At 44.7% G+C, this 66,798-nt stretch overlaps 1 protein-coding gene across 2 annotated transcripts; it reads right to left on the bottom strand.

Moving 5' to 3' along the window:
• Positions 1-10,440: 10,440 nt before the first annotated feature.
• On the bottom strand, positions 10,441-46,885 carry LOC141098018 (coiled-coil domain-containing protein 27-like). 2 transcript variants are annotated; one of them, XM_073585615.1, is made up of 12 exons: positions 46,701-46,885; positions 34,482-34,686; positions 33,315-33,444; positions 33,060-33,226; positions 31,189-31,350; positions 29,753-29,968; positions 29,220-29,391; positions 20,140-20,270; positions 15,840-15,917; positions 15,421-15,633; positions 12,051-12,155; positions 10,441-11,184 (listed from the first exon to the last, which is right to left on the bottom strand). In XM_073585615.1, the coding sequence occupies exons 2-12, from the start codon at positions 34,602-34,604 to the stop codon at positions 11,050-11,052; spliced, it is 1,632 nt and encodes a 543-aa protein (XP_073441716.1). In that variant the 5' UTR covers positions 34,605-34,686; positions 46,701-46,885; the 3' UTR covers positions 10,441-11,049. The 2 variants fall into 2 exon arrangements, with proteins under 2 accessions (XP_073441716.1, XP_073441715.1); XM_073585614.1 differs by having other exon boundaries at positions 34,496-34,686; positions 46,701-46,882.
• Positions 46,886-66,798: the final 19,913 nt, after the last annotated feature.

Raw genomic sequence — 66,798 nt, 5'->3', positions numbered from 1 at the left:
GGGGATGAGTGGGGACTTCACATGATGAAGGGGGGTGAGTGGGGCTGCACATGATGAAGGGGGGGTGAGTGGGGCTGCATATGATGAAGGGGGGGTGAGTGGGGCTGCATATGATGAAGGGGGGGTGAGTGGGGCTGCACATGATGAAGTGGGGGATAAGTGGGGCTGCACATGATGAAGTGGGGGATAAGGGGGACTGCACATGATGAATTAAGGGGTAAGTGGGACTGCAAATGATGAATTAAGGGGTAAGTGGGACTGCACATGATGAATTAAGGGGTAAGTGGGACTGCACATGATGAATTAAGGGGTAAGTGGGACTGAACATGATGAATTGGGGGTAAGAGGGACTGCACATGATGAATTGGGGGTAAGGGGAACTGCACATGATGAATTAAGGGGTAAGTGGGACTGAACATGATGAATTGGGGGTAAGTGGGACTGAACATGATGAAGTGGGGGATAAGGGGGACTGCACATGATGAATTAAGGGGTAAGTGGGACTGCACATGATGAATTAAGGGGTAAGTGGGACTGAACATGATGAATTGGGGGTAAGAGGGACTGCACATGATGAATTGGGGGTAAGGGGGACTGCACATGATGAATTGGGGGTAAGGGGGACTGCACATGATGAATTGGGGGTAAGAGGCACTGCACATGAAGTGGGGGTAAGGGGGACTGCACATGATGTGGGGGTAAAATTAACTGCACATGATGATGGGGGAGTGGGGCTGCACATGAAGTTGGGGGGGAAGGGGACTGCACATGATAAAATGGAAGGGGGGATAAGGGGCTGCAAATGATGAAGCGGCACTGCAGATGAAGTGAGTGGGTGATAGGGGACTGCAATGGATGAAGTAAGGGGACTTCAAATTAAAGTGGGGACATTAAAGTGGATCCCCTATGGCCAGGATCACGTTGGGCGATTTTGTGCGTATTGGCCGAGGCCTACAGCTTATGTGCAACGTCTTTTTAGGCCATGTCCACACGTGGTGGAATGGTGGCGGGTTTTCCGTATGGACCCGCAGCAAACCAAGTGCTGCGGTCCGTACGGCTGTCAATTCCCGCACGGGGACCGCAGCGCTCAGGTGGGAAGGGGGGTACAGGGGCCCAGGTTTTATGAACAGCCCCGGGCCCATAGTCCACTTAGTCCGCCACTGGTGTGTACACACCATGATTCCAAACAGCACAGTGACTACTTTTCACCCTCTAAATAGACAGACTTATTACAGACTGATTACAAGTCTGTAGACACCTATGATGCTAATAATAATTTATTGGCACACAGATATTGTTGTCCTTTTTTGCTGTGTAAATTCTTGAATTTTGGGGTGAATTTTAATTTTGGTGGCTTTGCTTTTAACTTTAATGTAGGGACTCCCAAGTATAAGGACCCTTGACGCGGGTTCCGAGCTTGCGTGTTTTGATCAAAATACAGACCAATACCTCATATATATTATATTTTTTTGCACATTATTTTTATTCAAGGTCTACGTAGGCAAGCTCATTAGTGTTGGCCTTGTAAACTATGGTGTCTTCCTCATGGGGTGCACTTTTATAGTGCTGGGCAGCCCTCCTGATCTAATATTATGGGCGTCACTAAAGGCGACATCGCTGTGTGTGACACACATCAGCGACCTGCCCCCCCGCCGGGTATCGCTGATCGTGCAGGATCGTCCTGGGCCATTTTTTAATAGTTGGTCTCCCTCTGGCCAGCACGCATCGCTGGTATCTAAGGTAAACAGCGGGTATCTAAGAGCCGCGCGGCTCTTAGAAACCTGCTGTTTACCTTAGATACCAGCTTGCTCGCTGGTCCTGATCGCTGGAGGGGCTGTGTGACAGCTCACCAGCGATCAGCCTAACGATGTCCCAGCGATCCCATCCATGTCGGATCATTGGTGGGATCGCTGGGACATCGTTATGTGTAACAGAGCATTAATGGGCTGTAAGCTGGACATTGTGCACTACCTGTGTGTGACCAGTGCCCTATACAAGCCGCTTTTTTTTCACAGACTGTTATGTAATGGCTAACCTATGTAATCTATACTGGAATTACTTTTTGGAATATACATCTTTCTGTTATCTAATGTTCATGGTGCACTTTACTCTCTTGGACCCAGATGGGTCTAACATTAAATATAATGATTAAACTCCTCCGCGGTAAGGTGCAGATATCCACTGGCTGATGGCTTCTGCACGTTCATGTAACATTAACAGGTGACTGAAGCGAACGTCTGGCAATCAGCTCTGATTAGATAAGGAGGATGATGGCGAGCTCGATGGTGCACTCCATGGCGGACAGCAATTAGCAAACACAAGCTGTGACAATGCATCACACATCTAGGCATGCGGCCAGCCTTTTTGTGAGACTACAAGTCTCAGCATGAATCTGACATTGATTGACTTGATAATTTTTTTGTTTTCTGGACAGCTGAGTAAGAAAAAAACTCATAGCCCGGCAACATTTTTACGAACAAATTGAAAAACCATAACAAATCATTAAAGGGATTCTGACACCAGGTTTTTGCTACTCCATCTGAACGCAACATAATATAGGGGCAGAGACCTGGATTCCAGCGATGTATCACTTAAGTGGGCTGCTTGCAACAGTTTTGATAAGATCGCCTTTTTTCTGCTGCAGATCTAGCAGTGCTCAAATGCTGAGCCCTGTATAACCCCGCCCACACCACCGATTGGCTGCTTTCTATGTATATTGACAGATAGCTGCCAATCAGTGATGAGGATCGGCTTTCACATAGCTGATGAATATTGAAAACTACATGGTTGCAGGCTTACTGGTCTGCTAGTAATAATCTCCTAATGATGAACCGTTACATTTTTTTTTAAAACTACAGAAAACAGCCCAGTAAGTGACACATCTCTGGAAACAAGGCTTCTGCCCCTACATTATGCTGCTCTCAGATTAGATGGCAAAAACCTGATGGCAAATTCCCTTTAAGATTGCAAGTGATGCATGTCTACAGCCCATGATTCTGATATGATGAAATTAGCTGCATTCACTGTGGCCTGTAAAATTAGAACAGTCATAATAAAATTTATACAGGTTTCTCCCCAAATATTCATAGATGCATAAAAAAAAAAATGTATGGACAGAGGAAAAATATACGCTGTATTTTGATGGACAGGCCAAAGAATTTCTGGATGGTTGGCATCCGTGGCTCCTATGTGTGTGTCCGGTGCAGCGGCCTCACTCGGGTTGAGTAAGACTGTCACCACATTCCTCAACAACTCTTTAGGAAAACACAGAGGATATCTTGTATCATCCCACGGAATTCCTCACCAGCCCATAATACTGTGCCGTTTTACACATATTCCTTCTTACCGCTAACGATTTTTGGCATTATGATAAATTGGATTGAAAAAAAATGGACTTTTTCATTTCCTATAGCTTTTTGACAATCCAAATTTTCTTGAAACCATTACCCCTACACCCCATTAGTGTCATAGGATCATCTGAACTATTCTTTTTTTTTTAACCATAAAATTTATTTTATTTTATTAAACATGGCATAACAAAACAAAGTCGTACAAGTATTTAGTTTCTGTATAGTGTGCATGAATAATAAACAATATAAACGATATAAGGCTATAAATGACCTTAATTTTACAAAGATATACATGACAAAGACAAGACAAGACAGTAAGGAGTAGAAGGAGGGGAGGGGAAGAGAAAAAAAAAAAGGGGGGGGAAAAACCTCAATTAAATCGACTAATCAGATCCGAACTCAGCCGCACTACAGGTCGGATCCCGCTGCATAATAATCCCACGGGGACCAAATTGCCTGAAAGCGCACCACCGAATCATTTAGTAAGGCTGTAAGGTGTTCCATCCTTCTGACATCCATGATCCGTCTAATGAGAGTCTGAAGCAAAGGGGGACTCGGCTGCCTCCAAAAGCGCGCAATCAGGCATCTGGCCGCCGTAAGGATATGTTGCAATAATCTATTGGAGAGTTTGCCCATACCCGGCGCCACGTGACCCAGGAGAAGCACCAGCGGGTTTAGTTCTATATCTGTATGCAATACCTTGTCAATGAGGGACTTAGCTTGACCCCAAAAAGGTACAATTTTTGGGCATGACCAAAATATATGCATGAGGGACCCAGTGCTTTTTCCACATCTCCAACAGGAGGGAGGGACAGAGGGATTCAGTCCATGCAGAAACTCTGGAGTGTGATACCAGTGCATTAGTATCTTATAGATATTTTCTCTATAGAGAGTACACACTGACGATTTTGCGGCATTCCTCCAAATGACAGACCACTCTCGGGAAGAGATACGCCGCTCCAAGGCGGCCTCCCACTTGCGCATGTATAGAAAAGATTCACCAGACCCACCCCGTGGATTCGATAAAATGTTATAAATTTCTGAGATCAGACCCCTGGTGTTCACGCCCGAACTATTCTTTAGTGTCCTCCTTCCCCGCGAGACCACCCAAATCTGACACTAGAGACCAGAGAGCACGAACTTTAAAGTTTGGGGTTCGGACTGGACTCTCGGTGTCCTTTGTTAACCCCTTAACCCCCAAGGGTGGTTTGCACGTTCATGACCAGGCCAATTTTTACAATTCTGACCACTGTCCCTTTATGAGGTAATAACTCTGGAACGCTTCCATGGATCCAGGTGATTCTGACACTATTTTCTCGTGACATATTGCACTTCATGTTAGTGGTAAAATTTCATTCAAATAACTTGCGTTTATTTGTGAAATAAATGGAAATTTGGCAAAATTTTTGAAAATTTTGCAATTTTCCAACTTTGAATTTTTATGCCCTTAAATCACAGAGATACGGCACACAAAAAACTTAATAAGTAACATTTCCCACATGTTTACTTTACATCAGCACAATTTTGGAACCAAATTTTTTTTTGTTAGGAAGTTTATAAGAGTTAAAATTTGACCAGCGATTTCTCATTTTTGCAACACCATTGTATTTTTACGGACCACATCACAATTGAAGCCACTTTGAGGGGTCTATATGATAGAAAATACCCACAAGTGACACCATTCTAAAAACTGCACCCCTTAAGGTGCTCAAAACCACATTCAAGAAGTTTATTAACCCTTTAGGTGCGTCACAGGAATTTTTTGAATATTTAAAAAAAAATGAACATTTAACTTTTTTTCACAAAAAAATAATTCAGGTTCAATTTTTTTTATTTTACCAAGGGTAACAGGAAAAATTGGACTGCAAAAGTTATTGTGCAATTTGTCCTGAGTACGCTGATACCTGATATGTGGGGGGAACCACTGTTTTGGCGCATGGCAGAGCTCAGAAGGGAAGGAGCGCAGTTTGACTTTTTCAATGCAAAATTGGCTGGAATTCAGATTGGACGCCATGTCACGTTTGGCGAGCCCCTGATGTACCTAAACATTGGAAACCCCCCACAAATGACCCCATTTTGGAAACTAGACCCCCCAAGGAACTTATCTAGATATGTGGTGAGAACTTTGAACCCACAAGGGCTTCACAGGAGTTTATAACGTACAGCGGTACAATTAAAAAATCATATTTTTTCCACAAAAATGATCTTTTCTCCCTCAATTCTTATTTTTTCAAGGGTAGCAGGACCCTAAAAGTTATTGTGCAATTTGTCCTGAGTACGCTGATACCCCATATGTGGGTGTAGACGACTATTTGGGCGCATGGCAGAGCTCAGAAGGGAAGCAGCGCCATTTGACGTTTTTGGCGGGAATTGAGATCGGACACCATGTCGCGTTTGGAAAGCCCCTGATGTACCAAAACAGTGGAACCCCCCACAAATGACACCATTTTGGAAACTAGACCCCCCAAGGAACTTATCTAGATGTGTGGTGAGAATTTTGAACCCCCCCACAGTGCTTCACAGAAGTTTATAATGCCTGGGCGTGAAAATAAAAAAATCGTATTTTTTCCACAAACATGATCTTTTAGTCCCCAATTTTTTTATTTTCCCAAGGGTACCAGAAGAAATTGGACCCCAAAAGTTGTTGTCCAATTTGTCCTGAGTGCGCTGATACCCCATATGTGGGAGAAAACTACTGTATGGGCACACGTCAGGGCTCGGAAGGGAAGGAGTGATGTTTTGGAATGCAGACTTATTTGGAATGGTCTGCGGGTGTCATGTTGCGTTTGAGGAGCCCGTGATGTACCTAAACAGTGGAAACCCCCCACAAATGACACCATTTGGGAAACTTGACCCCCTAAGGAACTTATCTAGATGTGTGGTGAGCACTTTGAACCCCCAAGGGCTTCACAGAAGTTTATAATGCCTGGGCGTGAAAATAAAAAAATTGTATTTTTTCCACAAACATGATCTTTTAGTCCCCAATTTTTTTATTTTCCCAAGGGTACCAGAAGAAATTGGACCCCAAAAGTTGTTGTCCAATTTGTCCTGAGTATGCTGATACCCCATATGTGGGAGAAAACTACTGTATGGGCACACGTCAGGGCTTGGAAGGGAAGTAGTGACGTTTTGGAATGCAGACTTTGATGGAATGGTCTGCGGGTGTCATGTTGCTTTTGGAGAGCCCGTGATGTACCTAAACAGTGGAAACCCCCCACAAGTGACCCCATTTTGGAAACTAGATCCTCCAAGGAACTTATCTAGATGTGTGGTGAGCACTTTGAACCCCCAAGTGCTTCACAGAAGTTTATAATGCCCGGGCGTGAAAATAAAAAAATCATTTTTTTCCACAAAAATTATATTTTTGCCCCTAAATTTTTATTTTCCTAAGGGTAACAGGAGAAATTGGACCCCAAAAGTTGTTTTGCAATTTGTCCTGAGTAGGCTGATACCCCATATATGGGGGTAAAACACTGTTTGGGCGCATGGCAGAGCTTGGAAGAGAAGGAGCACCATTTGACTTTTTCAACGCAGAATTGGCTGGAATTGAGATCAGACGCCATGTTGCATTTGGAGAGCACCTGATGTGCCCAAACAGTGGAAACCCCCAATTCTAACTCCAACCCGAACCCCAACACACCCCCTAACCGTAATCTCAGCCCTAACTCTAACCCTAGCCCTAACCCTAAAGGGAAAATGGAAATAAATAATTTTTTTCAATTTTATTATTTTTCCCTAACTAAGGGGGTGATAACGGGGGGTTTGATTTACTATTTATGGTGGTTTTTATGTTTGGTGGCTGTCGCACGCTAAAAGACGCTTTTTATTGTAAAAATAGTTTTTGCATCACCACATATCGAGAGCTATAATTTTTCCGTATTTTGACCCACCGAGTCATGTGAGGTCTTATTTTTTGCGGGACGAGTTGACGTTTTTATTGGTATCATTTTTGGGCACGTGACATCTTTTGATCGCATTTTATTCCGATTTTTGGGACGCAGAATGAACAAAAACCAGCGTTTCATGAATTTCTTTTGGGGGGTTTGTTTACACCGTTCCGCGTGCGGTAAAATTGATAAAGCGGTTTTATTCTTCGGGTCAGTACGGTTACAGCGATACCTCATTTATGTCTTTTTTTATGTTTTGCCGCTTTTATGCAATGAAAACAACTTTATATAAAAAATAATTATTTTTGCATCACTTTATTCTGCGAGCTATAACTTTTATTTTTTCGCTGATGATGCTGTATGGTGGCTCGTTCGTTTTCAGCGGTACCATGGATATTTATATGCGTCTTTTTGATCGCGCGTTATTGCACTTTTTGTTCGGCGGTATGATAATAAATCATTATTTTTTGCTTGTTTTTTTATTTTTATTTTTTAAGAGGTTCGCTAAAGGGGTTAACTAATGGGACAGTTTTATAGGGCGGGTCATTACGCACGCGGCGACACCAAATATGTGTACTTTTATTTTTTTTTTTATTTCCAAGAAATGAATTTATTAGGGAATTTTTTTTTTTTAATTTAGCGATTTTTAAAAAAATTATTTTTACACTTTTTTTTTTTTTACTTTGTCCCAGGGGGGACATCACTGTCATGTGACAGATCGCTGATCTGTCATATCACAGATCGCTGTGACAGATCAGCGATCTGTCACAGGCATAGAAGCAGACTTCCTCGTGCCTGCGCTTTGCGCAGGCACTGAGGAAGCCAGCTCCCTGCAGGCCCCCGAAGGTCCCCGTCGCCATCTTGGATCCGAGGACCTGCAGGGAAGGAGTCCCCCGCAGCAGCGATGCTTCCCTTTAACCCCCGGTAAACCGCGATCGCGGTGTGCAAGGCACATAGTGCCAGGTGTCAGCTGTGATAATCAGTTGACACCCGGCCACGATCAGCGGCGCTCACTCTGTGAGCGCCGTTGATCGCTGTGACGTACTATCCCGTCCCTGGGAGTTAAGTCCCAGGGCACATGGACGGGATAGAGTGTCACATGGCAGAAAGGGGTTGAACTCGGTCTTCTCCCTGAAGTTCGTTTTAGGCTATGTGCCCATGTAGCGATTCTAAAGCAGAATATTCCTGAGCATAATCGCACACTCTGCTCCCAGGAAAACGCATGCGTTTTTTACGCGCTTTTGTAAGCATTTTTGCCCATATAATTGATGGTATGCGGAATCGCGTGCGATTCCGCAAAATTAATGAACATGCTGCGTTTTTAATCGCTAAGCGTTTCCGCAGCGGTTAAAAACGCACCATTGGCACAACATGTGCGTTTTTCATTAAAAATCAATTGGATGCTTTTCTTAAGCGTTTCTGCAGCAGAATCGCTTGTCTAAAAGTGCTGCCGAAACACTTAAAAAACGCTACGTGGGCACACAGCCTAGAGAGAGAGGTTTCGGTTCAAATTTGGGTACAGTTCTGGTTCCCAAACCGAATTTTTGACTAAACTTCGGGTTGGGTGTCAAAACCCGAACATCAAGGGTCCGCTCATCCCTATATGACACACATGACCTATTTTGACTGGTCTGTTCTAATTAACCCGTTCACGATCAATGACGCCACATAGGCGTCATGAAAACCTGTGCCAATCTGACCAGTGATGCCAATGTAGCGTCATGACTTTAAAGCCCCCCTGCGGGGCGGCTGACCGGGGTCACTAAAAGGTCACCCGACCCGCAGATACAGGGGGCTTTGTTCTTCACCACAGGGGGCTACGATCGCTCTGATTGGCTGTTAAAAGTGAAACAGCCAATCAGAGCGATAGTAATATTTCATCAATGAAAATTGATGAGATATTAAAATCCAGCTATGGCCGATGCTGCAGTAGCATCGGACATGGCTGGAGACAGTAATGTGAGCCCCCCCACACCCCCCCCAACCACGACATGGCAACCGCTAAATATTCCAGCATATTTTCCATTCAAAAAGTCAAATGGCGCTCCTTCCCTTCCGAGCCCTGCCGTGCGCCAAAACAGTGGTTTATGACCAGATATGAGGTATCAGTGTACTCAGGAGAAATTGCCCAACAAATTTCAGGATCCATTTTATCCTGTTGCCCATGTGAAAATGAAAAAAAATTAATGATAAAAGAAAATTTTTGTTGGAAAAATTAAAATGTCCATTTTTTCCTTCCACGTTGCTTTAGTCCCTGTGAAGCACCTGAATGGTTAATAATCTTCTTGAATGTAGTTTTGAGCACTTTGACGGGTGCACTTTTTAGAATGGTGACACTTTTGGGTATTTTCTGCCATATAGACTCCTCAAAATCACTTCAAATGTGAGGTGGTCCCTAAAAAAATGGTTTTGTAAATTTTGCTGTAAAAATGAGAAATCACTGGTCAACTTTTAACCCTTATAATTTCCTAACAAAAAAAAAAATTGTTTCCAAAATTGTGCTGATGTAAAGTAAACATGTGGGAAATGTTATTTAGTAACCATTTTGTGTCACATAACTCTCTGGTTTAACAGAATAAAAATTCAACATTTGAAAATTGCGATTTCTGATTTTTTCACAAATAAACGCAAAAAATATTGACCTAAATTTACCACTAACATGAAGCCCAATATATCACGAAAAAACAATCTCAGAATCGCTAGGATGCGTTGAAGCGTTCCTGAGTTATTACCTCATAAAGGGACACTGGTCAGAATTGCAAAAAATGGCCAGGTCATTAAGGTCAAAATAGGCTGGGTCATGAAGGGGTTAATGTAAATTAGAATCCAGGAGAAGCATCAATTCCGGATGAGAAACTGTTTGGCTGGAGTGCTAGTGGGCACGCTTGACCACCTCTCCGTTCATTTCTATGGCACCTATGGAAACCACAAGTCTTTTGATAACATAGATGAGGGACCTTTGGACCCCCCATTCACAGAATCCTTTGATGGGTCTTCCAGCAGTCATACCCTTTTACCTCCTCGGAGAGGGGTTTCCAGGCACTAGGAACCCCTCCCTTAGTAATAAAACTGCTTGGAAGAGTTCATCATATTGGTTCCCATTGATATAGAGTATGTGGTAGAGGATTCTTTATGATCACACTATGGCCCCTCAAGTCGTGACGTTTCGGCTTCTTTTCCTTGCTGTAATGATGATCCCTAGGTTATCTTTATCCATTTATTAAGCATTGGCACTGTACAAATGATACAGGGAGTCATCATATATAAAACAATACAAAACAAAAAGCTGTTTAAAAAATGATAAAATTTTGGTAAATTGCCCCAATTTCAAGGGCGCAAAGACTCCGAACGATGATTTCTAGTACGGTATATTACCCTCTTTAATAAATTACACAAAATATATGGGGGTCCTTATAGGTGTCCATCCCTTTCTATATACAGTACCTCCCATTAAATTTAAAAGGATAGGAATGACCAAAAAAGGAACAATCTGCAAAAACAAAAAGTGGGGTCGATTTGGGTAAAGTGCCCATTTCATATGGTCTATAGAGGCATGCACTAATTGTAATTATAAAAGGTGAGTTGGGGGAGATCCAAGGGCCCTTCTGTCCTTTGACGGAGGTGAACAGCAACAAGTTCAGGCATGGTGGGCTGTGATGACATAAGCCAGTAATGCAATGGTCCTTTGATATTTTTTTTTTTGCTCTATGGATCCCCAGTTCCAAGCCGTCTATAAATCATGTTATACAACTTTATTTTTACGAGTCAGAATAGTAAAGTGGCTTTTGTGCATCACATGAGATCACGTCCTTTCACGAAGCTTTCTTCCTAGAAGTAAATGATGCCTGCTTGGCGGGGGGAGAGCTTTCTGAAAGATGGAGTGGAGGGACTTTCACTCCTTTCTGCTTTAGTTGTTGATGAAAATCCGACCGGTCTGTAATTATTTTCTGCAAAAGATAAAGAAAAAAAAATAGAAGACGTGCAAAGAAGAATCGGACGGAAATCCATACACTGCGGTAACACGAGCAGATATCATCTATATATCCTCCATTGTTACAAAAGCATAAAACTCTGCGTGAGAAATGTAATCCACTGTGAGTACTGAACAGGCCTGTAATACACGGATATCGAGACGCTTAACCCTTGCATACTGCAGAAAAATCTACAATGTGGAGCTCTAGATTGTACAAAACTACCTAGAAAACAAGCCAACTTTCGAGAACTGTTTTTCTTCACTGCATCTCTTGTATGATTATGGCAGTGATTTTAGCTTTGTGCTATGATTTTGTCACAGTAACCTGTAAGTGGCTTTTATTTTCCAGGCTGCAGCTGCACTGATATCAGGACGTAATCATTTGGAGTACCGATGATGGCAGTGATGGGTCAGCTCCTGTCTCCTCTTCTGAGTGTTCTGCTTATCAGAACAATCTCCAGCGGGCGCTCATCCCCAATCCCCAGAGTTAAGCCGAGCTGACCCATCCCTGCCATCATCTGTATTCCAAGTGAAGACTACGCAATAAAAAGGGATATGTAAAGTTTAATTTAAAAAAAAAAGTTTAACTACTCTTTAAATAAAAATGTACAAATAATATCGCCATAGTGTGACCAAATAACAGCTCCAACGGTAAAAACTCAGATGTCATAGCTACACTATGCCTAAATGAAACACAACACTCAATATATTGGCAGTGGGTGTCAGTCTCGGAGGCCGTGTGTGGCATCCTGGCTAGTAAAGTGGCTAACGTGGCCAATAAGTTATTTTTTCTACTAAGCCAGTCTATCAGAGTCAGACGTGCAGACCACCACCTCGTACCTGCATGGTCTCCAGGATATCATTATCTGAGATTTCAACCTGCGGACCCTTGAATCCGGGAGCGGTGTATGCAGCTTGTATAATCTTAGTGCGGAATCGCTCAAACTGAAAGGCAAACATGAAATGATAATTATAAAACTGGTCTAATCTATCACATTTGTGGATCCACTTCTAAACTTGAGTGTATGGGCACTGGTAGACTGAATGCTGTACAACATGTTTGGAGCGCCACCTTCTGGCTTACATTTGAATTGCAATAAACCGCATAAGTGTGCAATTACCGTAATCTGCAAAATAATAAAGGCAGCACTAAAGGGGGAGCGGAGGCAGAGGTCAAACCTGACCCTGATGTCTGAGGGGCGCAAAACTAGCCATTGTCCGAGTTTATGCAGGAGCTTTGGGTTACACTGCTGCTGCCACATGAGTTGGCATTAAATACTATGAATGAAATGTTCACAGTGTTCATATAACTGATCGGCAGCACAAGGGAACCTACTGCCAAGACCCCCAAAGATTACAGATGGAGAATTACCGTCCCTTTAACATGGCCATTGAGTTAAAGGATAACTAAAGGTTAAAAAAAAAGTTTTGATAAGTTTCTCACTGTAGGGGACAAATATTATGATGCAATATTAGTTTGGACAGTTACACATGCGCCAATACTAAATATGTTTTTTATTTATTTACCTTCTGGGTAAAGGGAGTGATGTAACTTTATATATCCATACTGATACAGTGGATATAAATGAAAAGTCTATACAAAGCTGTTAGTGTGGGAGAGAGGGTCCCCGCCGAGAGTCCGGGTTGGAACCAAGGGGACCGTCACCTAGGTTCTGGGTGAAACCGTTTCCGGGGGACAGAGTTCAGGGATGGACCGTGGAGACTGACAGGTGGGCTGGGGAGGAGCCAATATAAAAGGGGCGGGGAACGCGAGTCACAGTGAGTCAGCAGAACGAGACAGAAGGAGCAGGAAACAGTGGGAGCCAGGAAGGAGGCCAGAGACAGGAGAGATACTCCCCCTGGACATCAGTGGGATGGCGCCGAGACGACCGTCCGGGAACCACTGCCCCGCGTCGACCAGCGGCCGCCTTCCTCCAGCCCGCGGCTGCGGCCTGCCCGCGGTCACTCGCAGGCCATTGCCGCCTCGCTCCTGTCCGCGGCTGCGGCCGTTGCCGCCTCGCTCCTGCCCGTGACTGCGGCCTGCCCGCGGACACCAGCGGCCGCCGCCGCCTCACTTCAGCCCAAGGCTGCGGCCTTTCTCCCGCCGTCCGCAGCCGCCCCGCTTCTACCCGTGGCCGCGGCTAGTTCTGTGCCGTTGGCGGCCACCACTGTCCCGCTCCAGTCCGCGGCAAGGGCCGGGCCGTGGCTCACCGCGGGTCCTCCGTTGCAGTCGCTGGCTGCGCAGGTGGCATGCCAGCCGCCACCCCACATCGCCGCTGCTTGCCCCTATCCAGGGGCTGCGGCCCATCTGTCCAAGGACTCCTCCAGGGCCTGTTGTGCCCCTGCTTCACCGGAGCGTTGGAACGCTCGAAGACTACGAAAGATCTTCAGCGGCTCGGCCCAGCAGCTGCTACACCGAAGAACCATCGTCCGGCACGCTGAGGGACGTCGAGCTGGTTAAGTGACACTATATAGTTAAGGACCCGTAGTCGGCCACATAGTGACCGGCTTTTGCCGGACGTAGTCGTGTTCTCATATTTCCATGTTTGCTTGTATTGAGTCCCTGCGAGGACAATTCCTGTTATTTGTTCGGTTGCTTAGACTACCCCTGCGGATAGTTACCTATAAAAGTTATTACTAGAAACACCAGACTGTCTCGCGTCTCGTCACTGCATCCTGCGTACCTGCTAGTACCACGTTAGAATGACTGTTTTTTGTAAAAAAGAATTTTTACACCAAGAAGAATTATTTCAGAACTTTTTCCACCTTGTAAAATTACGTATAATCTGTACAATTCAATTGAAAAATAAACTTTTCAGGTAGAAAACGAAAGAACTAAAATAAAGTAGTTGCATAAATATACACGACCATAAGCTAATACTTTGATGAAGAACCCTTTGAATTTATCACAGCATTCAGTCTTTTTTCTAGATAGGAGTCTATCAGCATGGTACATCTAGAATTGGCAATCTTTGCCCACTCTGCTTAGCCCTGTTCAGGTCACCCACAGATTGTCACTTGGAGTTACGTCTGGCCACTGGCTTTACCACTATAAATCTTTGATCTTCTTCTGAAAAAACCTCTCTATTGTTGATTTGGAGGTTTGCTTAGTGTCTTGGTTATGCTATACTTCAGCTTTTTAGCAGAGGCCTGAAGGTTTTGTTGCAAAATTGAACGATATTTGGAACTGTTCATAATCACCTCCACTTTCAGTAAAGCTGCAATTCCAGCTGCTGAAAAACAACCCCAAAGCATAATGCTACCTCCACCATGCTTCACTGTGGGTATGGTGTTCTTTTGGTGATGCACAGTATTGACTTTGCTCCAAACATACGTTTTGGAATTATGGCAAAAAAAATTCAACCTTGGTCTCATCAGATCTTAGCACGTTTTCCCACGTGCTTTTGGCAGACTTGATGTAGTTTTTGGTAATATATAGCTGGGCATGAATGTTTTTCATTGTAATAAAAAGCTTTCATTTTACCACCCTACCCCACAGACCAGAAACATGAAGAATATGGGAAATTGTTATCACATGCAGTACACAACTATTACTTGCTGGAAATCCCTGTAACTCCTTTAATGTTGTGTTGCTGTAGGCATCTTGGCAGCCTCCTGGACAAATTTTCTTCTTATTGCTTAACAGTTCTTGAGGGACATCCAGTTCTAGGTAATATCACTGTTGTGCCAAATTTATGACACTTCTTTATGACATCTTCACAATGTTCCATGGTATATTTAATGCCTTGGAAACATTTTTATACCATTTCTCCTGACTGAAAACCTTCAACAATAAGATATCTTTGCTGTGTTCTAAGCTGTTTTTCCAACCATGACTTTTGCTGTAAAATGACTAAGAAAAAGTCAAGAAAATTCTAAAAGAACAGCTAATCTTTATGTAGGATTAATCAGAGAGAGTCACATGCGCCATAAATGTACAGTGGATGCCAGAATGAAAATTTGAGTCCTGTGGACCCTGGCATTTGTTTGGGTTTGCTAGGTGCTGATTCCAGCTCTAAATGGACTCAAACTACCAAACAGGGGGTACAAAAATCAAAACTTTTTACAATATCTTAGTGACCCTTTGGTTTTGTCTCCTACATTTCCTGTTGACTTAAAAAAATACAGTTGACATGTAAGTTTCTTGGTTAGATCACCTCCTTCTGCTGTAAGATTTTCCCTGGCTAAATGATGATAGATGATGACTTACCCTGGTCTGTGTGGTCTCCAGCGCCACCTTGACATGTTGCTCAGAATATGCCAAGTCCTCTGCTTTGCTCTTGATCTGACTTCTCTCTCCCTCCTGCTTTATTGCCTCTGTCTGACATTTGCTTATTTCCTTCTTCAGTCTCTGAACTTCGTTCTTCAATTCTGCAATCATCTCATTTCTCCTCATCGCCTCGGATTTCACTTCGCCCATCATCTGCAATGTAGCAGATACATTACTAATAATTGGTGACCTCCCGATGTTCAGCTTACATTTGCTCCGTCACCATAATTTCTAGTCGATATATTACTTTATATTATTTTATGTCGGGGGTCCTCAATTTATGAGCATAAGGGATACCTTTAAGAAACAATGGCAAGATTAATTATTGGGCTGCACTGCCCGCACATTATTCCTTATACCTCTCTGAGATTGCAGTTTTCCAGCTCCAAATTTGCTATCAATTCTTCATGTTTTCTTTCTTCTCGCAAACTTGAAAACTTGAACAAGAAGATGAAGAAAGATTAATACCTTCTTGCACAAATGCAACTTTCTGCTCTTACACCGTATGGGTGACCGTGAAGAGTGGGTAGCGATGGGGATCATAATACTGAGTACGGTATTTATACAGTATAAAACTGCACTTATAATTCATGGACTGGTAATCATGTGTATGCTGGTAGCCCACCCAATTCCATGGGGATTAAAGGGGGTTTCTAAAACAATACAACTGTAGAATGTAGTGGGATCAAGGACCAGTAATCGATTTCCCATTAGTGGAAATGACAGTGCTTGATTTATGTATATAGTGGACATGATCGATAGATGCCACCTAGAGTTGGTGTAATCCGGACAGAAGTCCAGCGAATCACCTATTCCCTCTAGGCATCCGTGGCTTTTCTTTTTATTAGCTGGCCTGGGTAAGAGTGAATACCAGGATGAAGGAGGTGATTGTTTTCTAAGGGCTCCCATCCAGAGACCATGTATTTGTGATGTGGCCGATGGACTGGGTCCTGTCAATCAATTTGCAACAACTCTAACAGCACTTAATGGCAGACAGGAGAATGGAGGTTTATTGGTGAAAATCATTGCTGGCAAGATATGTATCAGCCACCCAAATATATTCAGACACTCTATATCAAGTTCAGCACTATGTGATTCTAAGACCTCTTTCAGACATTAGTGTTTCAATATAAATGTGAAAAAAAACAGTCAAAGTGTCATCATGGATAAATAAATGACAACTTTTCTCCTATCCAATATATATATATATATATATATATATATACACACACACACACACTGAATGTATGTGTGTATGTGTGTATCACCAACCAATAACGAAGCATCTTTCATTTCACCATAGCTGTTTAAAAGAAGCAGAGCTGTAATTGGTTGCAATGAGAAACAGTTTTCCCACTCCACAACATCTCAGCAGACACTGACCGGGTGGGAGAAATCTAGCATCCCTGGGAACATAAGCTCCCAGCCATTGTCTGCCCCTCAGAAAGGAGCAGAGAGCACATGACAGAAATGAATCACCCCCTCCCGTGCCCATATACCCATCACACATCCTTCATCCCATAGGCACATCTTCCCTCTTAAAGAATCTCCGGTATGAAAGTTAGGGCAAATCCCTCAGCGCTCTGATTCTGACCCCAGGCTTCTATTAAAGGGATCATTGGTATGGAAGTCAGAGCAAATCCATCCAGCGCTTTGGTTCTGACCCCAGGCCCCTGTTAAAGGGATCCCCGGTATGGAAGTTTGGGCAATTCCACTCAGCGTTCTGGTTCTGACCCCAGGCTCTCTTAAAGGGATCTCTGGTATGGAAGTTAGGGCAAATCCCTCAGCGCTCTGATTCTGACCCCAGGCTTCTATTAAAGGGATCCCCGGTATGGAAGTCAGGGCTATTGCCTTCAAATGCTCTGGTACTGACCCCAGGCTCTCTTAAAGGGATCATTGGTATGGAAGTCAGGGCAAATCCATTCAGCACTCTGGTTCTGATCCTAGGCTCTCTTAAAAGGATCCCCAGTATGGAAGTTAAGGCAATTCCACTCAGCGCTCTGGTTCTGACCCCAGTCTCTCTTAAATGGATCATTGGTATGGAAGTTAGGGCAATTCCATTCAGCGCTCTGGTTCTGATGCCAGGCCTCTCTTAAAGGGATCAACGGTATGGAAGTTAGGACCGTTCCACTCAGTGCTCTGGTTCTGACCCCAGGCTGATGGGATGATGTGGGATATTAGGGGTAGTAGTCCGGTGGCTCTAGCTGACGGGAAGATGTGGGATATTAGGGGTAGTAGTCCAGTGGCTCTGGCTGATGGGATGACGTGGGATATTAGGGGTAGTAGATCAGTGGCTCTGACGGAATTATGTGGGATATTAGGGGTAGTAGTCCGGTGGCTCTCACTGGATGATGTGGGATATTAGTGGTAGTAGTCCGGCGGCTGTGACGGGATGATGTGGGATATTAGTGGTAGTTATCCGGTGTCTCTGGCTGATGGTATGATGTGGGATGTCAGGGGTAGTAGTCCGGTGGCTTTGACGGGATGATGTGGGATATTAGGGATAGTAGTCTGGTGGCTCTGGCTGACTGGACGATGTGGAATATTAGGGGTAGTAGTCTGGTAGCTCTGGCTGACGGGATGATGTGGGATATTATAGTGAATGCGGCTATGTGGAGTGGGCGGGGCTATGCTCTCAGCTTTATATGTATATATAGATATAATCATTATAATTTGTTATAACTAACTGTAGTTAGTTACTATGCCCGCGCAACGCCGGGCTCTCCAGCCAATATATATATATATATATATATATATACACACATACACACACAGTCATGGCTTAAAGTGTTGGCACCCTTGAACTTGTTCCAGAAAATTAAGTATTTCAACAAGAAAATTATTGCACTTACACATCTTTTGTTATACACTTGTTTACGTCCTTTGTGCGTATTGAAGCAGTACATAAGAAAGAAGAGAAAGGCAAATTGGACAAAATTTTCACACGAAACCCCCAAAATGGGCCAGACAAAATTGTTGACACCCTTAACGTAATATTTGGTTGCACACCCTTTGAAATAAATAACTGCAATCAAGTGCTTTCTATAACCAACAACAAGCTTCTAAAACCTCTTAACTGGAATTTTGGAGCACTCTTCGTTTGCAAACTGTTCCAGGTCTCTCATATTTGAAGGCGCCTTCTCCCAACAGCAATTTTAAGATCTCTCCACAGGTGTTCAATGGGATTTAGATCCGGACTCATTTTTAGCCACTTCAGAACTCTCCAGTGCATTCTTTCCATCCATTTCTGTGTGCTTCCTGAAGTATGTTTGGGGCCATTGTCCTGCTGGAAGACCCATGATGTAGGGCGCAAACCCACTTTTCACTCTGGACACTACATTGTGACCTAAAATCTTTTGGAAATATTCAGATTTCATGGTGCCATGCACGCAGTCAAGGCACCCAGTGCCGGAGGCATCAAAACAACCGCAAACATGTCTTAGCCTCCACCATATTTAACTGTAGGTAGTGTGTTTTTTTTGTAGGCCTCATTCCGTTTTTGGTAAACAGTAGAATGATATGCTTTACCAAAAAGCTGTATATTTATCTCATCTGTCCACAAAATGCTTTACCAGAAGGATTTTGGCTTACTCATGTACATTTTGGCAAACTGTAGTCTAGCTTTTTATATCTCAGTGTCAGCAGTGGGGTCCTCCTGGGTCTCATGCTATAGTGTTTCATTTCATTCAAATGTTGATGGATAATTCACACTGACACTAAAGCACCCTGAGCCTGCAGGACAGGTTGAATTTCTTTGGAACTTGATTGGGGCTTCTTATTCACCATCCGGACTATACTGCATTGCAAACTTTCATCAATTTTTCTCTGCGTCCACATCCAGGAATATTATCTACTGCGCAATGGATTGTAAACTTCTTGATTATGTTGCACACTGTGGAAAAAGGAACATCAATATCTCTGGAGATTGACTCATAACCTTGAGATTGTTGATATTTTTTCAACAATTTTGGTTCTCAAGTCCTTAGACAATTCTCTTCTCCTCTTTCTGTTCTTCATGCTTAGTGTGGCACACACAGACAGACAATGCAAAGATTCAAAGAGCCAACTTTTCCCTTTTTATCTGGTTTTAGGTGTTATTTTCATATTTCCCACACCTGTTCCATGCCACAGGTGAGTTTGCCTGAGCTTCACTTGAAACAAAGTTGTTTACCCACAATTTTGGAAAGATGCCAACAATTTTGTCAAGCTCATTTTTGGGGCTTAGTGTGAAATTATGTCCAATTTGAATTTCTATTCCTGTTTTTTTTTCTGTGTTGTTCCAATACACACAAAGGGAATAAACGTGTATAACAAACCATGTGTAGATGCAATAATTTTCTGGGAGAAATGTTTAATTTTCTGCAACATCTTCAGGGGTGTTAACACTTTTGTCCATGACTGTGTGGATAAATAGGACCGTTCACATGTGATGCATTACAGATCATGGCTGCAACTACTTAAAGGGGTTGACTGGCTAAGGCTGCAAAATAATAATCTGATTTTCAGCCCCCAGAGAGGTCTAGTCAATGCCAACTACTCTAGTAAGGATTCATAAGTTATATTGTCTTGAGAACAATGGTGGAGCCACTGAATCTCGTGATGGTGTGAGCTGCGGCCACACAGGACTCAATGCGGTGATTGACGTTGTTCTGTCTGTACCTTCTTGGACATGGCCTCTATCTGCATCTCTCGCTCCTTTAGTTCTCTCTGTAAAGCTTCTTTTTCAGCCACAGATTTTCGGAGTTGGGCCTCGTTGGATGAAACTTCTTTCTGCAGGGAGGAAATGGCTCCTGAAAATATATAACATACAAAGGTATGCAATAAATCATATTACAGTTTTGTGTCTACAGAGGGGGGTCCTGGTGACTAAAGCCTCCCATACGCGTTACACTAATGTCAGTTGCACCTGCCAATATCAGTGGTTTTGTCTGCCACTCTAATGTGTATAGGGGGCACTGGCTGACTGATTATCGCGGGAGCATCAGGCATGTCCAGTTCTGGACTGCCGATGACTTTGTTCTTCCAGACATAAGCCACCGGCAGATACGTATGTCCTGTGCATGGCAGAGATGGCCGAGAGGACTTTTGGCCAAACGATTATCTGAAGCATCATTTGGATGACAGTAAGTATAGGGGGTTTTAAAAGAAATCAGTCATTTGCTGCTATTAACTTGCAGATATGGGGTAGTGTTGAATAAAAATAACAAAGGAAATGCTTATAGATGTCAAGGTATCTTTAAATAAATTACAGTGGTTGGAGAAATAAAACAGTAAAAAATATAAAATAATAAAATGATATCCCTGCAACCAAAAAGCTGGACCAAAGTGGTAGTGAACAGTCGGAAAAGAAACTAAAACACAGGAACCACAGAGGAAAAGCCTACCCTATAGTCCATATATGATGAAAATATAACTTATTATATTTAAACAGGTACAATAACAGAAAAAGCATCAATGATTGTAGAATGATAAAATTACATAAGAACGAGGACGTACACCCAGGAAGGTAAAAAACTAGAGAGACTGGGTATAAACAAAACCAAAGTGATGTGCACAACACTTAGTTGTAAACAGAGTAAAGGTTAATTCTATGTACCATAAATAAGTAAAGTGCTAGTGCAAACAACACCTAAAGCAAGTATTAATGTAAAAAGTACACGAGTATATGTCACCAAAGCACTAACTGCAAGCATAAATTAGGTATAAGCTGTGTGTCACTCAATAAACAGTGCAGAAATATGCATACTGATATTAATAGACACAGAAAAGTAAATTCTAAGTGGAATGTGACTAACACTGGCAAAAAAGATGACTGGCACCTGGATGGCGTCCTCCCCAACGCACGTTTCGGCCCGCTGCCTTCGTCAGGGGGTGGCGCCATTAGGATGGCGAAGAGTATATATATATATATATATATATATATACTGTATATATATATATATATATATATATATATATATATATACACACACACAGAGGAGCGAATAGGGTGAAGGCGGTGTGTAAAAATACACCAATGGTAGTGTAGGGGTAGTGGTAAACATTATGTTGAGATGCATCAGCATCAGTGAAAGCCGGCACCATGTGACTAGAGGCGCCATGACCACATGGGAAACAAGTGATCCGGACATCATCTGGCACACATGACCTGGAAGTAGCAATGTAATAGTATAATGTAGCGGCATAGGGAAGGCCATAGCAACCAGCCTGCACTACCAGATGCGCTGCGACCACGTGGAGTGTCAGGCGGTCCGGACACATCCAGCACAGGCGGGCAGGGAGCAACAGCATCCTTGCCAACAAGGGAAGTGAGAACAGGTTGAGGAGGGTGTGGTATGGAGCACGCACGGCAAGACGCCGAGTGATCTTCATGGAGACTGCGTCATGCAAGCTGAGGCAAGGTACACAAGGACGTGACCAAAACCCCGCACACATAAAGACGCGGCCGACAAGGCAATCCCAAGGAGACACTTCCGCGCATGCTCACCGCCATCCCCAAGATGGGCAGTAAAAAGGAATGAAAATGTATATGTGATGCAAAAGGTAGCAAACAAACTGGAATTTGGAAATGTATAAATATGCAAGGATAAATCGCCATATAGATTGTGTAATGGCAGAAAAAAAGGGGGATACATGAACCTGTAGATGGAAAACTCAATGAGATGTGTGATGGAAATGTATGAACAGTAGATATGAAGAACAATAAAAATAGTACAAATGACCAAATTCAAACGATAGTGGATAAAAGTGAAAGTGGATAAAAGTGAAAGGGAGATAGAACAATACAAAAACTGCATAAAATACAATTGAATATGACTTATATTACACAAAAATAATAATTCAGAGTGTGTGATATAATAAGACAACCTAAATGTGGTATATGAGAAAATAATAAAGACATGTGAGGTACAACAAGTGTATGTGATATCAGTACAAAATAATAACTAATAAATAACTAATAATTGGTTCTTCATTCTAAACAACAGGTTCGGTCTACGATGTGAGAGAAGACAAGGTTGGAGACAAGAGAGGACCGGATGCACTTTTTTTGCACTTTTTTCGTGTGCACGGTGTTTTGCGCAGAGCATTCGTGTTCTTCCTATGGCTGCAGTGTTCTGGCCAGTATCGCTGCTGATCAGAGACTGCGCCAAGGGACTTTTTCTTTTTCTTTTCTAATTAGAGTAGCGGACGTCGCTGTGTAAGTGAAGTCTGATTTTTTTTAGAAAAAAAAATTATTAGTTAGAACAGAGTAGCTTTATAGGAAGGAAGGTAGCGCATTAGAGTAGCGGACGGCACAGTGTTAGTGACATCCGATTTTCTTTTAGAAAAAAAATAATACCGTGAGGAAGATCTACATTCCTCTACTCGTCTTCCTCTTCCTCCTCCTCATCTAGTAAGGAAGGACTCCCAGGAAGGTGCCCTAGGACCCAGGCAACCCCTACAACAATCGATCCCATATGGACTCTACTCCCCGAAAATTATCGAATATTATTGGCCTGCATCTCAGGAATCCGATTTGATGTTAGAGGCCTCATTGAAATTGACTGTTTCAAATTCTTTTTCAGCAAAGAAATAATAAATATTATGGTGGTCCAGACAAATTTGTATCCCCAATTTTTCAACTAAAATCCCACAACACCATACATCAGATGGACCCCTGTAAATGCAGCAGAGATGATGACAATATGGGGCATTGTGCTGCAAATGGACATAGTAAAAAAAGAAAACAGAGCTTCGGCAATATTGGAGTAGTGATATACTCTACAGTACACTGGTATTCCGTATGGCCATGGCAAGGACACGATTAGAAGCAATCCAAAAATGTTTTCATTATAGTGATAATGCTCAGATCCTAACTTTGATTACTATATAAAATTTGCCCAGTAGTTGACCACTTCAGGAGAAAATTTGCTGAGGCGCACAACCCCCAAAGGGACATTTCTATAGATGAATCTCGGTTTCATGTCACATGGAGGCTAAAGGCCCTGTCACACTAAGCGAGATCGCTGCTGAGTCACTAGAACTGTGACGTTATAGCGATCTTACCAGCGAGATCGCTGTGTGTGACAGTGACCAGCGACCAGCCGCCCTGCCGGGTATCGCTGATCGTGCCCGAAATGTCTGGATATTTCTTTGGTCGCTCATGTCCCGCTGAGTTGCTTGTATCGTCACGTTTGACAACTAGCCTAACGACCTCGTTAGCAACTCAGAAGCAAGACAAGGCGAGGATTAGCGTTCCCGTTTCCACGCCTACCTCGGCTCCGATTGGTGGTCACTACAGCGTCCTGATTGGCGGGCTTCCTTTTAAAAGAAGCTAACAAAGTATGATACAGGAAAGATGTATATCTTTGTACCGTGTTAGCCATTGCATTTTTTCTGTGTTGTATTCCATTGCATTTTTTCTAGGCTGTATTGTGCATAAATATGTGACTCTTCAGATTTTGTATTAGTCTAGCCTGAAGAAGAGACCTGAGTAGTCTCGAAAGCTTGCAATGTGTTACCATCTTTTCAGTTAGCCATTAAAAGGTATCAACCACTGAGGACTCTCAATTCTCAATATTTTGCTAACAAAGTAGCGCTCCAGTTCTTTGTTCCTGACCCGGGTGTGTCCAAGTTGAGATCCTGTTTTTGTCCAACGGCTGCGACTCCATTTTGGATCATCTGCTTTTCCATCTTCGTTGCTTCTCTAGCCAGTTAATGGTAGGTATTTTTTGAATGAAATGGAGCGCTAGTACGTCACCTTCTTTTAAATGCACGGTCAATCAGGACGCGGTAGCGTCCACCATTCAGAGCTGAGAGGGCGTGAGAAAGGGAGCGCAATCCACGCCTGTGTAAATACAGCGTCACACAGTACATCCCTCATCAAGGTGTGAATCGTAAGTGGAACATGCAATGTGACAGGGTCCCAACGACCACCGACATCGTTACAAAGGTCGCTATGACACGCTAGATCGTTGCTCCGTCGTTGGGTAGATTGGACTGTCGGACATCTCAATAGCGACCACATAGCGATGCGGCAACGATCCCTGTCGTGTCGTATTGCTGTCGGGATCGTTATAGCGTCGCTAGGTGTGACGGGACCTTAAGATTCCGACAATACCTGCCCAGTAAGAGGGCCAGGTATGGAATTAAACTGTACAAGCTGTGTTAGAGTACCTCAGGGTACACCCTCAAATTTAGGGTCTACAAAAGGAAGGACGCCCAGATTGACCCCCTGATCTGGGAGTGAGTGGGAAAATTGGTGGGAATTGCTGCACCCACCACTGGATAAGGGTTATCTCCTCTACATAGAAAAATATTTAGAATTGACAGACCTCAGTGGTTGATACCTTAATGTAAAAAGACATAAATGAATCGCATGGATTTATGTCTTTTTACTTCAATTAAGGAATTTGCTCTTCAGACCTTCTAGGGGCATCACACAGCACAAAACCAGACCCCAATCAGAGGACAATAAAATATCAAGACTCCTTATCTATGAACTAGTCCAATAATTATGTTTCTCCCTCTCCCATAATGATAATTCTGCTTCACGTCACTTGTCTTATCTATTGCGCTATTTCTGTGCTGTTTTATGCATAAATATGTGACTCTTCAGATGTTGTATTAGTCTTGCCTGATGAAGAGACCTGAGTAGTCTCATAAGCTTGCAATGTGTTACCATCTTTTCAGTTAGTCATTAAAAGGTATCAACCACTGAGGACTCTCAATTCTAAATATTTTTTTATCTTCTGGCTAACATGGTACAAAGATATATATCTTTCCTGCACCTCTACATAGATAACTTTTATACCAGCATCCCACTCTTCAAGAACCCTCTCTGTTAGAGGTACAGTTGTATGTGGCACCGAGCAAAAAAAAAAAAAAACAGAGAGGCCGCAGACACTAATTGGGCAACTGCTGAGAAAGGCTGAAAGCAGAGCCCAATGCAGCAACAACATGTTGGTGTTCAAGTATAAGGAGAAGAGGGATGTCCTTAGAACTTCACCACCATACACTGTGACAACAGCTCCCTTGTCACTGTCTGAGGTACCACAACACAAGTCCCAAAGCTAGATTGTGTCTTGGATCACAATCGTTACATGGGGGATGTAGATCTCTCAGATCAGGTCCTCAAACCATACAGTGCCATGCGAAAAGCTAAAATACGTTACCGAAAGCTGGCCGTGCACATTGTACAGATGACACTGTACTATGTTTTTGTGCTGTTCCGAGCTGCAGTCAATACGGGGATCTTTCTTCAGTTTCAGGAGGTAGTCATCTAGGATTTTTTTTGTATATATATTAGCCATAGGGTATCAAATTTTGCAAAAAGAATCATATAAGAACCCAATAAAAGATATATATATTTTATTTATACTTATTAATTAAAGATCCGCCAACCAGTTGTTTACACCACAAACAAACACACTGTGAAAAAAACACAAAAAAACTTTGGAATGTACTAGGAGTCCCTGGTGTAGTGCCTATGCTTTCACCTTCCTGACAGCGGGGGGTTGGCACCCTAGGGGGAAGTGTTTTGGCACTTAGATATCCTTGAGTGTCACCAATGCCTTATGTGTTCTCATTTATTTTTAATACTTTGGGATATAGGGTCTCTTTAGCTGTAGGTGTGACCTATGTCTAGTGTCAGGGGTCCCCTTATGCTATTTATGGGGACAAACTAGAGACTGTAGGGTTTATCTAGGGATCCTAGGGGCAGCCATCGTGGAGCCGATGTGCCAAAACACCTCCCCCTAGGGTGCCAGGAAGGTGAAAGCATAGGCACTACACCAGGGACTCCTAGTACATTCCAAAGTTTTTTTGTGTTTTTTTCACAGTATGTTTGTTTGTGGTGTGAACCACCGGTTGGTGAATTTTTAATAAGTATAAATAAAATATATATCTTTTATTGGGATCTTATATGATTCTTTTTTTTTCAAAATTTGGTAGTCGTCTAGGGCTCTAGGCACTAATGTTTGGCACTCAGGAAGGTAAGAACTTATGAAACAGATAGTGCCCATAGTGTCCCAGGTAAACATTTTCCAGGACCGTTCCCCAAACAGCGAAGAAAGGAAGATCACAAAAAAGATGCAGAGGACGCTCCAAGAGGGAAATCCGAAAGGACACAACTTATCATTATGAAACCTGCCCTGAGAAACCTGGACTTTGCATTAAGGATTGCTTGAAAGTGTACCACACATCCACAAATTAATAAAATTTGTTTTTACCCTGTTGACATAATACACTTTTATAATCTGATGTAGGCACATAATGGGCTCTCCAAAACGTGACATGACACCCACAGACCATTCCATCAAAGTCTGCACTCCAAAACATCACTCCTTTCCTTCCGAGCCTTGCCATGTGTCCAAGCAGTGGTTTTCAGGAGATATTGCACAAAAAATTTTATGGTCAATTTTCTCCTGTTACCCTTGTGAAATTAAGAAATTGGGGCTAAAAGATTATTTTTGTGGAAAAAAATGTGATTTTTTTTTTTTATTTTCATGGCTCTACGTTATAAACTTCTGTGAAGCATCTGGGGGTTCAAAGTGCTCACCCCACATCTAGATAAGTTCACTGGAGGGTCTAGTTTCCAAAATGGGGTCACTTGTGTTTTTTTTTCACTGTTTAGGCTGTTCAAACAAGACATGGCGTCCGCTCTCGATTCCAGCAAATTTTGTGTTAAAAAAATCAAAATGTGCTCCTTCCCTTATAAGCCCTACCATGCATGCAAACAGTTGTTTTCCTCCACATATGGGGTGTTGGTGTACTGAGGAGAAATTGTACAACAAATTTTTTGGTCCATTTTCCTCTGTTACCGTTGAGAAAATAAAAAAAAATTGGTCTAAATTATTTTTTTGTGAAAAACAGTAAAATGTTAATTTTTTCCTTCCACATTCCATTAATTCCTATGAAGTACCTGGAGGGTTAATAAACATCATAAATGTGGTTTTGAGCACCTTGAGGGGTGCAGTCTTTAGAATGGTATCACTTTTGGGTACTTTCTAGCATATAGACCCCTCAAAGTCACTTCAAATGTGATGTGGTCCCTAAAAAAAATGGTTTTGTAAAATTTGTTAGAAAAATGAAAAATTGCTGATCAACTTTTAACCTCATGAAAAAATTCCAGAGTTATCTAATATATAAAGCTCAAGTGTGTGTATGTATGTGTGTATGTCTGGGATTGGCATCCGCACCGTCGCAGCTACAGCCACAAAATTTGGCACAGTCACACGTCTGGACCCCGAGAGTGGTCTAGGCAATGTTGTGAGGCGAAATTTTAACCCCGCGCGTTCCAATTCACCAAACAATTTTGCCCCTATCTACATAATGGGGAAAAAGTGTGTGTGTATCAAGCTCCGCCCCTCATTATGATGTCATAAAGGTTGCCATGGCGACGCTGATGCCATCATAGGTTGCAAGCCCCACCGCTCATTATGATGTCATAATGGTTGACTATGGGATGGAGGATGTGTGGTGGGTATATGGGCACTGGACAATGGGATGGAGGATATGTATGACAGGTATATGGGCATGGGACTATGGGATGGAGGATATGTATGATGGGTATATGGGCACGGGACTATGTGATGGAGGATATGTATGATGGGTATATGGGCACGGGACTATGGGATGGCGGATATGTATGATGGGTATATGGGCATGGGACTATGAGATGAAGGATGTGTGATGGTATATGGGCACTCGACTATGGGATGGCGAATATGTATGATGGGTATATGGGCATGGGACTATGGGATGGAGGATGTGTGATGGGTGCATGGGCCCGGGACTATGGGATGGCGGATATGTATGATGGGTATATGGGCACTGGACCATTTGATGGCAGATATGTATTACGGGTATATGGGCACGGGACTATGGGATGGCGGATATGTATGATGGGTATATGGGCATGGGACTATGGGATGGAGGATGTGTGATGGGTATATGGGCACTCGACTATGGGATGGAGGATATGTATGATGGGTATATGGGCACGGGACTATGGGATGGCGGATATGTATGATGGGTATATGGGCACTGGACCATGGGATGGAGGATATGTATGACGGGTATATGGGCACGGGACTATGGGATGGCGGATATGTATGATGGGTATATGGGCATGGGACTATGAGATGAAGGATGTGTGATGGTATATGGGCACTCGACTATGGGATGGCGAATATGTAATATGGGTATATGGGCATGGGACTATGGGATGGAGGATGTGTGATGGGTGCATGGGCACTGGACTATGGGATGGAGGATATGTATGATGGGTATATGGGCACGGGCCTATGGGATCGTGGATATGTATGATGGGTATATGGGCACGAGCCTATGGGATGGAGGATAATTATAATTTGCTATAACTAACCACAGTTAGTTACTATGCCCGGGCAGCGCTGGGCTCTTCAGCTAGTTACTACGTAAAGTGACACTGGTCAGAATTGTAACATTTGGCTTAGTCAGGAAGGTGCAAACAGGCTTCGGGGTGAAGGAGTTAAAGTAAATGTGGCTTGGCTGATATTCTAGGAGCAAACTGGCAACAAGTGTGGCGCTGTTTTGGGAGCAAGCACCCAATTTTTTTTTTTTTTAACTTTCTACAACCCCAACTATTTTATAGGACTGGAAACCCCTATAAGGAGCCTTCTGTCTTTAAGATCTATAGAAATGAATAGTGGATGGTGTTATGGTGATGATCATTTAATTATATATTATGGGTGCTGGTGGCATAGACATATCAGTACCTTTAGATATCACATAGTCCTTCCTGATGATCTCTATGTCCTCCTTTAGTTTCTGGATCAGCTGACTTTTGTCTTCAGGTTGATCTATGGACACACGAGACGCTTTGTCATCTTCTTTTGCAGCTACAGGGTGCCCATTTGTTTCTTTTGATGTCAAGTCATCAATTAAAATCTGATCGAAAATTAACACAACATTCTAATGAGAACCAGCAGAACTCAAGGAAACGGTCAGCAAGCTGGGCGTCAGACATACACCAGCTTAGCTTCTGGGGAGGGGGGGGGATAGTTTTTCCTACATTAGATTCCTGTTCCAAGATACAAGTAAGCTCGGAACTGGCAAGGAATAATGGCAGATTTCTGCTCTGAAGCCTGAAAAAAATGTGAATGCCACCCTGGTGTATGAAGCATTCGGTAACACAGAATTGTTATAAAATAAGTAATGTATGCCAAAGGTTACTCAATTTCATTTTTTTCAAAGCCTGAAAAGGGCTGATAAGAGGGACAATAGACCGTCCACAAAACTGACTTTTTACCTCTGTTTCTAGGAGTATAACTTGGCCTTTTCTCTGCTTTTCAGACACACTTTCCACAGAGGATACAGTGGATCCACTCCTTTCCAAACTTGTTGATGGAGCCTTATGGCTTGACCCAGATTGCAAATTTCTGTCTGGTATACCTGTGGGGTATTCTTCTTCAGACACCAGTAATTCATTCTCTCTGTATGAGTTTAGATGGTCAGATGTTTTGTCCTGTAGAACAATAGATAAATTGTCAGCAAGAAGTCTTTACTATGTGTTCTAGGCTCCAAGTGTCAGTCTGGAGGGGTAAAGCCATTGTAATAATATCGATCAAATATAATAGAGTGAGGATCATTAGTCTGAGCTCACACTCTGGGGTATTTGTAACCTAAAGGGTGCCCACTGGGAATCTCGCACACACCTCAGTCCTGTACTTTTAATAGGTGCAACGTAGACTAGTGTAGGATTACTCTCTTGGGAGTACATTGAAGGAGGCTGTCTCATGAGACACATTTATGCCATATCTCCAGCATGCCAGCTATCACCGTGACATGGGTACAGTAATTTCGCATTCAAGCCACCATCCAGCCACCAGAGAGAAGAGAAGTGCTGGGGCACATGCTAGATCTCTCCATTCATTGCTTTCGGTTACAGCCTAGAGTATGTTCTGGTTTGTAGTCAGAACTTCTATAACAGTGAAAGAAAGGAGATGGCACATGAGTCGTCACCTCTCCTCTCTCTGGTGTTTGGACGGTGGCAAGAATGGGGGATCGGGGAACTTGCTTTTTGGAGATAGGTGTGGGTCCCATTTATGCCATAAATGCCTCTCACGAGACAGTCCCTTTAAATAAGGAGTGACTGGTTTTGAGACACAGATCTACTGTAAAGGTTATTCTTCCCCCAATACAATCTGAAAACAAAATTAAAAGTTTTTTCCATCTCATAAGCCTAGGAAGAAAAGGCAATGTATGGCTCGGTGACCATTATATTGCACACAACTAATGATAATGAATGTGATCGCACCGAAATTGGATTTTTGCCGACCGTCATGTCACATTACCTTCAACGTCACAATGTGAAGACGTTGACCATCATTAATTGCAATTTAGCAGAAAATGTAATCTTATGTCACACAACCACACTTGGCCGTGTAACTATAGCCTAAGACAATAGTATATCACTAATGTACGATCGGAGGGGAAATGAAGGGGGCGCAGAACTGATAGGGCATCTTGTATCTGTATTTAGGAAAGCTCCTTGAGAACAAGTATTACTCCCTACATGGATTGTCACCATTCCCAGATTTCTAAGCGCAAATATTGGCTATGTCGCAATTACTTCCTTTGTGTGATCAGTAGTCAATAAGTTTTTGCTTTAAAGACATTTGTAGCCTCCGTTACACTGCAGTTGTGTCCTAGTATGTTTTTTGGTGACTTTCTTTTACACCTCACCTCTTCTCTCCTGATAGGTGCAGAGACAGATCTATGGACATCATTCTGGAGCTGGGACACTTCGTTCCTCAGACTGGAGATGATCTGATCTTTCCTCTTGCATTCTACCTCATATCTGGAAAGCCGGTTTATCTCTTCTCCCAATTTAAGAAGACAACGTTCCTAAGAACACATAAATGCATAATAAGACACATCTTACTAAGGGTTATTCACCATATAACAAGTTATCACCGACTTATAGTATATGAGATATTTATCTGATTGCTGGGGGTCCAATGATTCCAAAATCAGGGCTCTGCAGTCCAGCCTTGGAGTGGACGGTGACTGCTAGACCTCTGCTCCATTCATTGTCTATGGTACTGCAATAAATGGCGTTGTGCTGTACTCCACCTTCTCCAGCAGTCCTGTAGACAATGAATACAATGGACATCGAGCATATATCGTCCACTCCAAGACGGGATTGCAGCGCCCTATTCCTAGGGTTCCAGAGCTCCCATTCTAGTATCATTGGACTCCTATCAATTAGCACGTTATCCCTTATCCTGTGAACAGAGGATCGCTTGTTTTTTTGGGAATACCCTAACTCTTTTATTTCTAGCCAAGTTAAAGCTGCTCTTTCCTGTAGCTATCAAGTTGTCACAAAGTCACCGAGGCTTCATACAATGCTGGTGCAGACATGCTATTGGTGTAACCTGTGAAGCCATATAGTGGCCAAAGGGGTAAAGGACACCACTACCACCTCCAAAGCAGCAAGCAACTTCATCCACGGACACATTTTTGGTCTGCAATGGGACCCTATATTGTTCTTTCACAGGGATCCTATTCTGTCTCTGTCCACCCCTGGTAGATAGAATAATCTCTACTCTGTCCTCTTCTCCTGAATCATTTATATCCAATGAGTGCAGGTCTGACCATTATAACACCGACTAATCGTAAGAAGAAAGTGGCAAACTGCTCCAGAAGAGCACTGGCTCCTTTGCTCCTGAGAAGACACCCCCTTTGGTTTTTCTTGGAGGCCAGAGAAAAAGAAGAAGAGATTAGGAACATAATTGTTTAATATGTAGTTTTCCCATACAGTGTCCATTGGTTTGATTTGTACAGATTCTAACTCCTCCGCATCAATCCTCATCATGACTTATATGCCACCAAATAAAGAGAATTTTCTCTTTCTATAATGCCTTTGTGCCTAAAGGGTCCTTGACAGAGGTTCTTGGCCCAATAGAGAGTCTGAACGAGGGCCCTCAACCTACCTTGTGCCACTTATAAAACATATTGTATGTCTTCTTATGTTTAACCCACTGAGACACCAGGTGCTCAGTGCAACTTCTGTACCCCGTATGCCGGTGTCAAAAATATTGGATGCCAAATTAATGAACATCTCTGGAAATATAAATAGTATGGACACACTCGGGTTCAGATTTACATAAATGCACTTCAATGAAGCTGAGCTGCAATATCAGGCACAACCCAAGGGGATGGATAGATGGATGGATGGAGGGAGGGAGAGATGAAGGGATAGATGGACAGGAAGGGAGAGATGGATGGATAAGGAGGGAGGGATGGATAGGGAGGGAGGAATGGACAGGAGGGTGGGATGGATGGATGGAGGCATAGATGGACAGAGAGTGAGGAAGAGAGGGATGGATGGAAAGGAAGGGAGGAATGGACAAGGAGGGAGTAATGGAGGGAGGGAGATATTGATGGATGGGTGGAGGGATAGATGGACAAGGAGGGAGTGAGGGATGGAGGGATAAATAAGGAGGGAGGAATGGAAGGAGGGAAAGAGTGATGGATGGATGGACAGAGAGGGAGAAGTGAATGAATAGGGAGGGTGGGATGGATGGAAAGGGGAGAGACGGACATAGATATACCTTCTCATTGAGAACACTGATGTACCACGGGGTCTTAATCTCTACAGAGGTCAGGTAGGTTTGAATGTGTGGATTCCCGTTGTAATGTAGATTTACTGAGGAGCTGTCCATGGAAGCGTTACTCTTGGGAAGATCAGTACAAGTGTGGATGTGAGGAAGTTTTCTGTCTACATAAGATAACACAACGATATGGCAGTTACCTTATAACATCAATATATAGACATATATTTACCCCTTAAAAAAGGCAGCAGTTACCTGTGGAGGAGGCAGAGATGCTAAGTTTGCAGGATCCATGTGATGGTCCATAAGATGTATGCAAGTCAATGACATGAGAAGAAGAGTAGCTTTCCAGTGAAGATGCTGGAGTCAAAGAAAATGTAGGAGACTGCAAGGAAATGAACACGGGTGGGAAAGGTCATCCAATGTACTGCACGTACCGGAGCACAATTCAGAGGCCTAAGGGTATGTGATTCATTTGCAGAAACTAAGATGAAGCTCTCAATCTTCCCTAAAATATAAAAACTCCTCAAAAACTTTGAGATTCCACTCAGTTTCTGATGATTTTTTTTTTAGTTTTGTATGTGTTTTTTTTCCTGCAGCCTTTTCATTGGACAATGCTCAGTTTGCAGCAGAATCCATCAGGATCCACTCTAAAGGAGTGACAGAAACTTTTTTCCCCAAAAGTTATTTTTCAAAACCTGAAGAAAAAAAATCTGCATAAGAACAGCAAAAAGGATTAGTACTGAATTGAAATGGAAAAGTCTTCCAAGCATTTTGTAGGCGATTTTTGGGACATTTTTACAGGAAATTCGTTCCATCAAATGCCTCTAAAAACTTTGTGTACGCATCACCATAGGGCCAATATTTCACAGGGATCCTAAAGCCTTTGTGTCCTCAGCATGTCTCCCCTAGGGGTAACGTATCTTCAGAGACTATTCACATGTTGTAGTCATATTGCAGTTTTTATTAAGTAGCAAAGATTCTGGGCCACGATTTTTGGTTTATTTTTTGTTATCCCATCCATAGAATATAGGTAAAAATATAGGTAAAAAATGCATTGATTTTAATCACATGGCCAATTTTTTGGTTTCTGGTTTCTATGACTTCGATAGGGAAAATCCAAATCAACGAAAACTACAATCCAAAGCTAGAAAAAAGATGCCACAACTGCGATGATGACAAACAAATATATTTTTTGTCTATATCAGTGGTGCTCATATATACAGTAGGTCCCCTAAGCTGGTTCAGTGAAAACTGCACGCAACACACAGGGCCTTAGTATATGCAGCCATATAGTGCTCAAATAATGCCAACATGACCAAACACATAAGACAATGGCGCCATGGCTATAAATATTAGGATTAGTGACGGATGTGCACCGAGGATGGATGATCCCGCAGGTCGGACACCATTATCACTGACCCTATATACATTACTTGGATTTCGTGGCCATGTTCCTGCACGGACTTGCTGTAGTTGTCCCTCCGTATATCCGATTTGGGGATCTTCCATACGGCTGTTTGGGGTCTGCGGGATCCCGTCCATTGCAGCTCATTGCAAGTTCGAATCTTCATCTCGGGATTCTCTTTCATCTTTACTTTCGCGTCTGTCACCATTTCAGCACATTCTGAAAAGCAAAATCCACCATTTATAAAGGAACATATGGATGCGGAGGAGGGTAGAGAGGACTGGTATGAAAACAGGTCTCCTACGTTCAGCTCCATGTCGGTAGGCGAGGTCGTCCAGGCTTTGGTGTTGGGATGTATCCTTGGATACAAATTAATGAAAGTGCAACCTAGAATTAGGGAAAGTTGGATCTGGCTGTAAGATTGTAGGAACGAGTCCTGTAAACTTGTGTTTACTACCTTCCATCCTGGGTCAGGTCATCCTCAACTCTGAGAACTTACACCTGACCCTAAAAAAGCTGGGTGACAGGTGATATAGATGCTGCACCATCGCAACCCCAACAGAGGGTGTTACCTGCATTCCTAAAATCTGAAATCATATAGAAAAGAAGGGTGTAAATAACCACATCAATTAGAAACTAAAAAAAACTTTATTAATAAATCATAAAAAATAAGTACATATACAACTAGCCAAAATTGGTCCACATACCAGAAATGGTCAAATATAATACATGGTAAAACACATTCGGTCTAAGAACATAATGAAGTAATAGATATCATATAAGGAATGACAGGACCTTTATTTAGTATAAATAGCAAATAGTGAAATACCAGTAATCAATGAACAGAGTGGTCCATATAAATATATATGTCCCCAATAAAGGCATCATATAAGAAACTACCTAGACCAAAAATGTAAGATAAGAGGTAATTATTTACCAAGACAAGAGTACAGACCCAAGTACCCCTACGCGCGTTTCGGTGCCGAAGCCTTCTTCTGCATGTATAGAGCAGTCTGAAGAGTATCTACAGCACAGGTGCCGCCTGCACCAAAGTCTATCTGCTGTAAATGGAGCTAGCTCAGATCGATGCTGATTATGATCTTACATGCCGCTGTCAATTACGACAGCAGCTTTTAATAGGTTAGAAATGTAAGGAGTGTCCCTTTTGACAACCATCGACCACCAACACAAGACGATGACCTGTGACTGCGCTTTGTAGGAGATAGGTTTTTAGAATGTATTGAATGAAGCGATCACAGGTTCACAGAAATCCCCCCCAAAAAATAGGAAAATATAGATTTTTTTTAAATTGATAAAAGTTTATTTCTACACCCATTTTTTTTTTTTCCTCATAGACTGTAAGCTTGCGAGCAGGGCCCTCATTCCTCTTGGTATCTGTTATGATCTATGTGATTATTGTTATGCTGTAATGTCTATTGTCTGTACAAATCCCCTCTGAAATGTAAAGTGCTGCGGAATATGTCGGCGCTATAGAAATAAAATTTATTATTATTATTTTTCCAGAATGCAAATAACATCTAAAATGTCAAACATATTTTGCATCACTGCCTGTGCATCTATGTGAATGAATAAAATATCGTAATAATTATCTCAACAACAAAACAGAAAGAAAAATTTCAAAATGGCAGAACCACTGTGTTTTTTTTTTATTGCTTTCACTTCACCACCCAAAAAGAGACAAAAAAAAATCAGAAAGTCCTATGGACCTCAAAATGAAAAATGATAAAAACTGCGGCTTATACTAAAAAAAATCCCTAGTACAATTCTATTGGCTGAAAAATAGGTAGTTCGCTATTTTTTTCTTATCTTGAGGTCTTACGTCCCCATTTCATGCACTTTTCACTATATAATGGTTCAATAAACACTATGAAATATAGAACGGCTTGTAGTGTATAATGAATCCATGTGTAACAATGCACACTTATTGTATTTTTTGGCCCTTGGACCCTAGGAGGTAACCGCTATGTGCACTGCTATGGCTGCTGTTAGTGGTTGTGGCCCAAAAACTGTTACCCATGGATAATCCAAGGATAATATTAGGGAGAAAAACTGTACTTTGTGGAGCAGGGAAAGGGCCAGGATGGAGTTTGCCTTCATGAGCCGTTACCTTGAGGTGTTTGTTGTGTATCTCTCGTCTCTCCATACCTTCTTACTACAGATAAATGTTATGGAGACTTGCAGAGTCAACAGCCTTGTGGCTTCTAGTCTCTAGGATGCAAGCACGAGCAAGTAATTCAATCAGAAGGTTGTAAAGGGCCTCAGGGTCACAATAAGCTGCCTTTCTATTCTGGTTAATCCCTGACTTTTGACTCCGCACGTTTCACCTGAGACCTTTGTCCAATATATTCCACCTCATACTGACCAGGGCTCGCACACGTATGTATCCAACAAAATTGGAAGGTAATTTGTAAGTCTGTCCTAATTGCAGGTTAAGGCTCATCATCTTAAATGGATACAATTGTGAAGTGTTTGTAAAAACAAGCAATTTTGAAAATTTACTAGACATTTCGTCCGCTCCGTTCTCAAGAACCTCTGTAGTAGAGGCCGAACCTGTGCCGCGCTGCAGGAGCACACTGCTCCCCTGCCTTCCCACTTCCTGTATGGGGGGACAATGCTCACCTGATTAACAATTCACACCAGCAACTTTACCGCGCCACTGGCATAAACTGTGCCGTCTGATGCTGCTACACATGGAAGGTTTGCCTCTGCAGCATCGGAAGTGACGTGGGACTGAAGCTGGTCAGAATCAGGAGCTAACAGCACGCTCCCACGATCCGGCCAGCTGCAGTGCAGCACTTACAAGCTATACTGGAAAGAGCTTGTAAGCACTGAACTAATTGCTTCGAATACCGGCCATGAGTCGTCCTCTCCTGTCAAGGTGGAAAGTAGTAGTTCCTGTTGTTTCTTGAAAAGCTTAGGGACATCCAATATGGCCCCATTTTCCATAGGGGCTGTCACCCAACCACTGTATTACAGTCCTAAGTAGCCACTGTCCTTTAGACTTGCAGAGACACAGGATCATATTGTATCAGTTACAAATTATCCATAATGAGCTCATTGACGGATTCTTAGATAACTCATTCAACAGCTAACAATGTGTAAAAAAACAAAGGCTTCATTAAGACTGACATTTTGTATACTAGTCTTAATGAGACCATGCAGGAATAAGATGCGCCTAATTCATTAAGAGGCGCACACCACTTAAAGGGGTTGTCTACTACTAAGACAACCCCTTTTTAACTAAATGTTTGGCCCCAATAAAATACAAAAGCTCAGGCTGTGTGCCCACGTTGCGTTTTTTAAAGCGTTTTTGATGCGTTTTTCAGGGTCAGACCGCATCAAAAACGCTTAAAAGAAGCATCCCATTCATTTTAATGCATTTTGGCCTTTTTGTGCCAATGGATGCGTTTTTTACCGCTAAGGAAACGTTTAGCGGTAAAAAACGCAACATGTTCATTAATTTCCGCTTAGGTCCGCGTTTTTGGCTATTTCCTATAGTCCAAAAGATGCACGGAAAAAACGCATAAAAAACGTGTGTTTTTTGCTCAAAAAAAGTGCGGTCTTTGCGCAAAAAAAGCGCAAAAATCACGGCAAAACACACGCGTTTTCTGGGAAGGAGACCCGTTTCCTGAGCGTTTAAAAACGCTACTGTGGGCACATAGCCTCATACTCACCTCCCGTGCCAGCGCCGTTCCAGCTGTGTCCGGCACTCGCAGTCTCGGGGCTCACGTGCGGTTGTTATGACATGTGAGCCAGGCGCCCAATTTTATTAGGGCCAAACATTTAATTCAAGAAGGGGGTTGTCCTAGTAGTGGACAATCCCTTTAATAAACTAGTCGCATCTTATCAGTGACACACGTCTCCTGGTACCTCGTCAGAACTGTTACTCTAGTCAGGGACAGGGAACATTTCTGGTGTAATGAGAGCTGCCACCTTTAATTAATTTGTCGGGGTTGAGAAGGAGGCATTGCCATGTGCCATTTTGCCCAAACTCCTCTCCAGCTCCTTCTCTTTCTGCAGCTGCAAAAAACTGGCATGAAAATTCCAAAAGTTGCTAAATTTGTCCTCAACTTCGTGTTGCACAAAATTCTGCGACCTCTGAAGATGTTTTATGCCAGAAATTTGATGTGAACACCATAATGAATCGTGGCCAAAGAGCCTGCAAAATCTTTTTTTTTTTGCCCAAAATACATGCATTTAATGGAAAACAAATTGTCCCTCATGGTGGACAGAAATGGGCTCAAGGTTTACACATTATTACTGATCACATAGAGACAAAATGATTTAAAGGGGTTCTCCAGATCTAATGTATGAACGTTCTATCCCTATGTACTAACTTGTCAGACGCGGCCCCACTAACTCCACCAGTGCTAGAGAGACCACAAAGGTTGCCCTTACAAAAAAAAAAATGAGCCAGAAATCTTCCCAATCAGAATGTATAGCCTCAGCCACTCCAGGCAGGGGTATGGAGCTGCCATGGAGGCAAATAACAAACATATTAATAGAGTTGGAGCAGAGCCAGACAACGAACGATGGGGATCTGCCTTCTAACAATCGGTAACGCCTAACATTACTGAATGCTAGCTAGTAACCTAGACTAATGTTCACCATGACATCAACCTATGACCATGAAGGGTAATCACGGAAATCCAATGACTCACTGTAGAATACAAGGACAATCACCATGGAAAAAGAGAAACCTCTAGTAGGTCAGGTAGAAGGAGGGAAAAAACTTACAAAAAATTACTTACAAAAGTTACAAAAACTTCAAAACATTACTTTCAACGTTTTCAAAATACACAACTGATAACAATCTGAGCGGTACTGATCACAGACAGAGGTGCTGATGCGTTTCTCGCCCACTAGAGGCAATCTGGGCTTATGACTGGTGCCTATGGTTTGGTCGACAGCTAAATTTTATCTATGGACAGTTTAAGGTAGGTGAGTGTCACAATTGGGGTAATTCACGAGACAGAATTGCGGCCGTACTTGCTCGTCTGGGTGCAATTCTTGTCTTTTGTGAGTAGAAATAGCAGAATCACATGGCAGCAATCTAGTCTAATCTGTACTGTCACTTCTACATGCAGGGCTGCTTTTAGACAAAGTGGGACCCTGGGCAAAAGTTTACAGTGGGGCTAGGATATTGTACCATCAGACAGAAACATTTTCCTTGTATTTACATGCGCTGAGTTCAGGCTGTTAAACGTGTGTGATCGACAATATTGAAATCGTTGAACGCTTGTTTCTTGGCCTCTTTACTCCGGCTGCGGAAGATTGATGGGGACAGATAGTCCTTGATACAGTACAATGCAGGTCCCATATAGTATAACTCACTGACCATGGTCCTTGATAGAGTACAATGCATCCCCCCCCACAGAGTATACTGCAGCCCCCCACAGAGTATACTGCAGCCCCCCCCCTCGAGAGTATACTGCAACCAGGGCCTGTTTTAGGCAAAGTGGGGCCCTAGGCAAAGTTTAAAATGGGGCCTCAAATGCTAATATAGTGCACATCACAGAAGCATTTTAGGTGTAGTTACATGCACTGAGTTCAGGACGCTAAATGAGTGTGAGCGACAATATTGAAATCGTTCAACACTTGTTTCCCGACCTCATTCCACCATCTGAGAAAGAATGATGAGAAGAGAACAATCACTATTAGGTCACTCTGTCCCCATACAGTATCATGTTATCAGCAGCATACAGTATCTACAGTTTGTACCGGCAATGTGCTGCTGAGAACAATGATTTTTTTTATTCTGTCATAAACAATCCAATCACTCAATGAATATGCAGCATTTTATTTGTTTAGTATAGTACACCCCATAGTCCTCCATATATTATAATATGCACCACAGTCCTCCATATTGTAAAATGCACACTCCATAGTCCTCCATAAAGTATAATATGCCCCATAGTCCTCCATATAGTATAATACACTTCCCATAGTCCTCCATATAGTATAATACACTCCTCATAGTCCTCCATATATTAAAATACACTGCTCAATCCTCCACATAGTATAATACACTCCTCATAGTGCTCCATAGAGTATAATGCACCACCATAGTCATCCATGTAGTACAATTCACTTCCCATAGTATAATGCACCCCAAGAGTTCTTCATATAGTATAATGTATTCCCCATAGTCCTCGATACAGTATAATGCAGCCCACATATAGTATAATGCAGCCACCCATAGAGCATAATGCAGCCACCCCACAGAGTATAATGCAACTGTGAAGGGTTAAAACTAAAATCAGAGCTGAAATTTAATTTTGTCCATTCTCTGAAGGTTTCGTTTCTCCATTTTTGCTGCTGTAAGATACATTTTTGTAATTGGGATGGGCTGTCATGAAACCAGACTGTTCCCATCAGGTGCAAGATAAGGGAACCGGGGGTGTAAAACTCTGAAGAATATGCCATTATATTGCTTTCTATGCTATTTGGATACGGACATATATGTAGTTTCCGGTTTTCTTGCAATATTATTGGCTTATAAAGTGAAATGATACTATAGGTAGTTGAGAACTTCGCATAATTAAGCAAAAGATTATAAAAGAAGTTACTAAAATAAAGAGGACTGGTGATCTGCCTTGATCGTCCCATACAGAGACCCCCGTCTCTGTGTGGTCATTTGAGTTGCTAGCAACACTCTGTGGAATAATTTGGACATCACTGGCTCAACCGTGAAGGGTTAATTTAGCTCTCCCTCAATAGCTACCCCAACACAACCACCCCACAGAGTATAATATAACCCCCCATAGAATATAATGCAGCCCCCCTCATAGTATAATGTAGCCCCCTCATAGAGTATGATGCAATCACCCCTCATAGAAAATAAATATAATACAGCCCCTCATAGTATATAATGTTTCCCCGAATAGAATATAATACAGCCCACCTCCCCATAGAATCTAATGTAGCCCCATTAAAGAGTATGATGCAATCCTCCTTCATAAAATCTAATACAGCCCTCATAGAATATACTGTAGCCCCCCATAGAATATAATACAGCCCACCTCCCCACAGAATATAATGTAGCCCCCCATAGAATATAATGTACCCCCATAGTATATAACACAGCCTGCCCCATAGAATATAATGTACCCCCATAGTATATAACACAGCCTCCCCCATAGAATATAACGTATAATGTACCCCCCCATAGTATATAACACAGCCTCCCCCATAGGATATAATATACCCCCATAGTATATAACACAGCCTCCCCCATAGAATATAATGTACCCCCCAATAGTATATAACACAGCCAGATAGTATATAACACAGCCCAGATAGTATATAACACAGCCTCTCCATAGAATATTATATACCCCCCAATAGTATATAACACAGCCACATAGTATATAACACAGCCTTCCCCATAGAATATAATATACCCCCCATAGTATATAACACAGCCTCCTCCATAGAATATAATATACCCCCCAACAGTATATATCATAGCCACATTGTATATAGCACAGCCTCATAGTACATAACACAGCCCACATAGTATATAACACAGCCTCATAGTATATAACACAACCCACATAGTATATAACACAGCCTCATAGTATATAACACAGCCCACATAGTATATAACACAGCCCACATAGTATATAACACAGCCTCATAGTATATAACAAAGCCTCATAGTATATAACACAGCTCGCATAGTATATAACACAGCCTCATAGTATATAACACAACCCACATAGTATATAACACAGCCTCATAGTATATAACACAGCCCACATAGTATATAACACAGCATCATAATATATAACACAACCCACATCCCCCCCCCCCGAGAATGGCCCCACAGTCCAGTACTCACTGATATATTAAATTAAAAAAAACACACAATCCTCACCTCTCCTCGTGCCCGTGATGCTTCCGGCTCCTGTCTCAGCGGCTGCACTGCCTGGCATGATGACATCATCGCGCCCCTGTAGTGTCAGAGGCAGAGCGGGGAATGATGGGAGAGGGAGCGTCAGCTGACGCTCTCTTCTCCATCATTGCTTTGAACTGAACCGGTTCAATGCGGTGGGTGGGGGGAGTCAGCGTTGGCAACAGGCGGGCCCCATAGTGGCTGCGTGATGTGCAGCCAGCTGGAGGGCCACAGAGGGAGCAGCCCCCCTCAGAGAGTATAATGCAGGCCCCTCAGAGTATAATGCAGCCCCACACTACAATGCAGCCCCCTCAGAGCATAATTTAGCCCCCTCAGAGTATAATGCAGCCCCCTCAGCATATAATGCAGCCCCCTCAGATTATAATGCAGCCCCACACACACAGTATAATGCATTACCCTCACACACACAGTATAATTCAGCCTGCCACAAACATACACAGGATAGTGCAGCCCCCCACAGTATAATTCAGCCCCTCACACACAGTATAATGCAGCCCCCTACACTCAGTATAATGCAGCCCCCTACACTCAGTATAATGCAGCCCTCCCACAGAAACAGTACAGTGTAGCCCCCACACACAGTATAATGCAGCCCCCCAAATACACATTATATTGCAGTCCCCCCACACACAGTATAGTGTAGCCCCCACACACAGTATAATACAGCCCCCCACACACAGTATAATGTAGCCCCCTACACACACACAGTATAATGCAGCCCACACACAGTATAATGCAGACCTCACACACACGTGGTATAATGCAGCCCCCCATACAGTATAATGCATCCCACCAAGAGACACAGTACAATGCAGCCCCGCATACACAATATAATGCAGCCCCTCAAATATACAGTATGCTGCAGTCCCCCCACACACAGTATAATGTAGCCCCTCATACAGTATAATGTAGCCCCCCACACACAGTATAATGCAGCCCGCCATACAGTATAATGCAGCCTCTAAAACACAGAATAATGTGGCCCCCACACACAGTATACATTAATGCAGCCACACGCACAGTATAGTGCAGCCCCCACACACACTGTATAGTGCAGGCCCCCACACACACTGTATAGTGCAGTACCCCCACACACTTTAGTGCAGTACCCCCACACACAGTATAATGCAGCTCCCCACACACAGTATAGTGCAGCCCCCACATACACAGCATAGTGCAGTCCCCAACACAGTATAGTGCAGCCCCTACACACAGTATAATGCAGCCCGAACACACACAGTATAGTGCAGTCTCCCACACAGTATAATTCAGTACCCCCACACAGTAGAGTGCAGCCCCTCACACACAGTATAATGCAGCCCCCTTACATGCAATATAGTGCAGCCCCTCCACACAGTATAGTGCAGCCCCCACATATACACCATATAGTGTAGTGCCCCCACACACAGTATAATGCAGCACACACACACAACTTATCTTTCCTCCTTGTTCCCCCACTGCTCTGGCTTCTGCAGCGCGTCTCATCAGCTCCACTGCTGGCACACGCTAAGTCAAAGGCAGAGGGGGAGTGATGGGAGAGGGAGGGTTATCTGACACTGTTTTCACTGTTTTCAACGGTATCGGCATCTATGCCGACAAGTTGAATGCGCGATGCGGGGGGGTGGCACGGGTCCCTTTTACTCTCGGCCCCATAACAGCTGAATGGTGTGCTGCTATTAGCGGCATGCCACTGGCTTTGGGCCTCTGGAGGAGCAGGGACCAGGGGGGCCCTAGGCAGCTGCCTGGTCTGCCTGCCCCTAAGGCAATGTGCACACGGAGTTTTTTGGCTCTGCGGATTTTGTAGTAAAAAACGCAGATAAATCGGCAGGACTAAAGTGCTGCGGTTTATCTGCGGTTTTGCCTGCGGTTTTGCCCTGCGGTTTTACACCTCATAATGGATGAGGTGTGAAACTGCAGCATTTCTGCACTAAAGAATTGACATGCTGCGGATTGTAAACCGCGGAAAAATCCGCAGCATGTGCACTGCGTTTTCCAGTTTACCATTGAAAACAATGGTACTGTACAACGCACCTAAATCTGCTGCGGACCCACAGCTGCAGAAACGCTGCGGATCCACAGCAGAATCCGCACCGTGTGCACATACCCTAATGCCGGCCCTGTCTACATGTAGAAAAGCGATTGATTGCATAATGACAAGTTCTGTGTATGGAGAGTGTGGAGAAAGTCATGTAAATTATATGGTCACCGTGGATGACACTGTTATTGGGGAATCTGGTTGCCAGTTTTTGGGGAACTGTGGCTGGCACTGTTTTTGGGGAACTGTGGCCGACACTGTTATTAGGGAGCTGTGGCTGGCACTGTTATTGGGGAGCTGTGGCTGGCACTGTTATTGGGGAGCTGTGGCTGGCACTGTTATTGGGGAGCTGTGGCTGGCACTGTTATTGGGCAACTGTGGTTGGCGCTGTTATTAGGGAACTGTGGCTGGCACTGTTTTTGGGGAGCTGTGGCTGGCACTGTTATTGGGGAGATGTGGCTGGCACCATTATTGGGGAATTGTGGCTGGCACCACTGTTATTGGAGAGCTGTGGCTGGCACTTTTATTGGAGAGCTGAAGCTGGCACTGTTATTGGGCAACTGTGGCTGGCGCTGTTATTAGGGAACTGTGGCTGGCGCTGTTATTAGGGAACTGTGGCTGGCACTGTTATTAGGGAACTGTGGCTGGCACTGTTATTAGGGAACTGTGGCTGGCGCTGTTATTAGGGAACTGTGGCTGGCACTGTTATTGGGGAGCTGTGGCTGGCACTGTTATTGGGGAGATGTGGCTGGCACCATTATTGGGGAATTGTGGCTGGCACCACTGTTATTGGAGATCTGTGGCTGGCACTTTTATCGGAGAGCTGAAGCTGGCACTGTTATTGGGCAACTGTGGCTGGCGCTGTTATTAGGGAACTGTGGCTGGCGCTATTATTAGGGAACTGTGGCTGGCACTGTTATTGGAGAACTACAGCTGGCATTGTTATTGGGGAACTGTGGCTGGCACCACTGTTATTGGAGAGCTGTAGCTGGCACTGTTATTGGAGAGCTGTAGCTGGCACTGTTATTGGGGAGCTGTGGCTGGCACTTTTAAGGCTATGTGCACACGGTGCGGATTCACCGGTGGATTTTTCCGCGCAGACTTTGCACAATCCGCAGGTAAACTCACAGGTCAAAAGACCTGCGGTTTACCTGCGGATTACCCTGCGGTTTTGCCCTGCGGTTTATCACCTCCACAATGGAGGAGATGACAAACCGCAGCGGAATCCGCAGAAAAGAATGACATGTCAATTCTTTCTGCGGATTTGAAACCGCAGGCAAAACCGCACTGAAAATTCTGCACCGTCTGCACTGCGGTTTCAATTTTCCATAGGCTAGAATGGGACTGTACATCACCTGCAGTTCTGTTGCGGATCCGCAGCAGAATCCGCACCGTGTGCACATAGCCTAAGACTTTAATGCGTTTCAAACCAAAGTTCCCGCAATCTTATAACACTATGTTGTTATGACAAAGAACTTGGGTTTGAAACGCATTAGAGTTTCCAAAAATGTTTTCTTTTCTATTGGATGTTAAGAATCTGTGTGTACTCCTATATAGGGTCTGTGTATCATATTGATGATTCATTATGCTTTTCCAATACATCTGTAAAAAAAAAAAAGTTAACTTTTCAGGATTTTTGAAAATTTGCCCTCCCCCATCCCCTCCCCCCAAAAAAAAAAAATCAAGTAAAATCCTAGGTGGGAAAACCTATGTAATACATTGAGGTAGACGACATATCCCTCCATTATGTCATTCTTCCATTGGTTTATCTGAAGCCATCATGATCTCACTTCTCTCTTGCAACATTGCAAGTTACTTTCCAACTGCCACAAAAAGTTTTGTAGAAATACAAAACCTAAGCCGGACATGACATAAAAATCTGTAGAGGAGTCATCTCTGCAATCAAGATGTAACCGGACACGAGTCCAAAGCTGTTAAGCTCTTCCAACAGACAAATCTAATATATATAGGCACCTTGGATCTGTTGTTTTAGTTAAGGGGTTCCATAATCTGCCAGGATCCAAAGCGATCAGCTGTGATCTGTGAAGATATCCAGCAATAAGTGCTCAATTTTCCTACAGCGCCACCTCAGGAGAAATAATGCATTACACAGTCCCCAAATAAATCAAATGTTCATGTAATGCACGGACATGCGACATGCTAGGTCATTCTCCATTTTGGCTAATCGAATAGGGAAAACTCTTTTTATGAACTTGGAATTTTATAATAAGAAAAATGTCGTATTCCTTTAAGTCTCACCTCATCTTGGAGTCAGGAAGCATCTACAGCTGGTATCAAGTGTGCCCCCCTAACACTGTAGAAACATTGAGGAGCAGCAGCTGTAGCGGAGCAGGGGGCCCGGGCAGATCTGGTACGTGCAGAATAGTGACCACGTGCCACTGCCTTGTCACCTCCACAATAAGACTTGTTACATTCTTTCATTGTGGAATGTCAGGGTGAAGCCATGATAGGTTGTGCTCTTGGTTGCTAGGAGACTCATTGTTTGCTGGTGGGGACCAATCACTGAGTGTAGAACACACCGCCTTCTGCATGAATGATAGAGGCTCTACATCAATAAGATATAAAAAGCAAGTAAATATCATGATGATTGCAATTGTAATATATACGTAGGGAACACTTAAACTACACAATGTAACTCCAAGTCATTCACACTTCTGTGAGATCAACCTGTCCAGTTATGAAGCAACACTAATTGTGAATCAATTTCTATTGCTGTTGTGCAAATGGAACAGACAACAGGTAGAAATAATTGGGAATTAGCAAGACAAGCCTTATAAAGGAGTAGTTCTGCAGGGGGTGACCACAGACCATTCTCTGTTCTCATCCTTTTTGGCTTTTGTTTTGGTCACTTTTGCATTTTGTCATTGCTCTCACCCCCAGAGGTACTGTACAGTAGCAAGAGGCCAGGTCTACAACCCACAGAAGTTGCTCAGGTAGTGCAGCTCATCCAGGATCAATGCGAGCTGTGGAAAGAAGGTTTGTTGTGTCTGTCAGCACAATGTCCAGAGCATGGAGCAGATACCAGGAGATGGGCCAGTACACCAGGAGACATGGAGGGGGCCATGGGAGGGCAACAAACCAGCAGCAGGACTCCTCATTTATTCAAGGAGGAACAGCGCCAGAGCCCTGCAAATGACCTCCAGCAGGCTAACATCCATGTGTCTGCTCAAACAGACTCCAGGAGGGTGGTAATTGGGCCTCATGTCCACTCGTGGGTGTTGTGCTTACAGTCCAACACCGTACAGGATGATTGACAGATTGGACATTGGCATCTTCTGCTCTTCACGGATGAGAGCAGGTTCACACTGAGCACATGTAACAGACGTAAGAGTCTTGAGATGCCGTGGATAACGTTCTGCTGCCTGCGACATCGTCTGGCATGACCGTTTTGGCAGTGGGTCAGTAATGGTGTGGCGCAGCCCTTCGTTTGCTAGCTAGTGGTACCCTGACTGCCATTAGGTACCGGATGAGATTCTCAGACTCATTGAGAGACCATATGCTGGTGTAGTGGGCCCTGGATTCCTTCTGATGCACGATTAAAACCTCAGAAAGAGGAAAAAAAATCCTCCAAAAAAAATCAAGAGAAAACCAGACAGGCCTAAATACATCTGCACTAACCAGGGTGCAGCGGACCCAAGTAAAATGGCAGCTGCACAGGTGCATAAATACCAAATGAAACAGCCAGCCTACAATCAGGGATTGGCCGTGTGGTACCTCAGTGCAGAAAAAATAATCTGCATGTGGCAGTGTTCACACAGGGAATGCAGAGCTTCTGGTTCACAGCCTCTTAGTAACACCATAGGGGGGGCTGCCCAGTGATAACTAAAATGCATCCCGTGTGAACAGAGGCCACAGTTAGCAGAACCATTTGGGCCCAACTGCACCCTGAAAAAAATATACAGTGCACAAAAACATAGCAATATATGTAAGGTATTAGTTGATATTATGGCCATAATACGGAAGCCGGCAAATTGCGTCCTCTTTCTGAGGTTTTCATGTTAGAGTAGGACTGGCAAGAGTAAGGAATTTTGACGCAGTTTGACAGCTTCCGTATTAAGGCATTAATATCAACTAATACCTTACATTTATTGATGTTTTTGTGCACTGTATATTTTTTTAGGGTGCAGTTGGGCCCAAATGGTTCTGCAAACTGTGGCCTCTGTTCACACGGGATGCATTTTAGTTAGCACTGGGCAGCCCCCCCTCTATGGTGTTACTAAGAGGCTGTGAACCAGAAGCCCTGCATTCCCTGTGTGAAAACTGCCACATGCGGATTATTTTTCTGCACTGATGTACCACACGGCCAATCCCTGATTGTAGGCTGGCTGTTTCATTTGGTATTATTGCACCTGTGCAGTTGCCATTTTACTTGGGTCCGCTGCACCCTGGTTAGTGCAGATGTATTTAGGCCTGTCTGGTTTTCTCTTCCTTCTGATGCACGACAAGGCTTGGCCTCATGTGGCTGAAGTGTGTCAGCAGTTCCTGCATGAAGAAGTGAAGAAGGTGTTGATGCTATGGACTGGCCTGCCCATTCCCCAGACCTGAATCCAAATGATCACATCTGGGACATCATGTCTCATTCTGTGGCGCCCCCAGGAGTATGGTCGCCACAGTGGCATTGCCTTCCTCCTAGGGAGAGTGATGTCATGCCTGGAAGCAATGAAGGGTCTCTCTGGGAGTTATCCATAACATACAACACAGTTCCCACTCCGGGCCAGCAGAGGGAGCTCTGAACCAATAGTAAGGGGAAGAGCTTCTCTCTGGGGGCCAGGAGGGGAAATTAGTCAGTTAGTAGGAGGGCGTCGTGTGCAGATGTGGAGGAGAAGAGCTGGGGAGACTAAGGAAAGTGGAGAGCTCAGTCCCAGTGATAGCGCATGATCTGGAGCCTGGTCTCCAAGGGTGTATGGATACTAATGGTCCTGCACTAGAAACCAGAGGAATAGGAAGCTGTAAATGCTCTATTCCCACATAATCCACGTAGGCACAACAGCGACGGGTGAGCCAAGAGAGATAAAAGGCTACGGCTGTCTGCCATGCGAGTGGAGTGTGGATAACATCAGAAAGGAGGAACGCCAGTGTAACTCAGTACTGGGAGTACTTCATAGAGAGCGCTAGTAAGGAGACTGCACAACCCATCTGCCAGAGTGATTCCTGATTTGCTTCCAGGCTAACCAGGCTGTGCTATCTGTACTCAGGACCCTGAACTGCATTTGCCAAGTAAAGGTAAAGAAACTGCAACCTATTGTGTCCTTGCCTTCTTGCTGCAACCTCCCCGGCACTGCTACATCTCTGTGCCTGACACTGCACCTTCCTTCCCAACTCCCACCTACACTGCCCTGGGACTACAGCCCTGCCTGTGGAGGGCTATAACATCATTGCTGCACTCAGTGGTGGGATTCAAATTTTTAACAACAGGTTCTGTGTTTGTTTGTAGGAAAACCACACCCATTTTAAGCCACACCCATTTTAAGACACACCCCTTTATACAAGTAGGGGCGCAGTCAAGGAGCTGTTCCCTATAGGCAGCACAGGTCCACAATAGGCAGCATTGTTCCCTATAGGCAGCACAGGTCCCCAATAGACAGCACAGGTCCACAAAAGGCAGCATTGTTCCCCAATAGGCAGGCACAGGTCCCCAATAGGCAGCATTGATCCCCAATAGGCAGGCACAGGTCCCTAATAGGCAGTACAGGTCCCCAATAGGCAGGCACAGGTCCCTAATAGGCAGGCACAGGTCCCCAATAGGCTGGTACAGGTCTCTAGTAGGCAGCTCAGGCCCCTAATAGGCAGCATTGTTCCCCAATAGGCAGGCACAGGTCCCTAATAGGCAGCATTGTTCCCAAATAGGCAGCACAGGTCCCCAATAGGCAGGCACAGGTCCTCAATAGGCAGCATTGTCCCCTATAGGCAGCACGGATCCCCAATAGGCAGCAAAGGGCCCCAAAAGGCAGCATTGTTCCCTAATAGGCAGCACAGGTCCCCAATAGGCAGCATTGGTCCCCAATAGGCAGCACAGGTCCCCAATAGGCAGCACAGGTCCCCAATACACAGCACAGGTCCCTAATAGACAGCACAGGTCCCTATAGGCAGCACAGGTCCCCAATAGGCAGCACAGGTCCCCAATAGGCATTATTGTCCCCTATACGCAGCACACGTCCCCAATAGGCAGCACCGGTCCCCAAAAGACAGGCACAGGTCCCCAATAGGCAGCACAGTGCTGCACAGGTCCCCAATAGGCGGCACAGTGCTGCACAAGTCCCCAATAGGCAGGCACCGGTCTTCTGTCCACCCCAGAATCCTCTGTCCCCTCTGTCCACCCCAAACTCCTGTGTCCCCTCTGTATTCCTCTGTCCACCCCAGACGCCTGTGTCCCCTCTGTACTCCTCTGTCCACCCCAAACTCCTGTGTCTACCCCAGACTCCTCTGTTCTCCTCTGTCCACCCCAGACTTCTGTGTCCCCTCTGTACTCCTCTGTCCACCCTAGACTCCTGTGTCCCCTCTGTACTCCTCTGTCCACCCCAGACTCCTCTGTCCCCTCTAGTCCTCTCTGGACTCCTTTCTCTCCCTCAGACTCCTCAGTCCCCTCTGGACTCATCTGAACCCTCTAGTCCTCTGCCCCTTCTGTCCCCTCCAGACTTCTCTCTCTCCCCCCAGCCTCCACTGTCCCCTCCGGACTCCTATCTCCCTCAGACTCCACTGTCCCCTCCAGACCTCTCTGTCCCCGAGACTCCACTGTCCCCCCCAGACTCAGCGTGTTCCGTCACGTGTTCCTGAGCGCCTGACCGCGTCCTCACAGCACCACACGATCTCTGGGCACTTGCTGCAGGACGGTGACGCGTCTCCTTGGTGATATACGGTAGCTGTAGTTCCGGGTTCTTGCTTCCTGGGTCTGGGCTGGAGGTGAGCTCTGTGCTCCCTGTGGATGTGACACGGCGATCCCCGCACTGTGCTGGCTGCAGCTCCGGCCCCTGTATAGTCCTCAGAACCGGATCGCGGCTCTGAATCTCCCCGGTTCGGGGAACCGGCTGCTTTTTTAACAACAGGTTCCACCGAACCGGGGAGAACCCGCTGAATCCCACCCCTGGCTGCACTACACCATCTGTCCCAGAGGATCTGTCTGCAGCGTCGGCTTAACATTTGCCGAACACCACAGGTGGCATCACGAATCATCTATTCATAAACTTTATTCCATCACTTCACTCCCTTACATGGACGCCCAGGGCCACGGACCGGGTCACCGCTACTGTGACACTTCCCTGTGAAATACCGGCCCGGTACCGAGTACCCCACTGCCCTGGCGGGCGATCCATTTTGGCATCACAAACAGGATTAACGGAGCCTGGCATCCCCGGGTCCTGTGTGCCAGAGACTATGTTTGGTGCTATAGACTGTGTGCGTAATTGGTGCCATTGCCGCCATTATCCCGCTGATTGGCACGCGCGGGAAGAAAAGGGGGCAGACCTTCGTGGGCGGAGCCAGCCGAGAAGCGTGAAAGAAGAAGAGCGCGCGGGAAGTGAGAAGCTGAGGCCTGCAGTTCCGGCGCCCCCTGATCCAGCCGAGGAGTGGCATCTGGTAAGCCAGCGCAACCCCGCGGCCTTGCCCACGTTAACTAGGGGGGAGAGAAAATGTCTGAGGACAATGCAAATGCAGCGGCGGACGCTCCCGCTAACCCCTCAGCGCCGCAAGATGCAGGGCCCAACGCGGCTGCGGCTCCAATAGCACCCACTGCAGTGGTCCCCATAATGCCGCTGTCTATGCCTTACATACCGGAAGCAGCATGGCTACCACAGTATTCAGGGGAGTCACATACCCTGAGTGAATTCAAAGAGAGACTGTGCTGCTTGTTCGAAGTGTATCCCCTGTCTGAAAGTCAGAAAGTGAACATTCTTATTGGGCAGCTAACAGGTGCAGCGCAGAGGGAAGTAAAAGCCTGGCAGGACACTGATAAAGAGACTGTTAAAAAAATTCTGGCTAAGCTCAGAAGCACCTTTGACACTCGCACTGCAGCTGAAATAAAGATGAGATTCTTTGGATGTAACCAGAGAGCGCAGGACAGTATATGGGACTATGCTCTTAACCTGCAGGAGGCGCTGCAAGCCATAAAGCAGATGGATCCAGACAGTGTGCAGGACGGAGACAGACTGTTAAAGGAGCAGTTTATTGAAGGACTCCTATCCAGTACCCACAGAGCACAGCTGCACATTATAGCCCTGCAGAACCCTGACCTGGATTTTGCAGACTTCAAGGACAGGGCTATCCGGGTGCTGCATGAACCAACTGTCAGCCATCCAGCGCCCCCTAGGCACCCAGCGATCACCTACCACCAAGAAACAACATCTTTCCCCCTGAGCCCTGTGGAGGCTGATGCACAGACCCTGGACAATGACCCATCTTCAGAACTGCGTCTTCAGATCCAGGAGTTGACCAAAGGTATGGCTGCACTTGCCAAAACCGTGCAGCCCCTGCAGGAGTCCTCCAAGCAGAAGATCCAGTTGGCCTCCAGTCCAGAGGATGTCCCGTGGATGCGGAGGAAGAGGATCCCGCTACTCCGAGGGAGGAACAGCGATCGCTATGACCAGAACAGACGTCCCATCTGTCGACACTGCCACAAAGCAGGCCACCTCGCAAGATTCTGTCCTTTAAATGAGTAACCCCTGGGGCAGAGGGCCAACCCCCAGGAGTAGGACCACAAGGCCCAAGGAACTGGCGTGCCAAGTATGCAAGTATGTTGGAGGGCGACCTGTCCTCCCAGTGGTGATTGACAGCATCCCCATGAACGCTTTGCTAGACACTGGCTCTCAGATGACCACTATGCCGTATATCCTTTACAAGCGGTATTGGGCTGATTCTGAACTTACTCGCGGCCCAAGTGATGAACTCACAGTAGTTGCCAGTAATGGTCAGTCTTTACCACAAGTGGGATGTAAAGAAATTACTGTTAAAGTGGGTCGGGTAGAGTTAAAATCTCAAGGTCTGATAGTTGTGGATATTGATCGACGAGAATGTAACCCAATGATGACTCTTGGTACCAATGTGGTTGAAAATTGTCATTCCGAGGTTATTGTCTTGTTGCAACAGGTGGCTGAGACTGCTGGTTCCAGTGAACAACAAGTCCTGCAGAAAGAGATCAAGGCCCTGATGCAAAGACAGCAGGTAGAACTCTCTGGCGGAGAAATTGACAGCGTCAGAGTGAGTGATTCTTTCCCAATTGCAATACCCCCCAGATGTGAAATGTTGATTTGGAGTCGGGCAGCCATTGGCCTCAGAGGAAGGGATTACCAGGCAGTGGTAGAACCAGTGTACTCTGATAGCCGGCCCACTGTCCTGACAGCCAGAGGGGTAGTTGATGTCCGAAAAGGGAGAGTACCTGTACGCCTCTTGAATTGTGAGGAGGAGGAGGCCACAATACCTCGGTATGCCACAGTTGCTAGGCTGCTTACTGTCAGTAACAACGCAATACAGGCAGCAGAGCCCTTGGTCTCATCCGACCAGGTGGAGGACAATGGCTCTGTAAAGCAACTGGAGGAATGGCCCCAGCAGCTGCAGGTGAGAACAGACTCCACCCCTTCATACCAAAAGAATCAGGTTTGCCGAGTGACTCAGGAGTATGAGCGGGTATTCAGTAAACGCCCTCTAGATTTTGGGAAGGCAAAAGGGGTTCAACACCATATCCCCACTGGAGACCATCCACCCATAAAAAAAAAGGTACCGGCCTATACCCCCAACACAATACCAGTGTGCCAAAGGTATGTTGCGGGAAATGAAGGAGGCTGGGGTGATCAGAGACAGTTGTAGCCTGTGGGCAGCCCCAATAGTCTTTGTGAAAAAGAAGGATGGCACCATGAGAATGTGTGTTGATTACAGAAAAATTAACAGCATTACACATAAAGATGCCTACCCATTACCCAGAATTGAGGAGTCATTAGCTGCACTTAAAACTGCTAACTATTTTTCCACCTTAGATCTCACTAGTGGGTACTGGCAGGTTCCCGTGGCAGAGGCAGACAAGGAAAAAGCAGCGTTTACCACCCCAATGGGTCTCTGTGAGTTCAACTACATGCCCTTCGGGCTCTGCACCGCTCCAGGGACTTTCCAACGGTTAATGGAATGCTGTCTTGGACACAAGAATTTCGAGACAGTCCTGTTGTACCTTGATGATGTCATTGTTTTCTCCAAGACTTATGAAGACCATCTGAAGCACCTGACTGAGGTGTTTGAAGCCTTGTCCAACTTTGGCCTGAAGGTGAAGCCTTCCAAATGCCACCTCCTGAAGCCCAAGGTTCAGTACCTCGGTCATGTAGTGAGTGCAGAAGGTGTAGCACCGGATCCTGACAAAGTCACAGTCATCCGGGACTGGCAGAAGCCCAGCAACCTCCATGAAGTACGTCAATTCCTTGGGCTGGTAGGCTACTACTAAAGGTTCATCAAAGGCTTCACTGAGATAGCCACTCCTATGCAAAATCTTCTGGTGGGTCAGCCCAAGAAGGCCAGAAAGCAGAGTCCTACATTCGAATGGAATGAGTAGCTGGAGAGGTCCTTCACTCGACTGAAGATGGCTCTCACAGGAGATGAAGTTCTGGCCTACCCAGATTATGACCAACCCTTTGTGTTCTATACTGATGCCAGCAACGTGGGACTTGGAGCAGTACTGTCACAGGTACAGAATGGCAAAGAAAGAGTGATCTCCTACGCCAGCAGGAAGCTTCGTCCCACTGAAAGGAACCCTGACAACTACAGTTCCTTCAAGCTGGAGTTCCTCGCCATAGTCCCGGCTGTGACTGAACGATTCAAACATTACCTAGCTTCAGCCAAGTTTACCATCTTCACGGACAACAACCCGTTGACTCACTTGGAAACTGACAAGCTAGGTGCACTGGAGCAGCGATGGATGGCTCGGCTGTCTAACTATGAATTCACCATCAAGTACCGAGCAGGGCACAAGAATGCCAATGCTGATGCGCTGTCCAGAATGCCCAATCTGCCAGATGCAGGAGAAGACCCCGAGGCACTTGAAGAAATCGAGTTACTTGCCTTCCACCGGCCAATTGCGGCCCAACGTGCCCAAGGAGTGAGAAACAGACGGTCTATCATGAAAGAGGCCACCCTAAATCCATTGCCTCATCATGACTGGGCAGAAACCCAGGATAGCGACCCCGCAGTCCGCCTGGTGAAGGAGCTACTGTCACAAGCTGACTCACGCCCAGAGTCGGATGCTCCTGAAGAAACCCAGCAGTTGTGGAAGGAAAGAGGCCAGCTGTTCATCTATGAAGGAAAGCTGTGTCGGAGGAATATCAATGCCCGCACTCATGAGTTGGTTTGGCAAGTGATAGTCCCAAAGAGGGAAGCATCAATGGTCTTGGAAGCATGCCACAATGGAGCTGGACACTTCGGATGGAAGAAGTTGGAGGCCTTTCTCCGAGAGAGATTCTACTGGGCTGGTATGAGGAAAGCCATTGAAAATTGGTGCCGGGAGTGTGGACAATGCAACCTGCGCAGAAAGGATCGTAACAGTCAGCGAGCTCCTTTGCAGCCAATAATAACCAAACAACCACTCGAGTTGGTCGCCCTGGACCATGTGAAGCTGGTCCCAAGCCATTCAGGCTACATTTATGCTCTTACCATCGTTGACCACTACTCAAGATTCTTGGTAGTTGTGCCTGTCAAGGATCAAACAGCAAGGACAGCAGCTAGAGCATTCCAACAGCACTTTTGTCGACCACATGGATATCCAGAGCGAGTGCTTACAGATCAAGGTCCAGCTTTTGAGGCAGAAGTGTTCCAGGAATTCTGTAACTTGTACGGTTGCAAGAAGATCAGGACAACACCGTTCCATCCACAGACCAATGGCATGTGTGAAAAGATGAACCAGGTGTTGATCGATCTACTGAAGACCTTGCCTTTGGAAGAAAGGAATCTGTGGCCAGAGAAGTTGCCAGATCTGGTCGACCTCTACAATCACATTCCTGTGAATTCCACCAACTGCACTCCAGCCTACCTAATGGGAGCGAGGCCTGGCAAGCTGCCTATTGATTTGGATATGGGAGTCCTTACAGATGCTGACTGGGATACAGAACGGCAGCAGCAATATCGAAGAGTACAAGAGTGTGTGGAAAAGAGTCTAGCTCAGGCAAGACAAAAACAAGAGAAGAACTACAACCAAAATGCACCTGCAGTTCCCTTGTCACCAGGAGAACAAGTCCTCCAGAGGAAAAGAAGGCTGCATAAATTGGATGACCAATGGGAAGCTGAACCCTACACCGTCTTACCATCGAACTTCGACAACACCAAAATGTGCCTTATCAGTAAGGATGGAGGTGAAACATCAGCAACAGTATCAAGGGATCATCTGAAACTGTGCCCTGACCAGTTAAAAGAAAGGATGGAAGGATGGAAGAATAAAACAATCTTCAGCCCATTGAAGAAGAGGAAGAAAAGGTCAGCACTGTACTTGGTGAATTCCCTGCAAACTGGACAAGAATGGGTCCGGCCATTGTAGTTCCTGTCCTAACCTTTCCCCAGCCTACTGCAACTGAAGTAGCAGAGATTCAAGAGAACGTTGAAAATCAGGAAATTCAGGCAGCGGATGCCACACCAGCAGTGGAACCAGAGAATCCTCGCCCTGCCAGTGGTGAATCTGTCATGCCCACAGTGAGTCTAAGAGTTCGCAGACGGCTACTCCCAAGTTTACCCACACATGAGCTACGTAGGTCTACCCGTGGTACTCAAGGTATACCCCCCATAAGAATTCGTATATGATAAGTTAATGTCAATGTTGAAATGTAAATATGTAACTGTTCTCAAGTTTTGTGCCTACAGAGACTCTGTAAGAACCTGTATATAGTTCACCAATTGCCCAGGAATGGGACCATGGACATTGGCGCATGGACTTATTGTCATAGGACTCTTTTTGAGCATTTGGTTTTTGCAAATTTTTTCTTTTTGAATCTTATACACCTATAATGGTTTATTTGTTTATGGTGTTTACATGTTTTTCTTCAGCCCAGGAGTGCTGAATTGCACTAGGGGGGAGTGTGGTTCCCCCAGGAGTATGGTCACCACAGTGGCATTGCCTTCCTCCTAGGGAGAGTGATGTCATGCCTGGAAGCAATGAAGGGTCTCTCTGGCAGTTAACCATAACATGCAACACAGTTCCCACTCCGGGCCAGCAGAGGGAGCTCTGAATCAATACCAAGGGGAAGAGCTTCTCTCTGGGGGCCAGGAGGGGAAATTAGTCAGATAGTGTGAGGAGGGCGTCGTGTGCAGACGTGGAGGAAAGAGCTGGGGAGACTGAGGAAAGTGGTCCCAGTGATAGTGCATGATCTGGAGCCTGGTCTCCAAGGGTGTATGGATACTAACGGTCCTGCACTAGAAACCAGAGGAATAGGAAGTTGTAAATGCTCTATTCCCACATAGTCCTCAGAGGCACAAAAGCGACGGGTGAGCCAAGAGAGATAAAAGGCTACGGCTGTCTGCCATATGAGTGGAGTGTGGATAATATCAGAAAGGAGGAACTCCAGTGTAACTCAGTACTGGGAGTACTTCATAGAGAGCACTAGTAAGGAGACTGCACAACCCATCTGCCAGAGTGATTCTTGATTTGCTTCCAGGCTAACCAGCTCCTGTGCCATCTGTACTCAGGACCCTGGACTGCATTTGCCAAGTAAAGGTAAAGAAACTGCAACCTATTGTGTCCTTGCCTTCTTTCTCCAACCTCCCTGGCACTGCTACATCTCTGTGCCTGTCACTGCACCTTCCGTCCCAACACCTACCTACTCTGCTCTGGGACTACAGCCCTGCCTGTGGAGGGCTATACCATCATTGCTGCACTACACCATCTGTCCCAGAGGATCTGTCTGCAGCGTCGGCTTAACATTTGCCGAACACCACAGGTGGCATCACAAATCATCTATTCATAAACTTTATTCCATCACTTCACTCCCTTACATGGACGCCCAGGGCCACGGACCGGGTCACCGCTACTGTGACACTTCCCTGTGAAATACCGGCCCATTACCGAGTACCCCACTGCCCTGGCAGGCGATCCAATTCCATCCACCAACGCCACTTTGCACCACAGACTATCCAGGATTTAACTGATGCTTTAATCCAGGTCTGGGAGGAGATCCCTCAGGAGAGCATCCGCCGCCTCATCAGGAGCATGCCCAGGTGTTGTATGGAGGTCATACAGGCACGTGGAGGCCACACACCACTGAGCATCATTTCCTTGTCTTGAGGGATTTCCATTGAAGTTGGATCAGCCTGTAATTTGATTTTCCACTTTGATTTTGAGTATCATTCCAAATCCAGACCTCCATGGGATATTCATTTTGATGTATATTAATCATTTTGTATTGTTTAAGATTACTGTACTAGTATTTATTATGTATACCCGTCCTCACATGTAAAGCACAATGGAATAAATGGCGCTATAATAATTAATAATAATGATTTGTATATTTTATTGTTCTCAACGCATTCCACTATATAACGAGTAAAGATTTGCAGCTGGAATATTTCATTCAGTGATATCTCGTATGTGGTATTTTAGTGTCCCCTTTATTTTTTTGAGCAATGTGCATATATATATATATATATATATATATATATATATAATGTTAGCCCAACAGCTATGACAAGGTTTACCTTTCTTTGATGGGACCCTAAACCTACTATTCATCAAACATGTTGCATAGTCCAAAAACACATTTTATGATCCCCTCTATATGGTGCGGTATGGACCGATGAATGTTGCTGAACTTTCTCAGCGCCTCCTCTATCACTGCAATTTCCTGTCCTCCTGCCATGCTTCATATGGATGACACTGCTACATCATCAACACAGCGACCCCAAAACCAGGGGAAGAGTCTTGAGGAGATCATCTGCATATTCCCAGTGCCTTCTGGGATAAGTGAAGAGTCTCCGCGAGCTCCTTGATCACTGGGTTTTGGCCGTTGCAGCTGAAAAGAGGACATCGGAAAACCAGGGGAAGAGTCTTGAGGAGATCATTTGCATATTCCCAGTGCCTTCTGGGATAAGTGAAGAGTCTCCGCGAGCTCCTTGATCACTGGGTTTTGGCCGTTGCAGCTGAAAAGAGGACATCGGAAAACCGCGCGCTCATCTTGGCTCATCTTTCATCGTTTTTAAGAAATCTCAATATGGAAGAGGCCAGGAGCCATTTGGTGAGCTGCATTTCTTGCTACATGTTCACAGACTTACCAGTGGAAAAGCCAAACTTCACATGCCACAAATGCAAGCTTGTGTCCCTGTTGGAAGAAAAGTTGCAAAATCTCGAAGAGAGGTTCGCTACGTTGAAGATCATTAAGGAAGGTGAAGAGTTCTTAGACAGAGCAGAATTATCTCTTCATGTTACAGGAAGAGAAGAAATTCGAAGTGCACCTGAAGAAACAGAGGAATGGAGACATGTGACCCAGAGAAGCAGGAAGATCAGGAGGCAGTCAGCACCCATACTTCTCAGTAACCAGTACCAGGCTCTTACACAGGAGAGCGATGAAGAAATACATCAGGATAAGACTTTGCCCACAAACAGCAACCTTGTACGCCTTCAGAATCCTCCTGGATGGAGAAAAAAAAATGTTGTGAAGAAGAAACGGAGAGTGGTGGTCATGGGGGATTCCCTGTTGAGAGGAACAGAGGCCGCTATCTGCAGACCGGATATAACCTCAAGAGAAATGTGCTGTCTTCCAGGTGCAAAAATTAAAGATGTGACTGACAGGTTATCAGGACTCTTCAGACCTACAGATGACTACCCATTCCTGCTACTACATGTGGGGACAAATGACACCGCAAGAAACGACCTGGAAACCATCTGCAGAGACTTTGAAGACTTAGGCAAGAAAGTGAAAGAACTGGGAGCGCAGGTGGTCTTCTCTTCCATCCTCCCAGTGGATGGCCATGGAACAAGGAGGTGGAATAAGATTCTGCAGGTGAACAACTGGCTACGTCGATGGTGCCGTCAGCAACAATTTGGATTTATGGATCACGGAGTGAATTACTTTTACGATGGACTACTTGCTAGAGATGGGGTGCACCTTACGAAGACTGGAAAACATGTATTTGGAAGTCGCCTTGCTACACTTGTAAGGAGAGCTTTAAACTAGAACAACATGGGAAGGGAAGCAAAAGACCAGAAAAAGCCATACATCTGACAAATGCTATTGAGAACTCTGCTATTAGAAGTGGAAAGGAAGAACAAAGACAAAAGAATCTAATTAATAAAAATATTGGAGAAAGAGAAACCAATCACAAACTAAAATGTTTCTATACTAATGCACAAAGCATGGGCAACAAACAAGGAGAATTGGAACTACTAACACAGGAAAAGAAATATGATGTCATTGGAATCACTGAAACTTGGTGGGACAATACACATGATTGGAATACAAGACTAGAAGGATACAACTTATTTTCAAGAAACAGACTTGATAAACGAGGAGGAGGTGTCGCATTGTATGTTAGAAACGCGTATATCTGCACAGAGATTGAAGTTTCAGAGACTGGGAGTACTGTGGAAACTGTTTGGGTAAGAATACAAGGACAGAACAATGGAAAGGACACCATTGTAGGCATTTACTACAGGCCGCCTGTGCAAGCTGAAGATATGGATGAACTCTTTATGCATCAAATGGCCAAGTTCTCCAAAAAATATGACATAGTTGTCATGGGAGATTTCAACTATCCAGAGATTTGTTGGGAATCTCTCTCAGGCAAAACTAACAGGTCAAGGAAATTCTTATCCTCTCTTGCTGACAACTTTATCTTCCAAAAGGTAGGGGAGAAAACAAGGGGAATTGCTACCTTGGATCTAATCCTTACAAACAGGGAGGAAATGGTTGAGTAGGTAAAAGTGGCTGGGACCCTAGGAGGTAGCGACCATGCTATTTTAGAATTTTGGATAACTAGAGGAGGAAGACATGTGAAGACTCAGACGTCAAGGTTAGATTTCAGAAAGGCAGATTTTAAGGGATTCAGAAAGAGAATTGGAGGGATCCAATGGCTGTATATCCTTAAAGACAAAAATGTCCAGGAAGGATGGGAAATCTTGAAAAATGAAATTCTCCAAGCTCAATTGTTAACAATTCCAAAAAGAGGGAAGAATAGGAACCATTTAAGGAAGCCAGGATGGATGAACACAGAACTTAAGCACATGCTAAAAAGGAAGAAAAAAATGTTTATAAAATGGAAAGAGGGAGGCATATCTAAAGAAGAATATAATGCTGTCTGCAGAACCTGCAGGGAACATATCAGATTAGCTAAAGCTGACAATGAATTGAGGCTTGCAAGAGATGTCAAAAGCAATAATAAAGGATTTTGGGGATATGTCAAAAGTAAAAGAAAAGTCGAAGATGCTATAGGATTTTTACAGGATGAAAATGATGAAATGGTAAGACAGGATGTTGAGAAGGCCGAACTTTTAAATTCCTATTTTGCATCTGTTTTCTGTCAGAAAGGAAATGTAACATCAACTGTTCTTCACTGTCCTATTAAGGGAATAGAAGAATCCAGGATATCTATAAACAGAAAGATAGTGAGGAAACACTTAGCTAACCTAAATGAATTCAAGTCACCAGGTCCAGATGAATTACACCGCAGAGTACTGAAGGAGATAGCAGAAGAAATTTCTGAACCCCTCTCCATAATCTTTGAAAATTCTTGGAGAACAGGAGAAGTCCCAGAAGACTGGAGAAGAGCAAATGTTGTTCCTATCTTCAAAAAGGGGAAGAAGGTGGACCCAGGCAACTATAGGCCGGTGAGTCTGACTTCTATACCAGGAAAGATCTTTGAATAAATTATTAAACAACATGTATGTCAGTACCTGGATAAGAATGAAGTGATTAAACAGAGTCAGCATGGGTTTGTAACTAATAAGTCATGTCAGACTAACTTAATTTCCTTCTATGATGGAATCACTGATTGGGTGGATCAAGGAAATGCTGTAGATATAGTATATCTTGACTTCAGCAAAGCATTTGACAAAGTATCTCATACAATCCTTATTGAAAAAATGTCTAAGTATGGAATGGACAAGGCAACTGTTAGGTGGATTCATAACTGGCTTAGTGATCGGACCCAAAGAGTGGTCGTAAATGGCTGCACATCCAGTTGGAAGAATGTCTCAAGTGGGGTACCACAGGGCTCTGTCCTGGGCCCTGTATTGTTCAACATCTTTATCAACGATTTAGATGAAGGAATTGAGGGTAAACTGATTAAATTTGCTGATGACACAAAGCTAGGAGGGATAGCTAATACTAGAGAAGAGAGAGAGAGGATTCAAAAAGATATAAATAAACTGGAGAAGTGGGCAGCAACAAACAGAATGGTTTTTAACAGGGAAAAATGCAAAGTACTACATCTGGGCAATAAAAATGAAAAAAGCATATACAGAATGGGAGGAATAGGGCTAAGCAACAGCACATGTGAAAAAGACTTGGGCATACTAATAGATCACAGACTGAATATGAGTCAACAGTGTGATGCAGCAGCAAAAAAGGCAAATGCAATTCTAGGATGTATTAACAGAAGCATACAGTCTAGATCACGTGAAGTCATTATTTCCCTCTACTCCTCTTTGGTCAGACCTCATCTGGAATATTGTGTCCAGTTTTGGGCGCCACATTTTAAAAAAGACATCAACAAACTGGAGCAAGTTCAGAAAAGAGCGACCAGAATGGTGACCGGTCTGCAAACCCTGTCTTATGAGGAAAGGTTGCAGGATTTGGGAATGTTTAGTTTGCAAAAGAGAAGACTGAGAGGAGACTTAATAGCTGTCTACAAATATCTAAAGGGCTGTCACATTGTAGAAGGATCAACTTTATTCTCATTTGCACAAGGAAAGACTAGAAGCAATGGGATGAAACTGAATGGGAGGAGACACAGATTAGATATTAGAAAAAACTTTTTGACAGTTAGAGTGATCAATGAGTGGAACAAGCTGCCACGAGAAGTGGTGAGTTCTCCTTCAATGGAAGTCTTCAAACAGAGGCTGGACAGACATCTGACTGGGATGATTTAGCGAATCCTGCTTTGAGCAGGGGGTTGGACCAGATGGCCCAGGAGGTCCCTTCCAACTCTACGATTCTATGATTCTATGATTCTATGATTCTAATTGCACTACTGTGCAGGCGTACATCGAGGGCAGAGCAAAGTCCTATAATGTAAATGCCTTGGCTTTACTTATGGGTCATCGACGCTCCTTTGCCTCTCTCGGTGCATGCACATATAAGTACGTCATATGGGGGATCCAAAAATATTTTTTTTTGGGCTGTGCAGTGATGATTGGGAGCTTGACTACTGTGAGAGAGTTGGTGGCACAGGTGGGTAGCTGTAGTTTATATTGGGAAAAATTGCTGACAAGTTTCCTTTAAGAGCAGAAATGGCTTAAGGGGCTATGTTCACACACAGCACTTTTGCTGCATTTCTTTCTACAGCCAAAACCTGCTCTCTTGGCAGTAAAAATGCTGCGTTCTAAAATGCTTGTTTTACAGTATTTTTTGGGTGCGGATTACGTGCAGCTTTATTGACAGTTCATGTTTAATAAAGTTAAGTTTAAATATCAAAAAGCGCAGCAAAAATACTGCATAAAACATTTGTTGTGTTTTGCAGCATTTGGTTCACTTTCTATTGGAACAATTCAGTCAGGAAAAGAAAATGTGCATGACATTTCTGAAATCTCACAGCTATTGCTGGAACTGTAACAGCAGCTTTTAATTTGCATTAAAAAATAAAAAAAATGCTGTTTGTGAACATAGATACTAAGGCAGCCAATGTGATCTGCTCAGCTCAGACTTCTGGCTGTTATTTAAAGAAAAACACATTTGGAGAAATAACTAGTTTCAAGGAAAAACGTCACAGGACAATGTATCTGTAAACCTTCCTCAGACAGGTGTCCGACATAACTTTAGCCGAAGGCCATGCAAGCTTGTAAAAATAGATATAGAAACTTGTGGTTGGAATGTGAGGTGGAGATAGAAATGTATCTTGTGTTCCTTCTTACCCCTTGTGAGTGACGAGGGAGACTCCATTTTGGATTTATTAATTCATGCCCAATATATTGTTCAGAGATCTTTCTCCACTCCTGAAGTGGCCCCCACCCTTGGGATAAGTACACAAATTCCCAAAAGAACAGAATTTCGCCATTTGGCCAGAGAATTAATGAAGGCAAGGAGGAGCAGAGCTGGGACCCCCTGCTGTCTTTTGTTCAAGGTGGCCAACCTCAAGGGAAAGCTCTAGACCGAGCGTCACCAACATGAAGAGATGAATTATGAGAGTAACGTACACCTCAGGGTTAAGTCCAATATGCCACCAGAACCCTGGGAGCCCTCCGTACACTCCCCAGTGTCTCATATTTCTCTAGCTGTCCCGAAAACCGAGCTATCGAGACTGACTCTCCAGAATCATTTTGCCGGCCCAAGTTTGGACTCTCCATATCGGTCCAGACCCAAAGAACCCGTTGAGAAATCAGTCGTCCCGTTTGGGCCCCCCCAGGAAGTTATGACCCATCCTAGATATTGGGAATTATTTCAACTAGGAGGTCAACGGAGGAGAATTCAGTCCAACCCAGAGGCTGCACATCGCGGCGCGTTCTTTGAGGGCGGAGCCAGAGAGATCGCGCTGTGCCGCTGCTCTTCTGTCAATGGTTGTCTGCAGGCAGCGCCAGCACTGCTCACTGACCTATCATCGGCGACCAGGCAGGAATCCAGGAGCGGCTGCTGCGACTCCTACCCCCGCGCGCTGGCTCAGCCTTCAGGTCCAGTAAGATGGCCGGGGCGGGAGTGAGTTTTGTTATAAAGAGGGCTGGGGGGAAGGATGGGCGCCATCTCTGCCTGAGCTGGGGCTGGCTGGGGGGGCCGCCATCTGCCTGATATACAGGGGCTGGCTGGGGGGCCGCCGTCTGCCTGAGCTGATATGTGATGAATATAACAGGGGCGCCTGGGGAGGCAGCCATCTGCCTGAGCTGGTATATACAGGCGCTGACTGGGGGGGCCGCCATCTGCCTGAGCTGGTATATACAGGGGCTGGGGAGGGCCGCCATCTGCCTGAGCTGATATATACAGGGGCTGGCTGGGGGGGTGCCATCTGCCTGAGCTGGTATATACAGGGGCTGGCTGGGGGCCACAATCTGCCTGAGCTGGTATATACAGGGGCGCCTGGGGGGCTGCTATCTGCCTGAGCTGGTATATACAGGGGGTGACTGGGGGGCCACAATCTGCCTGAGCTGGTATATACTGGGGCTGGCTGCGGGGCCGCAATCTGCCTTAGCTGGTATATAGAGGCGCTGACTGGGGGGCCACAATCTGCCTGAGCTGGTATATACAGGGGCTGACTGGGGGGCCGCAATCTGCCTGAGCTGGTATATACAGGGGCTGGCTGGGGGGGGCCACCATCTGCCTGCACTGATGTGGATGTATATACGGCAGGACTGGGGGGGTGCCATCTGCCTGCGCTGATGTGATGTGTATATACAAGGGCTGGGGGGGCTGCCATCTGCCTGCGCTGATGTGATGTATATACAGGGGCTGACTTCAAGCTGGAGTTCCTCGCCATAGTCTGGGCTGTGACTGAACGATTCAAACATTACCTAGCTTCAGCCAAGTTTACCATCTTCACGGACAACAACCCGTTGACTCACTTGGAAACTGACAAGCTAGGTGCACTGGAGCAGCGATGGATGGCTCGGCTGTCTAACTATGAATTCACCATCAAGTACCGAGCAGGGCACAAGAATGCCAATGCTGATGCGCTGTCCAGAATGCCCAATCTGCCAGATGCAGGAGAAGACCCTGAGGCACTTGAAGAAATCGAGTTACCTGCCTTCCACCGGCCAATTGCGGCCCAACGTGCCCAAGGAGTGAGAAACAGACGGTCTATCATGAAAGAGGCCACCCTAAATCCATTGCCTCATCATGACTGGGCAGAAACCCAGGATAGCGACCCCGCAGTCCACCTGGTGAAGGAGCTACTGTCACAAGCTGACTCACGCCCAGAGTCGGATGCTCGTGAAGAAACCCAGCAGTTGTGGAAGGAAAGAGGCCAGTTGTTCATCTATGAAGGAAAGCTGTGTCGGAGGAATATCAATGCCCGCACTCATGAGTTGGTCTGGCAAGTGATAGTCCCAAAGAGGGAAGCATCAATGGTCTTGGAAGCATGCCACAATGGAGCTGGACACTTCGGATGGAAGAAGTTGGAGGCCTTTCTCCGAGAGAGATTCTACTGGGCTGGTATGAGGAAAGCTATTGAAAATTGGTGCCGGGAGTGTGGACAATGCAACCTGCGCAGAAAGGATCGTAACAGTCAGCGAGCTCCTTTGCAGCCAATAATA

Source organism: Dendrobates tinctorius, unplaced genomic scaffold (assembly GCF_039654945.1).
Source record: "Dendrobates tinctorius isolate UK_male_01 unplaced genomic scaffold, ASM3965494v1 ptg000086l, whole genome shotgun sequence".
Classification (NCBI taxonomy): Eukaryota; Metazoa; Chordata; class Amphibia; order Anura; family Dendrobatidae; genus Dendrobates; species Dendrobates tinctorius.
Note: the sequence above shows the minus strand (reverse complement) of the source record. Positions and strands in the feature narration are given on the sequence as shown.

Coding starts and splice junctions, on each gene's coding strand:
- LOC141098018 (XM_073585614.1), bottom strand. CDS start 34,675: ATGGTGACAGACGCGAAAGTAAAGATGAAAGAGAATCCCGAGATGAAG. Junction 33,445..34,495: donor AACATGGCCACGAAATCCAA/GTAATGTATATA, acceptor ATTTCCTTGCAG/TCTCCTACATTTTCTTTGAC. Junction 31,351..33,059: donor TCAGTGTTCTCAATGAGAAG/GTATATCTATGT, acceptor ATGTGTTCTTAG/GAACGTTGTCTTCTTAAATT.